This window comes from Callospermophilus lateralis, chromosome 17, assembly GCF_048772815.1.
Source record: "Callospermophilus lateralis isolate mCalLat2 chromosome 17, mCalLat2.hap1, whole genome shotgun sequence".
Lineage (NCBI taxonomy): Eukaryota > Metazoa > Chordata > Mammalia > Rodentia > Sciuridae > Callospermophilus > Callospermophilus lateralis.
In genome coordinates, this window is record NC_135321.1 from 58,046,955 (window position 1) to 58,119,043 (window position 72,089).

General features: G+C 45.9%; 1 protein-coding gene across 1 annotated transcript; it reads right to left on the minus strand.

The window, feature by feature from the left end:
• Positions 1–17,900: 17,900 nt before the first annotated feature.
• Positions 17,901–48,981, minus strand: LOC143382664 (NUT family member 2F-like). The gene is made up of 10 exons (XM_076836884.2): positions 48,812–48,981; positions 47,543–47,671; positions 46,363–46,502; positions 45,511–45,827; positions 23,028–23,557; positions 21,807–21,935; positions 20,627–20,766; positions 19,775–20,091; positions 19,265–19,381; positions 17,901–18,584 (listed from the first exon to the last, which is right to left on the minus strand). The coding sequence occupies exons 1-10, from the start codon at positions 48,979–48,981 to the stop codon at positions 17,901–17,903; spliced, it is 2,673 nt and encodes an 890-aa protein (XP_076692999.2).
• Between the last annotated feature and the right edge of the window lie 23,108 nt (positions 48,982–72,089).

The window sequence follows — 72,089 nt, forward strand, 5'->3', positions numbered from 1 at the left end:
TGTGAGGCACTAAATTCAATTCTGACTACTACATCTCAATAAATAAAATAAAGGTCCATTGACATCTTAAAAAAAACTTCAAAAAGATTTCATTAGCTTTTTAAGCATCATTTATATAGTTAACTTAAATTCTTTGAGTAGCCAGTCTTATGACATTTACACAATATCTTTGAAATAAGGCAGAGTGTCAGAAATACTGAAGGTATGAGTAATGTAAGAAATAAGGACAAGACACAGGAATAAGTGAAAAGTGGGGCACAGTGGGATGATTCACTTCTGATGGAGTCCATGCACTTTATTCAAGTGAGTCAGAATGCCAGTGGTATTCAGAGTGAAAGACTTCCAGAGGAAAACAGGAAGAAGATGGTAAAGACAACTTGTTTGGGGCTTAGCAGGTTATGACCTTCTCCTGTGTTGGAACCAGGACTGCCTGACCCAATGGACAGGGTGTCAGCATAATCTGAGCAGTCTTGAATTGGTGGAATTTCATTGAGTGTTCCCAGAAAAGCAACCCCCTTGATATGGCTCAAATAACCCATAATTCATTCACAGCCTCCAGCATCTCCTCCTACTTAATTTTTTAAATGTGTTGTGTGATTCCATGAGGTTCTTGGATCTTTTTTCTGAGAGTGTAGCAATCTATTGTAATAACACAGAAGAAAATTAGTAGCAAACACATCATTCCAAAAATAAAGCATGCAGAATGTTTCAACATATTCCCAGGATTAAAGCCATTTAAGTCATGAAGTATTTCTTAAGCTACAGATGCAGGATCCATGAGATTGATCCTGCTTTTCTGAATATCCTAGATGTGATGATATCACCCTATAAGGTCCACACTTTTGTTATTGCTATGCAAAATGCCCACCAGATGATTTTTTGCCTTTATCCAATCCAATTGGGAAGAATTATATTTGGCTGCAGTAACACAGACATAGCCAGCATGGCATCTAAGCCTTTGCTTAAATTTGAGAGTGGAAAGTTAATTACAACAGTAGCTTTCAAAGAATTTAATTTAGTCTCAAACTTTTCATCAATATTTACCTGATTCACAAGGAATTGGAAGTATTTTGAGCCACATTATAAAGAAAATGAGTATTTTGAATGTTTTGAGATAAGGATAAAGAAGGTGTCACAGTTGAAACTATACAGGATGTTATATAACATTTTTCTGTTTTTATTCTTGCTCTTATATTTCCAGAAGTTAAACTATAAGGAGATTGAGCACTGGCCCACAGGCCACAGTTGGAGCCCTCTTCACAGTTCCTGTCTATAAAGTCAGGCATATGGCTGTTTATATAATGGAGAAAATCCAAGTCAACCATTAAATGCCACAGATTTTTTGGATGCCATCATCACTTGAAGTCAGAATATTACCACCAAATCCTCCAGGAATCATGGAATCCTGACATTGCTGTCTCTTACCAGTTCTTTGAGACCAATACAAAGTATATCCACCATTTCTAGAGATTTCATGTTGCACTGGGAAGACATTTGCACATTCCATCCATTTAGGAAAGCTGCTAAATTCCATTGCAGAATGATTATTGCTGTAAGTGCTATAATGATTAGCCAGTCTAGGCCCCCTCATATGCTACCTTTTCATCAAAGGTTACTTTTCAGCAGCCAGCATGTTTATCATGGGACCAACATTTGGTAAATTTCCACTAAGCCAGTATCATTAAACCCAGTTACATGAATAGGTGTAACGTGTTTATCTGTAAAACCTCCTATCATATGAGTGTCATTAGTAAGTACTGGGATGGACTCTCCAGTCCACCCTGCTGGGTGTACTGAAGGTGCGTCTGAGAAATAGGTCCAAAAAGTTTCCCCATGAACTCCACTTACTTGGAAGCTCAATGGAGCCAACATAGCCACAAACATTGTGGTTGGAGACTTAGTACCTCCCTGTTGTTCAATCATCTGGTTGGCCTTATACATCAGCATTTTTAGTTGTCTCTATAATGGCATGTTGAGCTTTCTGGAAAAAAGGCTGTATCCTCTATCATTATGGAATCTGGTCTCATCCATTGTCCTGTTTGTCTTTCCACAAAACTAAGCCTGACAAGTATTGTAGGAGCCCTGTGTTTTTTTTTTTTTTGGGGGGGGGGTACCAGGGATTGAATTAAGTGACATTCAATTACTGAGGAGCATCTCCAGCTGTTTTTTGTACTTAGAGACAGGGTCTCACTGAGTTGCTGAGGCTGGTTTGAACTTCCTCAGCCACCTGAGCCACTGAGATCGCAGGTGTGCACAACCAAACTGGCTGGCAGCAGGAAGACTTTTAAAAATTTAAAAATTGTAATGATAAAACAAGAAGAGCATGACAAACAAATTTGTGGGGTACTATCACCCCCTTTTGTCTTTTGTAAAATAGTTGAATAGTTGGTATATGCTGGAACATCATTAGCCTTAAATTATAAAATATAAATGAGTACTGTCAAAGAAGCTAAGTAATGAGACACAACATGAGTGTTTTCTTTATATGAGCAGTGGCAAAAATGAAACAAGAACAAGTATAACATGGTTTGCCAAAGTTGAGGGGTATGAGTTACATCCATTTGCCACAGTTGATGTGCCTATAAACCATGGGGATTTACCCAAGTGGGTAAAGCTGAAATGTGAATCATACACTGTGGGCAAGAGTGAACAATTTGCTGAGCTTCCTGTCATATAATATGATTTTTGTGTGTGGATTGGAAGCATTCTGATTATGTGAGGAGTGAGAAGCTTGAGTACAGTCGTATGGAGACATTTGTACATGGGCCACTATAAGTTTATCAGGCTTAGCATTATCTGATGTTAAAGACCTGGAAGTTTAGAATGAGCTCTAGTATGACCAATAAAACAAAGATATTGATGCACTTGAACTGTTTATTGTAAAGTATGGAATAAATGGAAACAGAAGACACAGGGAAGAATTGATGTTGCAGATCAAATTTGAAGGTCGTCTTCTGGCAGAATTCTTTCCTGTGAGATGTCAGTCTGTTCTCTTCAGTTTTTGAACTGATTGGATGACACCTTCCCACAATGGAAGGTAATCTGTTTTAATCAAAGTCCACTGATTGGATATATGAATTCCCACCCCACGCCCCAAACAAAAACTTTCACAGTAACATTTAACTGGTGTTTGGCCCAAACTGCTGGGTATTTGTGCCTAGCCAAATCAGTACATGGAATTAACTATTACAGTAACATTGAATAATCTTCCTTATAGAATCCAGCATTTCCCAGGGTGGACAAGCAGAAAATTAAGTTTGGCTGAAACAATTTTCAGAGAAGTTCAGGAAATACAGTTATGATATGTGCCTGAGAAGCAGAGAACCGACTGATAAACTGAATTACTATCATTGGTAGTTGGCTCTTTCTTCCACCCTCTCATGAAACGTGCTTACCCCTCAAAAAGAGATACAATCAAAGTGTTCATTCACTGCCAGAATGTATTCAGAATCCCATATCACTATTTGATTCACACCAGTCCACATGTGAGACCCAGTTTGACCTTGCTTAAGTCACAGCTGTGAATTCCAAATACCAGCATGCAGTGTTAGGCATATGCATCCTGATGTAGGAAGGATAGAATGAAATATGTGTTGTGTTTTGGATCTCAAATATCCACGAAAGTTCTATAATGTAAATATTTCCTCATCAGCCTCTAGCAATATGGAGAGGTGATGAAACAGAACGCGGTGGGTCCTGCTGGAAGGAGGTTGCATGGTTGTGGACATGCCCTTGAGGGGGATATTGGGACCCTAGACTCATGCTGTCTACTTCCCAGCTGCCATGAGGTGAGCAGCATTACTCCAATATGTGATCTCTGCCATGATGTTCTGCCTCCATGGAGTCTCCAGAACCATGAAGCTGACCAAGCATACATAGAAAGAAATCTCTGAAATGTTCAGTCAAAATAAAGTTTTCTTCCTTGTAATTGGTTTACCTTACACATGCTTTCAAAGCCACAGAAAGATGACTAATGTAATGAGGTAGATTAAAGATCAAAATGCCTGCTCTATAACACTCCTTAGATATTGCAGAGCAGATACTTTAATGCTGTCTTTTATGCAGTGGAGATTATTACTCAATTTGACAAGAGTTCTTTCACATTATTGTTTATCTCAATTTTTGTAGGGCTCTTGGGTCTTTTCTCTGAGAAAACTTTCTGTTGTCATCTTGGATTTTTCTTTTTAAGTTTTTTTTTCTGTAGATGCCGATTGACATGATTTGTTTGTTTGTTTGATTTACACTTATGGCTCAAACCCAGGGCCTCACACATCCTAGACAAGCACCCTGGCACTGAGCTACAACCCCAGCCCCTTGGCCTTTTCTTAAGTAGACATTGAACAATATGCCCTTATCTTTCTTAGAGTAATTAGGTTTCTCATCCAGAGTCTTGCATCTAGATAATTGGGAATACAAGTGTTGTTTTAAGTCTCAAAGATATTTGAACCCAGACTGGGCACTATTTTGATAAATATTTTCTCACAAACAATTTTCTTAATTCCTACAGTTATTCCTTAATCACTCTCCCTGATTCCATGTCATGCCCATGGTAACCAGAAATAAATTCCACCCCAGAAAGCCACTATTCTATTGAGCAAGTCATTCATGATACAGCCAGTAAACAATATTCACCCTTGTAATTTGAATTAAAACACATATATGTGTATAAGTAGACATATGAACCTATACATACATGTGTATATATGTATGTGTGGTATTATATGTGAAGTACAGATAACACTGAAAGTGTAAATGAGAACCACAAGATGTAATAGAGCTTTGTTTCAAGGAACAAGGGAAAGTAAATAAGGAAGAATTGTCAATATACGGAAGAGGGCCCTGAGGCCTAGATTCAGAAGTAAGCACAAAGTGCACTGCTGCAAGAAAATGTGGCCTTCTCCAGGTAGATGTAGGCTGATGTGGTGATGTGCAGAGGGGACATTATTTGGAAGAACTGAGGAACTCTCACATGAGTAAACCTTCATGAACACTTGTTTGGGCTGCTTACAGAGGAAGTTGTTCTCTTAGTGCCCTTTCTGCATGTTGTTCACCCACTAAGCATTAAAACCTACATATCCTGGTATTTATGGGGCAGGAAGGAAATTCAGAATTAGCATCAGGAGAGAAGAGGTTCTCAAACATCTTAGACTTCTTTGGATTAATTTAGATGCAATCACAAATAGGCAGAGTACAACTAGCTCCCTTAGTATTAGCAGTTCTGTGGTTGGAGTACCAGTGGCTCTCAGATTGTAGCATTAGCAGAACTCCCCATATGTTCCTGGCACCAGCAACTCTCTATCATGGAAAGCCATCACCAAAATGCTTCAAAACTTCATACATCTTTAAACCTCTTGAATTCAGTAAAGAGAGAAAAGTATTTATGCACTGTTTTATGATATCTTAATGTGTCATTTCCGTATTACACCATGTGAAATGCAACACTAGACAACCTTTCTCACACTGCACATTGTCTTTAGAATTCATGGAAATGCAGGGTTGTGAGTTGAAGTTTCAGCTCAGAGGTTTGTAGAGCACTCACCTAGCATGCATGAGGCACTGGGTTTGATCTTCAGTACCACATGAAAATAAAATGAAGATATTGTGTCCATCTGTAATTAAAAAATAAATATTCTAAAAAATGCATGTAGGTAGTCAGAAATTGTTTTGCACTTGGGAATTCCATTGGTTCAACTTCACTTTTTTCCTGAGTAAAAAATATTTATTGTCTTTATTAATTGGAAGGAGAACCAATACTATTGGTCAAGTTTATGCTAATTGGGGTTTGGAAAAGTTGTGCAGTGGGCATCCCCACCTTGGGCAGGATTTGTTGCAGAAGGATAGCAGATCGGCTTGCCTCAGCTCACTTTGCTTTTGGCCTGCAAGGCTCAGGTCTTCCTGAGGCAGAGGTAGAAGAGTCAAGGTCAATTAGATGGACTTATCAGAGGTTTGAGAAGCATTAGAAAAAATGGTACCAGTGTCAAGAAAGAAATTAATTTTCCGTTCCTTGACAGTCAAGGTCATCCTGGGCTCCTGTACAGAAATAAAACAGTCTGAATAGTTGGAACCTAAGAAGGATACCCCAGGACCCATCATTCCTATTGTTGGACTGTTTGAAGTGAGGGATTTGTCCACTGGTCCTAGCCTGTGTGCGTATTCTAAACACCTGTGATCCACTTCAGTGACAGGTTAGGGTGTTGGTGGCATCGCTTTGTTTCATGGGCAGTCTTTCTTGTAATGTCCCTCTTGGTCACAGTTCTAGCCACCTATGTTTGGAGCAATACCACTCTGGGGACCTTGTCTACTGGATTTAGCCATCTGTAGGGCTGTCATAAGGGCAGTTGCCTTTCTTTTGTTCTCTCTCTCTCCCCCCCCCCTCTCTCTCTCCTCTCTCTCTTTCTCTCCTCATCTTCTTCCTCCTCCTTCTCTTGCTCATGATTGTAAAACACCCAAGTGGCATTTTTTAAGAGACTATCTAAAGTGTTGTCTCCCTTTTGCAGTTGATTTTTGTAATTTTTTCCTATTGATTGAGTTATGAATTTGTTTTTTAGGTTGTTATGCTGGGGAAACAGGGGACTTTGTGGTATATTTAATTAATGCTTCCCTGAGTTTTTCTAAAATGTTTGTGGAAGTTTCTGCATTTTCCAGATTGTTTGAAATAATTTGGAGATTTAGTATGGGTTTTCCTAAAGCCCTGTACCACACAATTCTTAACGTATTTTCCCTTCCATTGCCCCATGTGAGCATCTGTATCCCATTTTTGATCCTCCTAGAGAACTGTCTATTGCTTTGTTGGCTATGTTTCTTCTGAGTACATTTCAGTTAGAAGGAGAAAGCCTCCTGGGACTTGCACTATATATCATTCATCCCCAGAGGATTCAGCCACCCATAAAGCATCCTAGTGTTCAGGGCTAGAGAGAATTTGGTTCATTAACATCATTATGTCTTTCCAAGGTAGGTCAAAGTTTGGTTAATGCCATGAAATACCTCTGTATATTTATCAAGGTCATCCTGGAATCTTTCTACGTCACTCTTAATTTGTCTCAAGTCTTGCAGAGTAAAGTGACCTGTATTATAATGAGTCTTTTGGGACTCTTTCCTATGACTTGTAGGTATAGGAAGGAGCTGAAGTGCATTCCTCCTGATTTTCTATTTCCTCAGGATGTTGGGGCTCTGTTGGCAAAACCTGAGTAAGGACGGTATAAGTGTTTAGAAAAAGGCTTTTCTGTATTTGATCCTTCTCTAAGAGAAACTGCTTTCCATTTTAGCCTTTTCTGATATATTTGCAATCATACTCATACTTAGAGCCAGTAAAGTTCTATTCTATTTGCTGAAAATATTGGTGCTGATATAGCTTGAGAATCTTTGGATTGTATTTTTTTAGTGTAGCCAAGAGTGAAGAATCTAATTTACATTGGTTGCATAATTTTGGGTTGTGTCTCCAGGAAGAAAAAAAAAATCTTGCTATGTATAGGGTACCTGTGGCCACTTTTTTCTCCCTTTTACACTTTATGCTTAAGTGTAAACTGGATTACAGTTTATACTTGCCTCAGGAGGCTATTTTTCCACATCCTCCAGGTGGTATTCAGGCCAAGCTTGGGCTCAGAAAAATACCAGACACTTCATTAGGGTCTGAGTGTCAAAGAAATACCAATGTTTCAAAATACTTCTTCAGGAGTCAGTTTCCAGGTGGAGTATAACCCATCTAAAAGACAAAGGGGAAGAAGACCTCCTTTGGCATCCCTCCATTGTCATATTGAGGTATCCCTCAGTGCCATGTGGACCTGAAAGCCATGGATGACCACCCTTTGAATCCTGCTAGGTGGAGTAGTTTCTCTTAGCACCACAAAGTACTATGATCCTCAAGACATGTGTGACCACATTCTGAGGCCTTCATAACATATTAGTTGTGCTGACCAATGCATTATTCAAAATTCCTTTCCTGTGTCATTTCCCTCTTAAAAGGAGTGATCTTCTGTTTTTCTGTACTGTTTTGCCATACAATGTGGAGGCAGTATACACAGAGTTACATGTCCTTGAGGAACCTAGTTATTATGCTAAAAGAGAGCCATGTCCCTCTAGGTTAAGTGCCCTAAAGGAGATTCTAGTCTTTCCTAATATATTTGTTATCATACTCATTCTTAGGGCCCTTAAATTCCTGTTGTATTAGCACAAACATGAAATCTAATATGGTTTAAGAGACTTTGAATTGTGGATTGTCATGCTGTGTCTCCTTCTTCCTGGGTTCTGAGCATCAGAATCCCCTCCATGCCTTGGGGAAAAAAAGTTTTTTGGCTCTCTCCCCTGGTGGAGGCAAAGTTCCTAATCTGAAGTCTAGACTAGGAGAAGGATGAACTGGCAGGGTTCTTCTCTGAACAGGCAGGGTTTGGAAACCCAGAGAATGGGACCTTGCTCCTGAGTGAAGCTCACCAGAGACAGCATGGGATTTGGGTCCTAACAGGTGCACTAAGGATTGAAAATTCCTCAAAACCTCATTCATGTGTTCTATTGAAACAATTGGGGTTGAAATGAGTATAAGAAATCAGAATCTACATGATGTTTACAGCGCATGTGTGAGAGAGACACAGAAAGGAAAAGAAGCGAAGAAAACTGGAGCAATAGACCATGTGGCTCACCCTCTGGGGATTAGTGTCTTACTGTTTTTCAAAGACCTTGGATCAGACTAAGACATTGTGTTAGGATCCAAGATACACCAGGTAAGGGACCCCTTCCCACCATTGAGTCCAGTCAGTCTTAAAGTGGAAAAAAAGCAAACACTTAATGGATCCATTGATCTGTTGTATTCCTCAGAGAGAGGTTGAAGCTGAGCTTGACCAACATTCCTACTTTAGTGACAAAAGATATTGAACAAGCCTCCTCCAGTAAGTCTGACACTTGTAGCTTTAGACTAGCAGGTGCTCTACTGAATTTTAGATGGGTGACAGACATTAATTATTTTTGAAAGAGAGAGTTATTTCTAAAAGGAGTATAGAACTCCAGAAATGAAGGAGACAGTTTGTTGCTCCATTTCAGTCACCCTCCATAGAAGCCCCAATTTGGGCACAGAAAGAAGAATCTTGATTTTCTACCCCTGTTAGCAGGTGAAACTGGGTTTTTTCTGCTTCTGCTGGCAGGTTAAGAATGTGTGAAGTGCAGTTTTCTGCAGCTAAGAATTTGTGCTCCTCACAAAGGTGGGTTATACACTTCTATGTAAATGCAGAACCCAGTGGCTCGCCATCAATTCCTTTTCCTGGCATCTTTCTTGCAAATTCAAAGAATGACCTCTGCAGACCAGGAAGAGTGAGTGTAACAGTAGGATTTATTGAAGAACATGTATCGAACTCCTGCAGTGCAAGAGGGGACCTGATAGCTGGCTTTCTCTGACCAAGTGTGCTAGTCTAGGGGTTTATATTGCCCTTGCATCACTGTGATGTGTCCAAGCTTATGCTGGTAAGGCTCTGGAAAAAGACAAATGCTATTGGTCCCAATTTATGCTAACTGGCATTTGGAAAAGCACTAACACTATGAGTTAGCCCCAATCTCACTCTGTATTTCTTCACTTTCATTTACTGTATGCTTTGGGAAAAAAGAATTTGAGTCATTGAATTGTGCATGCTTAGTGGTGTGTCAGGAACTTCAGGGCCTGTGTACAGTGTGCTTCTGCAGTGGCCATCACCCATGAGTGTAGGTGGGGATCTTGCAGGGTGATGGATCAGCTTGCCCCAGCTCACCTCAGTTCTTGAATGATGCTCCAACGTAGGTGGTCCATCACTCCCCTGTTTTCTAAAATTGTTATCAGTGATCTGTAGGATGCCTGTCTGGCTTGCCATCTGGGGAGTAATGACAACAGGCAGAATGTATCTTGACTGTGTTGTTAGCTGAAGTTTCAAAGGGGGCCATGACTTCTTTCCCTGGAAACCAAGCCTTGTCCACCTATGCAGGAAGCCCTTTGTGATGCTGAATATTTGTTCAGCCTGGATATCTAGCCTCTTCCACAGGATCAGAAATAAGCTATCTAAGTAAAATGCCATCCCCATTGCCAATTCTAGAAAATTCTACGATGGTTTAAAAGACGGAAGGCTCCAAACATCTCTCTTACATGAGACAGAAGAGAAAGGGCCAACACTTTCCAAGAGGCATTTAAAGAAAACTTTTGGGGCTTGGGTTGTGTCACAGTGATAAAATACTTGCCTAGCATGTGTGAGGTCCAGAGTTCAATAACCTGTACCACCAAAAATACAAAAAGGAAAGAAAAACATTTGTTTCCCTGTCTTTGACATTCATGGCTGACCCAATTATGTCACTGTGACCTAGAATTATATTTGGTCAAAGTATATTTGAGATCACTCCATCCTTCAATCCCTTTCAATGATACCACCATTTTGAATCTCGTTATCCTTTTTTGGTCTGCTGTATGAGGAGCCTCTTCCTACCCATACCTCAGGGAAGTCCCATGGTTTCCTGGAAGGATACTGTGTGTGCTTGAGCCCACCTTGTTTTTCTTTTTAAGTAAATGAGCTTCCTTCCCAATCTCCTTATGCAAAAAGTGCCTGTAACACTTACCCTTGTGGTGCAGCATAACTCCTACTGAGGCCTCAAGTACATTGTTATATTCAACCTATGCATGCCTTTTATCTCAAGTAGAGCAGGTAGAGCTGATTTTACTAAGAACTGGTTACAGGAAAGGCTGCTGGCACTGAAAGCAGACCTGGAAGGTCACCCTGAGGACAGTCATGAAAGAGAATGACAGAGAGCAATGGAGAGCTGCTAAGAGCTACTGGGTCTGGTTGTTGAAAAAGCTCCAGGGAACTCTCAGTAGCTACTCGCTCCTCCTGTCAGGAACACAATGGCAGAGCTGCTCTCACTGGACACTGAGGGTCACTGTCATTCACTCTTAGGGCTGTGAATGCTAAGATCTGGGATCTGTTGGCCCTGGAAACTCAGAACGGATAATATTAAGGGAGGTGCATTTTTCCTATTTGTGGATGCTCTCAAGATGGATGTTTGAATCCTCAGCCAATTGGTAACAGAGATGGTTATGGGACACAGTTCATGAAGGGATGTACAGTGAAGGCCCCTTAAAGTAACTGAGGCTATGTAAACAACATAATGACTGGGTTTCTGTTAAGCTTTTGTTCTCTTTTTCTTCCAGCATCAGTGGAAGGTGCAGGCTAAATATGGAGGCAAGGGCTTGGCCCTGCATCTGTGCACCCTGAGGAATGGAATCTGCAGATACCTCCTCCTTTCAGTCCTCACCCCACAGAGTAGCACAGACACCACAGCAGAAGGCAGCAGCCATGAGAACATTTCTCTACTAAATGCTTTTTCTTCACTCTTGACAGTCAACTCCCGCCATGTATAGCTTTGCCCCAGGTATGCACCTCTCTCCTTCTCCCTTCCCAGTTCCCACCTTTGGCCTTCCTCCTACATTCCCAGGGCCCTCTCCTTGCCCTCCCTTTCCTGAGGACTAGCAGGATCAGTTCTGAATGACAAGGATCTTTGCCCCTTGTGTTGCAGGATGTAGTGAAGGTGAGATCTCACCAAGACCCTGCCTGAGAGGTTGGCTCACCCGATACCTATCCTACCTACTGTCTTCAATGCCTCTTCTTCTTTCTCTGGGGTCTGATGACTGACATTCCTCTCAGATGCTGGGCAATAGGAATCAGCCCCAGAGCCATATGTTTCTTTCCAGAGACCTGGAGATGAGACCCAGAGTAGGGTGTCTTTCCTGCATGCATTGGGTGTCAATCTGTAGTTCACTTCATAGATTGGCATCAGGAGGGGGATAGAGATGAGGACTCTTCTTTTGGGCAGAGGAGCCTGTAGTGCTCAGCCTCCAGGGATGAAGGGGCCTTTGTGAAGTCCTGGGTCTGGGACAGTTGCAGCACAGCAGAAGGTGCTGGGAAGCCAGGAGGATGTTCGGGGTATGGAGGGTCATGGTTGTCCTCACTAAACACATCTGCTTTCTCATGTGGCTCCTGTAGGAGAAGTTCTGCTGGGACTCACTGCCCTTCACTGGCCCAGGCTTAGAGAAGAGATTCTGTGGTCCAGGGTAGAGTTGAGGACTGGATGGGACCCATTGAGGAAGACTCACAACAGTGCAGGAAGATACCAGTGTGCTTTCATTATAGGACCTAGGGTTATGTGACACCTGGTGGGCCAGATCTCGATATAGGACTCATGTTCAGTGCTATCACTATGTCCCTCTATACCTTGGCTGGCAGTTGATTTCGAAGCACTATAGTCGGGGTACAACATAACTTTCAGGCACCTACACTGATCATTTCTACTTTGAGGGCAATAGTTGCATTTTCACCAGCTACAGAACAGAAATGGCCCATGCTCAGTCTGTATTGGGTATCAGGGTAGACAGAGGGACGTGGGGGATGTGTAAAAATGAACGGGAGGTATCACCTGTCTTGGTGTCAGACTGAAGTTCTGATGGCCATTCTGCTGGGTGAGTCCTTCCCCCTGGTCCAGCTCTTTGGTTAAGGTCAAGATATCCATGTGTAGTCCTATGAAAAGCAACACTTCCAAGAAATGGGGGTGTGGAAATTGAAGCCTGCGCCTGGAGAAGAAGAAATTGTGTGTGGCCTTGGTAGGAAGGGTCCCCAAGCCCAAGACACCTCTGGGACTTGTAGGAAGCATGGATGGTGTCTTCTGGTTCACACCATGGAGTTGCTAAGTCAAGACCATGAGCTACCCCACCCACCAGACAAACAGTGCTGAGAATGTAAAGAATAAAACATAATTCCATGAGTCCAGGCTGACATTCCCAAAGTCTTGTAGACACCTGGTTTCCCAGCCCAGCCCACCTTGGTGAAAAAGTCCTCTTGGAGCACAGCTCATCAGTCTAGGGCAGGAGATTTAGATCTTGATACAAATTGTCCCCTTTTAGATGTCACTCCATTTCATTGTCTTCCAGGTTTCCCATGGACTTCTCTATGGCCAAATGTGGACCTATCCACATGGTGAAGTTGGGAAACCCCACCAGATGTTCATGATGTCCATCTATACAGTTATGACTTCAAGTGTGATCTAGTCAGGAATTTTGGTCTCTGGATACCTGCAGTATTAGACTTCTGGTGGGTGAGCCTCAGGGCCAGTCTTTCTGGAGGTTCACACTAGGACAGAGGGTAAGAGGCTGATGCGTACATGGTTGTTCTAGCTGTGCTCCATCCATTCAGTGAAAGAAAGTGTTTAAGGGATCTACTCTGGTCCAGGATGGCCCTGCACATTCTGACATCAGGAACCATTAGAGGAGACTCTGCACCAGTGGGACAATGTATGTCATGTGGGAGGACATTTTGAGATACCCATATTCGATATACTTGGGCCACATGGACTCATGTCCTAGGCAGACGGTGTGTTGACTCTTTACATAGGCAGGGGGAGAGAAGATAGCACCTTGGAATAGGCTATATCCACTTCAAATCCAAGGGCATCTGGAATCCCAAATGCTCAGGGGCTGTTCCACTGGCAAGAGAAGTGCCCTATTCTGAAAAAATGTTCACATGTGTGCTATCACACCCCATTATCACCACTTTTTTAATCATAAATTTTTATGGGAATGTGTTTAGCTCTCTCTTGCTGCACAATCTCAAAGACTGGAGAATGTGGAAGATTGAGCCTCTATGGGATTGGATGTGTCTGACACTGGAATCTATCATCAACTGAAGCTTTGGGTCCTCTATCTCTTCCGCCTCAAAATCCACAAACCTGACAGGTATGCAAGACATAGGATTATTTTAAAAAAAGATTTCTTTTTGGAAAACTCAAGCTGTAGCTTCATAGCAATGAGGAGCTGGTAGCAGGCATGGGGAGTAGTGCTCAGACCATGGGATGGGCTGGTCCCAGGAGGGATTATTTCCCAATGCAGAAACCATTCTGAGTGCTCCTGACATCACTTAGCACCTGAAGAGAACCATGTGGTCCTTAGTGAACCAGGAACATTCCTTTAAGATCCTCCCACACTTATTCCAGGCTTCTCATGTCCCTGCCCTGAACCACGCAGAAAAGCCAAGCATCAGCATCTGGTCAAAGATATGATTTATCGAAGACAACTCTCTCTCTATTAATGGTGGGGTTAGGACTATATACCAAGAACCCAAGACTCAGGAGAGGTCATGTGAAAGTCCAAGCTGTGCTGAATGTAGTGGAACACCTGGGTTCCCACCCCAACCCACCTTCCAAAGAGGGCTGTATTTCATTTGTTTGAATAGTGAGAATTACATGAATTATGATGCCAGAGGTGTGTGCTTGGGGCATCTGAGACACTGGCATTCCATGATCATGTCTTTCGAACTCTAAATCTTTCTGAAACATCAGGGTGTTATTGTGGCATTGTTCATGAGCAGGGGTGATCCATATGCTAGAAGATGGTTTATTTTCCAGGTGGTTGGCCAACCCCAAGGTAGTGAAACTTGTACCCTGTGAACAGACCTCACTGATGGTGGACACCCCCTGAGCTTGCCTGGTTACTGCCCTCCACCCTAACCCTGAACATCCAGGCAGTGGTGGAACTAAGAACATTGAGGCCAGAGCTTCTGGAACTATTAGAGAGTGTCTAGCACTCCAGGTAGAGGGAAGTAATGCTTGGAGATGTAAGCAATCAGTGGTTTTCTCTGTGGTGGCAGATGCCCTTCCTGGCTGGGTGATAAGCTCCAACAGAGCCAGCTGTTCAACGCACGTTCCCTAGCACTTAGGCCTAGCCCCAGAGATCTGACACACTTTTCTGCCCTTTCAAAAATCATCTGATCAAAGGTATGCATTGACATTCCTGAAGAGCCCTCCACAATCCCTCCTCCAGATTCATGGTAGGCTCCAGTTCAGATAGGGGCCAAAGCACTGGCCTGGGTTCATCAGGATCAGTCACAATCCAAAACCCACACTTCACTGCAAGTTGACCTGACCCAAAACAGGCCTTGCCTTTGCCTCTTCTGTTCAGTCACTTTGACCACCCCATGTGGGCTCCCTGCATCCAGGACATGCTCTATATACTAGAGAGAACATCAAGTACTATATTGGAATCTGATTTCTCTTGAGTTCTTGATGTTTTTGTGTATTGTGACCTGAAAGTTTTGGCCTGCAGAATGCATGAGAGAATGCCCTAACCTCCATGAGATGGTGGCTTCAGTGGCTCTTAAGATTTTAATGATGTCATCAGGGTAGATTTCCTATGATAGTACTAGTGCCCTTCTAGAAAAAGGAAGGGATGCTAAAGCTCTCTTAGCCCTAGGAGGTCACAGGCAAGGTAGCCATTTTCTCAAGCCTGGAGGGGAAAACTCACTGGACATTAAATCTCACACCATCTTTCTGGGGTTTCCCAAATTCAGAACTGTGAGAGATGAATGCCTGTGGTTTCAACTTCCCATTCTCTAGCAGTACATATGGCAGCCTTATTTGAGTGAGACAGAGTACAGAGTGCCCTGGGAGCAGGGTTAAAGCCTGAGACAATGATGTACATGTCCACGGAGGATTCAAATGGAATGAGTACTCACTCATGTATTCTGCACCACCTCAATATCCTAAACAGAAATTCCTCGGAACAATGTGTTTGGGTGTCCAGAGAGATCAATACAGGTGCCTCCCCCCGTATCTCCGACACTAGCTGTGGTGTTGTCTGCCATGAACAATCAGATCAATGCAAGAAGGTGAAAATACTGAGTGAGGGACAATCATATGGAGTCAGAGAACCAATTCTAAATCCTGGCTCACATTACTTCCAGGAACCTCCTGTGACCTTACATCCCCTGAGTGATGGTGATGCTCATTGAGCACCAAGGTTGCTGCACTCACAGGATTGTGATGGACACCTGAGATAAGGCCCATTTCCTCCCCTGGTGTGATGAACTGGGCTGGGAATGTAGGTCTCTCAGCTTATCCCTCCACCCTCAGGATGTTCCCTCTAGTTTTCCTACATCCCAGCCTCCTTTCTCCATGCCACACTTTTCCATCCATCCCCACTCTCCAGCATCACTCAGTAGAGGAGAACGAAGCTGTCTTCAGAAACACTATTTCCAGGCTTACTTCTAGAAACCTGATTAATGTCAGAGGGGCCTGAAGGCTCAAAAGCAGGTCTCTATCCAACTGAGACAGGGGGGCTCAAAGTTGTCAATAGGTACTTGATAAAAATTTGTGACCCTGATTCTGATGGCATGAAACCTGGGCCCTATGAAGAACCATGGAGTTTGATTGCACATGACAGACCACAAACGACTTCACTTCCAATCACTTTTGTGCATGTCTGAAGTCACGCCATTACTTCATCTCACAAATGGCACTAAAATTTGGGCTCCTTGCTATTTAAGTATTCTCCTTGGTAAACTTCCACATTTTGTTGATTGGCAAACCATGTGATGTGTAGCCTTCTTTTTTCCTCATTGATTTGTAGGAGAACTGGATTACATTACATTTGGGCCAGTCACACTCAGTATTGGTCAGGCTGGGGTCAGGGTGGGGCCAATACTACATATGGGAGGGTCAGAGCACTGCATGAGTGGGGGGTGGGTCTGTCTTGGGATGAAGTCAGGACTTGCAGCCTGCTGGGTCCCTAGTGAGTTGCGGTCAGAACTGTAGGGGGGAGAGGTATAAAGGTCGGCCTTGTCTTCTCATCAGGAAGCCTACACAGGAAGACCACAGCCATATTGGGGATCAGTTGAATAATATTATCCATCATCATTCTTGAGTGGAGAAAGAAGATGTCTAGAAAAAAATTGTTTCCAGGCTTATTTCTAGAATTTATTTACTTGCACAGGGGCTTGAAGGCTCAAAAGCAGCTCTCCATCTAAATGAGACAGAAGGGCCCAATGTTCTCAATAAATTGATAAAAAATTGTGCCCCTGTCTGTGGTGGCCTTGGCTGCCACAAATGCCTCACAGTCACTCAGAGTGTTTTGCTTCCATAGCAGGTCCTCCCCAGATGACTCCAATCTGCAGTGCTCAACAGGACTCAACCCTTTGGGACCCTTCAATGGTCCTTAGTGTGGAGTGCAAGGAGCCCCTGCCCTAACCATGCCTAAGCAGACATACTATGGGCATCTTGGAAGGACACTGTGCATGCCTGAGTTCACCTTTTAAATCAAAAGCAGTGGAGAACTGCAGGCACTGCTAGGTGCAGTTGTCAGATGATCTCCAGGGAACTGATGGAAGTGGCTGGCTACTGATCCCATGAAGGCAACATGGCAGTTTCGATCATTAGGAGCTGAGGGTCCCTGACATTCAATCTCAGAACTAGTACCACTAAGATCTGAGAGCCACCAGTTCCTCCTCAGACCTCAGAACTGTGAATACCAAGGGAGATGTGCTTTGCCTCATTGTTATTTCTCTTCATAGCAGGCCCTCAGATGATTGGTAAGGGAGATGTTTAACAGCCAAAGATCATGGAGGGATACACAGAGAAGATCCCCTAAACCAAGAGAGGCATTTCCCATGGGGTGATGAGTTGGGTTTTGGAATCTTGTCTGTTTTCTCCCAGGATTAGGGGGAGGACTCATCTAAATCTGGAAACAAGACCCAATAAATGGACACCTGTGCACCCTGGGTCCTAGCAACCCCAGTTATCACCTCTCAGTTCTCACTGCATGGAGGTGCACAGAAAACATGGCAGAAGGCAGAAGCTGGAGATTTTTTTTTTCCTACCAAAGTGCCTTTATTCCCAGTTACAGTCAAACAAGGTACAGCTTCCCACCCAGGATTGAACATTGTGACCCTCCCCTCTCAGTACCTCCCCCTACCCTCTTTCTACATTTACTATACCCTCCCACTCCCTTCATTTTTCTGAGAACCCACAGGAAGTGTCCTATGTGATGAAGAACCTTTGGACCTTCCAAAACAGAATGAAGCAAGGTGAGATCTTGCCTGAGGGGCAGACACCCCAGAGGCCACTGGTCAACAGGACTGTCCTCAGGGCCTCTTCTTCTTTAGGTTGCCTGATGATGTGCACTTCCTCTTCAGAGGCTGTGAGGTTTTAGCCAGCTCCAGATCCACATCTTGCCCTCCAGTGACCTGGAGGGGAGGCCCAGTGCAGGGTGTGTTTTTCATGAAGCATGTGCGTCCAGTGAGAGCACTCTTCATGGCCATGGCACCTGGAGGAGGGTGGGAGCTGAGGAGACCTCTCTGGGGAGGTGGGGCCTGGATTGCTTGATCTCCTGAGCACAGGGTTTCTATTGGAGGGGCCTGGCTCTGGGACAGTTCCCAGGGCAGCAGGCGGTGCTGGGAGATAAGGAGGAAATCCAGGCTTTGGAGGTCCTCGTCCACACTGCAGCTATTGGCTGTCTTAAGTGGCTGCCCAGAAGAAGTGGCTTTTCTGGGACCCACTACACTTTTGTTCCCCAGGTTTGAGGAGGAGGATCTGCGGTTTGGGGGAGGATGGTTGGAGTGAATGGTCCCCAATGAAGAAGACCCGTGACAGCCTTGGAGGATAGCAGTGTCCTTTGAACCCAGCAACTCTGGCTCGATGGTCCTGCTCCTCTTCATGACCTGGGAAGCCACCTCTGTGGACCATTCCTCCATGCTGGCCCCTTGATCAGTGTGATGTTTCCGCTTCTCTGCACCTTGTTTTGCAGCTGCCTCGGAAGCTCTTGTGTCCTGTTGGGACATATCATGACCTTGAGGCACCTGCAAAAGTGCTTCTTCACAAGATGAAGGAGGATATGGGCACTGGCCAACTCTTCTTCATGCATGAAATGGGCCACAGGGATCAGGACAATCATATTTCAGTGGGAAGTGGATCTGTTACTCATCTAGGTCTCATAAAAACACACTGAGTGTCTGCTGGCCACACTCCTGGGCTTCCTTTCTGCTTGATATCCTGAACCCTTTCATGGCTCTCATGTCTCTTTTTTTTTTTTTTTTTTCCCATCCTACATCCTGTATCCTGGAACAGACTCACTCAGGGAGCCATCACAGACAGCATAATGATAACATCCTGTGGGCCACATGAGTAAGGTAATGTGCCTTCCTCATCTACCTGCTATCCCTTGCTCCCCTCTCCACCTGTGGTAACTCCCTTTCCTGTATACTTGTGTCCCTTTGTCTCATAGTCTGCCATGTATTGCTCTGTGCCTTGGTGTCTGTTCTGAAACCCTGGTAACCCTCGTGTCTCTATCTCCTTGTTCTACCTGGTGCCCTTTTCTTCTTGTCTACCTCTTGTTTCTTCCCAACCCCTGTTATTCCTGGTGTCCCTGCACTTCTTTATCAGGTGTCCTTGCCTCTCTTCTGTATCACCTACCCCTGGTCTACTGGGAGACCTTCCTTCTGCTTTCTACCTGGTCAGTAGTGAGTCCTTCCTGCTGCTCCAGTTCTTTTGTTAGGGCCAAGATATTTACATATGGTTTGGAGGAAAGCATTTCTTGCAGGAAGCGAGGATGAATTATATTCTCTGCCTGGGATGAGAAGGAAGAGAGTGTGAGTGACCTTGGGAGGAAATGGCCCCAAGTCAGGAGGACTTCTAGGAGAAAGAGGAAGCAATAATAATCCCATGCTCATTTGCACCATGGGGTTGTTATATCCCAAGTACCAGCTACACCCATGTATGAGTGCACACGTGTGCATGCACATTCTCTCTCTCTCTCTCTGTCTCTTTCTCTTTTTCTCCCTCTCTCTCTCTCTCTCTCTCTCTCTCTCTCTCTCTCTCTCTCACACACACATACACACACACACACACACACACACACACACACACACACACACACAATAAATCTGAGATTCTAAGCCAGGAAACTCAATTCCATGAGTGCCAAAACCTTGTATACACCAAGATTGTAGGCCCAGCTCACCTTGTTGACAAAGTTCTCATCAACATAGCTCATGAGACTTGGATCTGGGTATAAATCATCCTGTTGCTCTAGTTCTTCCTCTCCCAAGTTTGCAGCAAGCTCTTCTGTAGACAAGTAGGAGGGCTCCCACGTGGCAAAGTTCGTAGGCCCGAATAGCTCATCCATGATGTCCATGTACTCTTGGATGGCTTCAGGTGGGATCTCCTCGGGCGCCTTGTTCTCAGGCCCTTTGGTCTTGGCCACCTTGTTCCTGCGTGCCTTGGACTTGCGTGCCTTTGTCTCAGGCACCTTGGTCTCTGGTGTCTTGGTTTTGGCCGCTAATGAGCGGGCAGACCATACCTTAGTGTTGGTCTTTCTGGAGGTGCACACTAGGACAGGGAGGACCAGAGTGGTGTGTGAGTGAGGATTCCATGTTCATCCCAAACACTTGGTAGTAGGCAGGGTTCAGGGGTTCAGGGGACCTAACCTGGTATGCCATGCATGAGGACAACCTGACCCAGGAACCGAGGGATATAATAGTGCACCAGATGCAACATCTAGGAGAGTCAAGTGGGAGGACATTTGTAGTGACTGGTATTGCATGCACTCTACCCTACCGGGACCCAAGTCCCAGGCAGATCTTGTGTTGTTTCTTTGGATAGACAAGGAGAGAAAGGAGATCTGTACTTGGCCCAGTCAATACACAGTTCATAGCTGGGTGGCAGGGACCTCAGGTGTTAGGGGCTTTTTTTTCTTGTAAGAGGGAATCTCCAATACTGAAGGAAAAGTTCTTATTTGGGACAACAACTTGCCTTGGCCTTTTTCACTGCTTGGACACTATCATGGACTACTGTGTGAATGTGGGTACCCTACCTGGCTGTTGGACAGCCTCAGGGACTGGAGGCCTTCGGATTTCCAGCCTCGGAGTTGCAGGAGGAGGTCGGCACTGGAAGACCCCTGACAACTGCATCCTTGGATCCTCCATCTCCTCTGCAGCCTCAAACTCCATGAACCTTGATGGGATTTGGGTAAGGCAGGCACAGGCTGAGCTGAGAATCAGGTTAGCCATACCAGGCAGGTGCTGGTGTGGGATTCTAGGCGATGGAGTATTCTAAGCTACCAGTCAGGAGCTAGTGGCAGGAATGTGGAGTTGCGTCCTGGAGTAGGTCCGGCCAGTGACAGGAGGGAGCTGCTACAGAGGAAGAACTACAGTTCTCGGGAAACACTACATCAACTAGCACCTTAAGGGAATCAGATCTGAGGGACCCAGGCAGGGCCCCTAGCTGATCCTTGTTCTGGCTCTCTCCTGTTTCTGCCAGGAGGAACGACATCATCAGTTTAGTTGTAGAAACTGGTCAGGGATGTGATTTATATCAGGGAACACCAGAGGTCCTGACCCAATTCAGGGGTACCGAGGCTGGGACCTTGGGCCCTGAAAGGATCACCTGGGAGACCAAATTACAGGCAGGGTCATGTGGAAGTGAAAGCTAAGCTGAGAACATTGGGTTTCTTCCAAGGAGGGTGGGTTCTTCCCTTCCCTTGTTAGAAAGGCTGGGATTACATAGAGCAAAGGCAGTAAGGACCAGAGACATGTCCTGGGGCCACCTGAGGTGGTGGCTGGCCCTGACAATGCACTCCCCACCACCACCCTCTTCTGGAACATCAGGTTGAAGTAGCGGCCACTTTGATGAGTTATAATGGACCTCACCCTAGAAAGAGGTACCAGTTCCCAGGCAGGTGGCCCGAGTGAATCTAGTGCAACTTTTCCCCTCTGCAGAGCCAGCAAAGCAGCAGCAGACCCTCTGGCTGGGCTGGTACCTCCTCCCCATCCTGACCCTGAACCTCAAGGCAGAGTTGGAATCAAGAGTATGGAGCCTGGAGTTTCTGGGATTGTTGCCGAGAGAATGCCCAGGCCTCAAGCTAGAAGGAGCCACTATTTGGAGAGCTAGATGCCTCGGAGCCAAAACATAGGTAGGTGACAGTCTGTACCAGACCTTGCTGTGCAAACCATGATCCCCCATCAGTAGGCTCTGGGCCTTGAAAACTGGCTCACTTTTCTGCAGTCTCATAGAAGACCATCCGATCAAAGTTGCTGGTGCGCTGCCATTCCTGCAAACCCTTCCTCAGGCCCTCTTCCATGGTCATGGTGGGCTCTCGTCGGGACAGAGACCGAAGCACTGGGCTGGAATTCATCAGGATCAGTGTCCACAAGGTCACCCTCCTTTATCAGTAGACCAACAACCTAATTTCCTACCTTTGTTTTATTTGCCCCATGATGTTCAACTCAAAGTATTGACATTGGGACTCCAGGATACTTATACAAAAGTTTAACACCAAGGGCTGCATTGACCAGCATGATTGTGATTGGATTCCTCAAATATGATTGAGGTGTACTATGTGATGAATGTTTTTATCCCCCAACATTCACCTGTTGAAGCCCTAACCCCCAATGGAATGGTATCTGGACACTGCATTTAGTGCTTAGAAGGTTAGATGAGATCCTGAGGGTGGCGCCTCATGAGGGCATTAGTGTTCTTCTGGGAGAAGGAGGAGACACTGTGAGGACACAGGTGAGCCAGCTGTCTTTTCAAGCAAGGAGAAGAGAGAGCAATCATGAGATTTTAGGTCAGTTACCCTTTACCTGGGAATCCTGACTAACGAACTGTGAGAAAGGAATGCCTTTTTGTTTTTTCACAAATTTTCCATAGCATCATGGTGGCCCAGGCTGACTGAAGACAGGGCACAGAATGGCCTGGGAGCAGTTACAAACTGGGGCAAAGTTGAACATGCCCATGCAGTATCCAAAGACAGCTTCCCCTCGAGTGTGACATCACCAGAGGGTCCTGATCAGGAGTTCATGACAATGTGTATGGGTAGCCATAGATTTCTGTGTTGGAGCCAGCACCACTAAACCCACTTGTGGTTGGGATGTCCCTGGTGCTGAGAACAATCAGGTCTATGGTGGAAGGTGAAATGACTGGGGGAGGCATGGAGTCAGACAGCCAACTTCGATTCCTGGCCCACATTACCCCCAGGAACCTCCTCTGACCTTGAGTCCTCCATGTGATGGTGATGATCATTGGAGACAAAGATTGCCTGCACTCACAGGGCTGTGATAGGCACCGGACATAAGGCACGTTTCATTCCCTGGTCTCAGCTTGTCCCCTCACCCTCAGGACCTTTCGTCCAGTTCCCCTACATCCCAGCCTCCTCTTTCCAACCCATGCTTTTCCTCCTGACAGAGCTCAAGGGGGAGCCTGAGGAGAACACTCACATGAGGAAGCAGGAAAGTGCTTCCACATCAGGAGTCTGAGGAAGGTGCCTGCGGACCAGGGTCTTGAAGCGCTGCCAGCACCGGAAGTTCTCATACACGCTGGGAGGTCTGCTGGAGTCATCTAGTGGCACTGCAGCTGGGAAGGTGGGTAGTGTGCCCTCCCCGTACACTGTACCTGGCCATTGGCATGCATTCATTGGGAACATGATGGGGGCCATCTGGGCAAATGGTCGTGGTGCTGGAGGGCGAAGGCCCAGGTGCCAGTGGATCCCATAGTTTTGAATCCCTCCACTGTCTGAGGCAGGTACAGTGGTCCTCAGGGCAGAAGGTGCTGTGAGGAATGGAGCAGGATGCTCCACACCCCCACAGAAGGCCCCTGGGGCCCTCCAGTTGAGGGGTGTCTGAGTGTGGATAATGTTCTGAATATGAGGAGGCCCCACTGGCCTCAGTTGTGGCCCATGTTTTCCAAAGGTGGACAGCCCTGGCACATATGACTGTCCAGGGTAAGTGGACAGCACTAGAGGGTTACCCTGGGAGATAGGTGCAGTCACCCTTGGTGCCAGGGGCAACTCCCAGAATGGCTGGTGTGTTGGCACAGGGGCAGCTGGAAGAAAGGGTAGGCCCCTGAATGCAGACATGTGGGCACCAGGATTGAAGTTCATGCCTGGTCTCCGTGATGCAGATGCTGTGGAGGCAAAGCAAAGCGGAGAATGGGGGAGGGAAAATGACAGCAGGATTGAGGACCCCCAGTTTCTTACTCAGTGGAAATCTGCGAACAAATGCTCACAGCTCAGGGCCCTTGGGCAGGGAAATTGTGCAGTTTGCAAAAGTCCCTGAGTGAATTTCATGTTCCGTTCCTTTAGTCGTAGTTCTACCCAGAGAAATCTCATTTTCAGTACACCAGGATTCCCAGTTGACTGTGACACCTCAGCTTTTTCTGATTCTGAGAGGCCCCTTGTGCATCCTTTTCAGACACTCCATTGGCCTCCTAGGTGACTCCCTAGAAATGGATCAACTTGACTCTATTCAGTGGCACCATGCTCCTCCTCATTCTCACCAACAGGAAAGGGACCTTCTCCAGGGCAGATGCCGGGACTTTAGGGTCACTTGTGAAGGTGACAGCTTCTAAACCTATTCCCCCATCACCTCCTCAGCCTTCCTTTTGCTAATACTCCTTATATACCCCTCCACTTTATTCCTAGGCATCCACACACAAACAAGAAACACCTGATTTAGATCTCTGCCTAGCTAGAGGCTGAGGAATTCTGTAGTTCACCCAGGAGCACATCCTGCCCAGCATGTGGGTGCTTCTCCCAGCACTTCCCACACCAAACACGAATGGGGGACAGATCCTGGCCATCTGTGATCCTAGTGCTCACTGGTTGCTGCCATAATGCAGGGAGCTCCTTTCCCAGGGAAGAGGTCTATGTGATAGACACTGAGTCCCGGAGATCCTCTCCTGGGCTGACCAGCAAAGGTTACTGAGGTTTATGAAGTTGATGGGATGGTGAGGATTGGGGTTTTCCAGAGGTTTTCACAGACACTGGTCATTTTTTTATTGGGCCTGGGAATTAGAGCCATTCTGATGTCCTTTTCTTTTGCACTCCTAATAATGGGAAGGAAAGTGTCCCAGAGACTCAGGCCTGCACCAGCTGCTACCTGTAGCAAGGTTGTTGGGAGCACATTCCTGTTCACCAGGACATTATGCTGAGTGAGGTCAAAGAATGGGAGGTGTACCACACTTCAACACTTGCATGTATCAATCAGGACAGCTGCCTAAGTTCCAATGACAATATGAGTAGAGCCCCTTCCTAACTGTGTGCTATTCTCCTTCCTGTCTTCAAAAGAACCCAGTCATCTTCAAACGTGATCCTGGAAAATGAAGAACACCCCACATGTGCTCCCTTATCATGGAGTACCAACCAAACCATGAAGATAAGCAAAAGTCTTCTGTGTTGTCTTGAAAACAATGAGCTGAGGCTACACACACAGAGTGTGAAAGTGATAACGATTCAGAAGATCCCCCAGAGGCCCAAATCTATGTTGGCTAAGGTTTTCTGGGTTCCCTGCCCTTCTGGAATCAATGACACCTGCTGTCTGAAAGGAAGGAGAAGTTTTCCTGGGCAGGAAGTCTGTGAGGGACCCTGGACTATGGCAGTTGGAGTGCCCTGCAGCCTCACCCACAGAGACTATATCGCACTGCATCTGTGGTCATTGAGATCCCCATTGGGCAGTTTTCTAGCTAAGAACACTTCTGACCCCTGCCCACTTATGATCTGAGACTCCCAGTCAGTCCCCTCAGAATGATATCCCAGGCAGCTTCCATGTGTCTGAAGAATGGACACAGGGCTCAGCATCTTGACTCCAGGAAGGCCTCACTGGGACCCCATCTGTGACTGCCTAAAAAACCATGCAGTGACCTGTGTCCATTCTACAAGGAATCAATCCCGTGGCCTCTCTCCTTTCTGCTGACCCAGTGTACTTCCCCGGATTAGTCTGGACCTGGGTCTTAGGAGCCCTCCTCCCCATGAGCAGTATCAGTCTTCCCAGGGCTTCCTGGGCCATGTCAAGTGTATTGTCTAAGGCTCTTTCCTTCCCTTACTTCTGTTCAATCAGTTGACCACAGGGTAAGTGCTCCATTCTTACTCCCAAGGGTTTTTGGAGTGACTACCCTCAGATAACAGACCCCTGACTGTCCAGGCTCACCTCCTTCTGAAGGCCAGGCAGGACACCTGACACAGTGTCTCACAGTCTCCACAGTGGGAAACGTCAGTACAGGACCCAGAGAGTGACCTGTCTGTAACAGATGCTCAGGGTCCAACTGAGCCAAACTGGCCAAAGTTTAAATGTAAACCACAGTGGAATGTTGGATCCAGACATTCTGTAGCGGGGGAGGGGCCAAGGAGAGCTGGCCTGGGTGGAGCGGGGGCTGGGCAGACATTCCAGGAAGAGCTCTAATAGGTATAGAAGAACTTTGAGTTCCCTTCAGGCAATTCAGGGGTGACACAAGTGGTGTGTGCCTCCGGGTCATTTTGAAGTAGTTTCTAAAATCCACAGGAGAGGGGTGTGACAGGTGACCCTCTCTTTCAACAACCAAATTGTCTTTGCTTCCAATGATGGGCAGGACCAGTGAAGCATGGCTCTCATGATCCACAAAATCACCGGTATACACAGTCAATACTCTAAAAAACTGTGGGGTATGGATTGTGTTTTATGTATAAAGTGTTTTTTTTCTTGTTGTTTTTGTTGGTGATGATTTTTTTTTTCTCCCATCCCTGGCTTGCAAAACACACACTTTGGTGTTCATGAAATATTAACACCTTATTATAAGTCTTTTCAATAAATGGCAGGAGGGGGGCAAACCATGATATTCAGGCACTAAAAAGAAGCTTCTTTCATTCTTTCTTCCCTTGTTATTTCTTTTGAAGCAGTGATATAAAATATGCAGTGCAGAAAAACTCTGTTCTCATTCCACAGGTTTTTTAAATTTTTTAAAAAATAATCCTACGCTGTAATGAATGCTGGAGACCAGATTTTCAAAGCAAATTCTATTTGCTAAACCAAGGTCGAATTCAGGGCCTTGTATACTCTTGGTCAGTGCTTTGCCACTGAGCTTCAGCCCTTACCCATGCAATCAGTTTGCACTGCTTCAAACTGCTAGACCACAGGTGCTCATATGATAACACTAGTCAAATTCAATTTGTGCAAACTGGCCATGGGAAGGAGCACAGGGTAGAGCGCTTCCTTAGCTTCCAAGGACTGCAGCAGGGTGGTCTCTACTGTAGGCATGAGCAGTTTGTAACTGCGAAGATCACTTTGTCATTTCAGGCGCTCCCACTGAAAGAAGGACCAGCCCAGACGCTCTTTTTGGGGAGCCTTCTTGCCAGAGACACCTTGCAGGCTTCCCTACCCATTTCTTCCTCCTGCAGGGCCACGGGTGTCCCTCCTGCATCCCTGGCGCCTGAGCACATGCTTGGATGGAAGGGCGCGCGCACAGGCTGCCATGCAAAGGCTCCAACATCCATTGGGGCTCCTGCTGGGAAAGGCACAGGCGCGAGCACAGACAGCAGGTTCCCAAGGCCAGCGGGGCTCCCATGGCGGCATCCAGACTCAGTCCCATAAGCCTCTAGGTACTGGACCCGCGAACCTCTTCTGTTCCCACTATGTCCCTGCCCGTTCCTCTGGCCCCTGTGCCTCGCCAGGCAGCCCAGGCCCGGCCTTGCCTCCCCAGGGATGCAGGCCCCTCACAGCAGGCCTGGCAGTGAGGGGTGAGATGGCCAGTGCGGCGCCCACGTGGAAGCATCCTCCATCCATGTCCCTTGCAGCCTGTGTGAAACCCGGCTCCAGGGCACCTGTTTGGTGCCTGAGAAGCGCGGTCCTGGTCAGCAGGTCTGAGGCTCCTGTAGGTGTCTGACAAAGTGGTGACTGTCATCTTCTTGTTCCGCCTGAAACCTGTGAATGTTGGGGACACTGCCAACTGGCATCCGGGTTGTTAGCTGAAGGATGCTATTTCCCTGTCCTTAGCAACTTTGCAGAAGGGAACACACTGAGCCAAGTGTGCTGAGTCTGCTGTAGTCACCCCGTGATTGAAGGGCCATCGTAGGTGGGCTGTTGGGGGGCTCGTCTGGACAGAGCACCTAAATGATGATGGGAGAACCGGGTGACCACAAGTCGTGTGCAATAAAGAGAGTCATGTTGTCTTCTTAATTTGTGGTGCTTGTATATGGCGGCAGTGAAGTTGATGATATGGTCTCACCTATGCGTTGGTGGGCTGTTGGGGGCCCCTGTGGATATTTCTGGGTGCCAGGAAGTTTTCCATCCGTTTTGATAGGCGTGAGATCACGGGGTGGTTATTTGGGTGAGAACATGAGACGCTGCACTGGTCCTGGAGGGTTAGTAGGGGTTCAGAGGGCTCTGGTTGTTTTCGCTGTTCCTTTGATGGGGTGGTGGGGTCCCTAATGTGTTGATGTGCATTCGTAATTTGGATCTTGCTCTGTTTCGACTGCCTGACGAGAATGTGGTATGTGTTCAGAAGTGTGGGTCAGATGAAGTGGTGATGGTCATCTTCTTGTTCTGTGTGGATATCGGAGATCAAGGGAAAGACAGCTCTGGTTTTTGTAATATTTTACTTGTGGTGGTCTTGTATATATATATATATAGTTTTTCCACTCACACACCCTGGGGAGTTTGGATATACATGTGTTTGCATATGGGCTATGTTAAGGAAGGCATTTGGGTAGTTTTCTCTGCACTTGCAATGTGATTATTATAGTTGGGAAATGGAGGAGGGATATTTGTACATTCTGGACATCATGTTTTGGTACAAGGGATTTTGAATAAATTTCATTTTTATTACCCATGCACATGTACTTGAGTGTGTGAAGGCTGGTCAGTTACTAATTTTGTGGAGCAGTAGGATGAATATATTCATTGTGTGGTGTGCAGATGGCAGGCTTCTGCATTTGGGAAGACAGAGTTATTTCTTCATATTTGGGGTGTGTGAGCTTGTATATGAAGATGAGATACCTATGGAGAGTTACTTGCGTATTGAGTTTGTATTAACTACCCCACCTCAGGTGTGTGTATGTGTGTGTGTATTTGTCTTGAAGTAGTAGCAATAGTTGTGAAGAGGAAAAATATTTAGGTGTCTGTTAGTAGATATACTTAAGGGACATGGCAATTGATGTCTGATTCCTGGGGCCTTATATGTATGAAGTAGATGAGACCCCTCCGACAGTGAAAGGTAATCTGTTTTAATCAAAGTCCACTGAGTGGATATAGGAATTCCCACCCCATGCCCAAAACAAAAACTTTCACAGTAACATTTAACTGGTGTTTGGCCCAAACTGCTGGGTATTTGTGCCTAGCCAAATCAGTACATGGAATTAACTATTACAGTAACATTGAATAATCTTTTTTATAGAATCCAACATGTCTCAATCTGGACAAGCAGAAAATTAAGTTTGGCTGAAACAATTTTCAGAGAAGTTCAGGAAAGACAGTTATGATATGTGCCTGAGAAGCAGAGAACCGACTGATAAACTGAACTACTACCGCTTGGAGTTGGCTCTCTCTTCCACCCTCTCATGAAATGTGCTTACCCCTCCCAAAGAGATAACAACCAAAGTGTTCATTCACTGCCAGAGTGTAGTCAGAATCCCATATCTCTGTATGATTCACACCAGTCCACATGTGAGACCCAGTTTGACCTTGCTTAAGTCACAGCTGTGAATTCCAAATACCAGCATACAGTGTTAGGCATATGCATCCTGATGTAGGAAGTATAGAATGAGGTATGTGTTGTGATTTGGATCTTAAATATCCACGAAAGGTCTACAAACATTTCCTCATAAGCTTCTGGCAATATTGAGAGGTGATGAAACAGTAGGCGGTGGGTCCTACTGGAAGGAGGTTGCATGGTCGTGGACATGCCCTTGAGGGGGATATTGGGACCCTGGCCTCATGCTGTCTACTTCCCAGCTGCCATGAGGTGAGCAGCATTACTCCAATATGTGATCTCTGCCATGATGTTCTGCCTCCAGGGAGTCTCCAGAACCATGAAGCTGACCAAGTATACATAGAAAGAAATCTCTGAAATGTTCAGTCAAAATAAAGTTTTCTTCCTTGTAATTGGTTTACCTTACATATGCTTTCAAAGCCACAGAAAGATGACTAATGTAATGAGATAGATTAAAGATCAAAATGCCTGCTCTATAACACTCCTTACATATTGCAGGGCAGATAATTTAATGGTATCCTTTAGGAAGTGGAGTTTATTACTCAATTTGACAAGAGTTCTTTCACATTGTTGTTTATCTCAATTTTTGTAGGGCTCTTGGGTCTTTTGTCTGAGAAAACTTTCTGTTGTCATCTTGGATTTTCCTTTTTTTAAGTTTTTTTTTTTTTTTTTTTTCCTGTAGATGCTGATGGACATGATTTATTTGTTTGTTTGTTTGTTTGATTTACACTTATGGCTCAAACCCAGGGCCTCACACATCCTAGACAAGCACCCTGGCACTGAGCTACAACCCCAGCCCCTTGGCCTTTTCTTAAGTAGACATTGAACAATATGCCCTTATCTTTCTTAGAGTAATTAGGTTTCTCATCCAGAGTCTTGCATCTAGATAATTGGGAATACAAGTGTTGTTTTAAGTCTCAAAGATATTTGAACCCAGACTGGGCACTATTTTGATAACTATTTTCTCACAAACAATTTTCTTTCCAGTTATTCTCCTTAATCACTCTCCCTGATTCCATGTCATGCCCATGGTAACCAGAAATAAATTCCACCCCAGAAAGCCACTATTCTATTGAGCAAGTCATTCATGATACAGCCAGTAAACAATATTCACCCTTGTAATTTGAATTAAAACACATATATGTGTATAAGTAGACATATGAATCTATACATACATATGTATATATGTATGTGTGGTATCATATGTGAAGTACAGGTAACACTGAAAGTGTAAACAAGAACCACAAGATGTAATAGAGCTTTGTTTCAAGGAATAAGGGAAAGTAAATAAGGAAGAATTGTCAATATACAGAAGAGGGCCCTGAGGCCTAGATTCAGAAGTAAGCACAAAGTGCACTGCTGCAAGAAAATGTGGCCTTCTCCAGGTAGATGTAGGCTGATGTGGTGATGTGCAGAGGGGACATTATTTGGAAGAACTGAAGAACTCTCAGATGAGTAAACCTGCATGAACACTTGTTTGGACTGCTTACAGAGGAAGTTGTTCTCTTAGTGCCCTTTCTGCATGTTGTTCACCCACTAAGCATTAAAACCTACATATCCTGGTATATATGGGGCAGGAATGAAATTCAGAATTAGCATCAGGAGAGAAGACGTTCTCAAACATCTTAGGCTTCTTTGGATTAAATTAGATGCAATCACAAATAGGCAGAGTACAACTAGCTCCCTTAGTATTAGCAGTTCTGTGGTTGGAGTACCAGTGGCTCTCAGATTGTAGCATTAGCAGGCCTCCCCATATGTTCCTGGCACCCTGAGACAGCAACTTTCTATCATGGAAAGCCATCACCAAAGTGCTTCAAAACTTCATACATCTTTAAACCTCTTGAATTCAGTAAAGACAGAAAAGTATTTATGCACTGTTTTATGATATCTTAATGTGTCATTTCCGTATTACACCATGTGAAATGCAACACTAGACAACCTTTCTCACACTGCACAATTGTCTTTAGAATTCATGGAAATGCAGGGTTGTGAGTTGAAGTTTTATCTCAGAGGTGTGTAGAGCACTCACCTAGCATGCATGAGGCACTGGGTTTGATCCTCAGTACCACATGAAAATAAAATGAAGATATTGTGTCCATCTGTAATTAAAAAATAAATATTCTAAAAAACGCATGTAGCTAGTCAGAAATTGTTTTGCACTTGGGAATTCCATTGGTTCAATTTCACTTTTTCCTGAGTAAAAAATATTTATTGTCTTTATTAATTGGAAGGAGAACCAATACTATTGGTCAAGTTTATGCTAATTGGGGTTTGGAAAAGTTGTGCAGTGGGCATCCCCACTGTGGGCAGGATTTGTTGCAGAAGGATAGCAGATCGGCCTGCCTCAGCTCACTTTGGTTTTGGCCTGCCAGGCTCAGGTCTTCCTGAGGCAGGGGTAGAAGAGTCAAGGTCAATTAGATGGACTTATCAGAGGTTTGAGAGGCATTAGAAAAAATGGTACCAGTGTCAAGAAAGAAATTAATTTTCCGTTCCTTGACAGTCAAGGTCATCCTGGGCTCCTGTACAGAAATAAAACAGTCTGAATAGTTGGAACCTAAGAAGGATTCCCTAGGACCCATCATTCCTATTGTTGGACTGTTTGAAGTGAGGGATTTGTCCACTGGTCCTTGCCTGTGTGCATATTCTAACCACCTGTGATCCACTTCAGTGACAGGTTAGGGTGTTGGTGGCATTGCTCTGTTTCATGGGCAGTCTTTCTTGTAATGTCCCTCTTGGCCTCAGTTCTAGCCAGCTATGTTTGGAGCAATACCACTCTGGGGACCTTGTCTACTGGACTTAGCCATCTGTAGGGCTGTCATAAGGGCAGTTGCCTTTCTTTTGTTCTCTCTCTCTCTCTCTCTCTCTCTCTCTCTCTCTCTCTCTCTCTTTCCTCTCTCTCTCCTCATCTTCTTCCTCCTCCTCCTCTTGGTCATGATTGTAAAACACCCAAGTGGCATTTTTTAAGAGACTATCTAAAGTGTTGTCTCCGTTTTGCAGTTGATTTTGTAATTTTTTCCTAATGATTGAGTTATGAATTTGTTTTTCAGGTTGTTATGCTGGGGAAACAGGGGACATTGTGGTATATTTCATTAATGCTTCCCTGAGGTTTTCTGAAATGTTTGTGGAAGTTTCTGCATTCTCCAGATTGTTTGGAATAATTTGGAGATTTAGTATGGGTTTTCCTAAAGCCCTGTACCACACAATTCTGAAAGTACTTTCCCTTCCATTGCCCCATGTGACCATCTGTATCCCATTTTTGATCCTCCTAGAGAACTGCCTATTGCTTTGTTGGCTATGTTTCTTCTGAGTCCATTTCGGTTAGAAGGAGAAGGCCTCCTGGGACTTGCACTATATATCATTCATCCCCAGAGGATTCAGCCACCCATAAAGCATCCTAGTGTTCAGTGCTAGAGAGAATTTGGTTCATTAACATCATTATGTCTTTCCAAGGTAGGTCCAAATTTGGTTAATGCCATAAAATATCTCTGTATATTTATCAAGGTCATCCTGGAATCTTTCTACGTCACTCTTAATTTTTCTCAAGTCTTGCAGAGAAAAGTGACGTGTATTATAATGAGTCTTTTGGGACTCTTTCCTATGACTTGTAGGTATAGGAAGGAGCTGAAGTGCATTCCTCCTGATTTTCTATTTCCTCAGGATGTTGGGGCTCTGTTGGCAAACCCTGAGTAAGGAGGGTATAAGTGCTTAGAAAAAGGCTTTTCTGTATTTGATCCTTCTCTAAGAGAAACTGCTTTCCATTTTAGCCTTTCCTGTTATATTTGCCATTATACTCATACTTAGAGCCAGTAAAGTTCTATTCTATTTGCTGAAAACATTGGTGCTAATATAGCTTGAGAATCTTTGGATTGCATTTTTTTAGTGTAGCCAAAGGTGAAGAATCTAATTTACATTGGTTGCATAATTTTGGGTTGTGTCTTCAGGAAGAAGGAAAAAAAGCTTGTTATGTATAGGGTACCTGGCCACTTTTTTCTCCCTTTTACAATTTATGTTTAAGTGTAAACTGGATTACAGTTTATACTTGCCTCAGGAGGCTATTTTTTCCACATCCTCCAGGTGGTATTCAGGCCAAGATTGGGCTCAGAAAAATACCAGACACTTCATTAGGGTCTGAGTGTCAAAGAAATACCAATGTTTCAAAATACTTCTTCAGGAGTCGGGTGCCAGGTGGAGTATAACCCATCTAAAAGACAAAGGGGAAGAAGACCTCCTTGGGCATCCCTCCATTGTCATATTGAGGTATCCCTCAGTGCCATGTGGACCTGAAAGCCATGGATGACCACCCTTTGAATCCTGCTAGGTGGAGTAGTTTCTCTTAGCACCACAAAGTACTATGATCCTCAAGACATGTGTGACCACATTCTGAGGCCTTCATAACATATTAGTTGTGCTGACCAATGCATTATTCAAAATTCCTTTCCTGTGTCATTTCCCTCTTAAAAGGAGTGATCTTCTGTTTTTCTGTACTGTTTTGCCATACAATGTGGAGGCAGTATACACAGAGTTACATGTCCTTGAGGAACCTAGTTATTATGCTAAAAGAGAGCCATGTCCCTCTAGGTTAAGTGCCCTAAAGGAGATTCTAGTCTTTCCTAATATATTTGTTATCATACTCATTCTTAGGGCCCTTAAATTCCTGTTGTATTAGCACAAACATGAAATCTAATATGGTTTAAGAGACTTTGAATTGTGGATTGTCATGCTGTGTCTCCTTCTTCCTGGGTTCTGAGCACCAGAATCCCCTCCATGCTGTGGGGAAAAAAAAAGTTTCTTGGCTCTCTCCCCTGGTGGAGGCAAAGTTATCTGAAGTCTAGACTAGGAGAAGGATGAACTGGCAGGGTTCTTCTCTGAACAGGCAGGGTTTGGAAACCCAGAGAATGGGACCTTGCTCCTGAGTGAAGCTCACCAGAGACAGCATGGGATTTGGGTCCTAACAGGTGCACTAAGGATTGAAAATTCCTCAAAACCTCATTCATGTGTTCTATTGAAACAATTGGGGTTGAAATGAGTATAAGAAATCAGAATCTACATGATGTTTACAGCGCATGTGTGAGAGAGACACAGAAAGGAAAAGAAGGGAAGAAAACTGGAGCAATAGACAATGTGGCTCACCCTCTGGGGATTAGTGTCTTACTGTTTTTCAAAGACCTTGGATCAGACTAAGACATTGTGTTAGGATCCAAGATACACCAGGTAAGGGACCCCTTCCCACCATTGAGTCCAGTCAGTCTTAAAGTGGAAAAAAAGCAAACACTTAATGGATCCATTGATCTGTTGTATTCCTCAGAGAGAGGTTGAAGCTGAGCTTGACCAACATTCCTACTTTAGTGACAAAAGATATTGAACAAGCCTCCTCCAGTAAGTCTGACACTTGTGGCTTCAGACTAGCGGGTGCTCTACTGAATTTTAGATGGGTGACAGACATTAATTATTTTTGAAAGAGAGAGTTATTTCTAAAAGGAGTATAGAACTCCAGAAATGAAGGAGACAGTTTGTTGCTCCATTTCAGTCACCCTCCATAGAAGCCCCAATTTGGGCACAGAAAGAAGAATCTTGATTTTCTACCCCTGTTAGCAGGTGAAACTGGGTTTTTTCTGCTTCCGCTGGCAGGTTAAGTCTCTGTGAAGTGCAGTTTTCTGCAGCTAAGAATTTGTGCTCCTCTCAAAGGTGGGTTACACACTTCTATGTAAATGCAGAACCCAGTGGCTCGCCATCAATTCCTTTTCCTGGCATCTTTCTTGCAAATTCAAAGAATGAACTCTGCAGACCAGGAAGAGTGAGTGTAACAGTAGGATTTATTGAAGAACATGTATCGAACTCCTGCAGTGCAAGAGGGGACCTGATAGCTGGCTTTCTCTGACCAAGTGTGCTAGTCTAGGGGTTTATATTGCCCTTGCATCACTGTGATGTGTCCAAGCTTATGCTGGTAAGGCTCTGGAAAAAGACAAATGCTATTGGTCCCAATTTATGCTAACTGGCATTTGGAAAAGCACTAACACTATGAGTTAGCCCCAATCTCACTCTGTATTTCTTCACTTTCATTTACTGTATGCTTTGGGAAAAAAGAATTTGAGTCATTGAATTGTGCATGCTTAGTGGTGTGTCAGGAACTTCAGGGCCTGTGTACAGTGTGCTTCTGCAGTGGCCATCACCCATGTGTGTAGGTGGGGATCTTGCAGGGTGATGGATCAGCTTGCCCCAGCTCACCTCAGTTCTTGAATGATGCTCCAACGTAGGTGGTCCATCACTCCCCTGTTTTCTAAAATTGTTATCAGTGATCTGTAGGATGCCTGTCTGGCTTGCCATCTGGGGAGTAATGACAACAGGCAGAATGTATCTTGACTGTGTTGTTAGCTGAAGTTTCAAAGGGGGCCATGACTTCTTTCCCTGGAAACCAAGCCTTGTCCACCTATGCAGGAAGCCCTTTGTGATGCTGAATATTTGTTCAGCCTGGATATCTAGCGTCTTCCAAAGGATCAGAAATAAGCTATCTAAGTAAAATGCCATCCCCATTGCCAATTCTAGAAAATTCTACGATGGTTTAAAAGACGGAAGGCTCCAAACATCTCTCTTACATGAGACAGAAGAGAAAGGGCCAACACTTTCCAAGAGGCATTTAAAGAAAACTTTTGGGGCTTGGGTTGTGTCACAGTGATAAAATACTTGCCTAGCATGTGTGAGGTCCAGAGTTCAATAACCTGTACCACCAAAAATACAAAAAGGAAAGAAAAACATTGGTTTCCCTGTCTTTGACATTCATGGCTGACCCAATTATGTCACTGTGACCTAGAATTATATTTGGTCAAAGTATATTTGAGATCACTCCATCCTTCAATCTCTTTCAATGATACCACCATTTTGAATCTCGTTATCCTTTTTCGGTCTGCTGTATGAGGAGCCTCTTCCTACCCATACCTCAGGGAAGTCCCATGGTTTCCTGGAAGGATACTGTGTGTGCTTGAGCCCACCTTGTTTTTCTTTTTAAGTAAATGAGCTTCCTTCCCAATCTCCTTATGCAAAAAGTGCCTGTAACACTTACCCTTGTGGTGCAGCATAACTCCTACTGAGGCCTCAAGTACATTGTTATATTCAACCTATGCATGCCTTTTATCTCAAGTAGAGCAGGTAGAGCTGATTTTACTAAGAACTGGTTACAGGAAAGGCTGCTGGCACTGAAAGCAGACCTGGAAGGTCACCCTGAGGACAGTTATGAAAGAGAATGACAGAGAGCAATGGAGAGCTGCTAAGAGCTACTGGGTCTGGTTGTTGAAAGAGTTCCAGGGAACTCTCAGTAGCTACTCGCTCCTCCTGTCAGGAACACAATGGCAGAGCTGCTCTCACTGGACACTGAGGGTCACTGTCATTCACTCTTAGGGCTGTGAATGCTAAGATCTGGGATATGTTGGCCCTGGAAACTCAGAACGGATAATATTAAGGGAGGTGCACTTTTCCTATTTGTGGATGCTCTCAAGATGGATGTTTGAATCCTCAGCCAATTGGTAACAGAGATGGTTATGGGACACAGTTCATGAAGGGATGTACAGAGAAGGCCCCTTAAAGTGACTGAGGCTATGTAAACAACATAATGACTGGGTTTCTGTTAAGCTTTTGTTCTGTTTTTCTTCCAGCATCAGTGGAAGGTGCAGCCTAAATATGGAGGCAAGGGCTTGGCCCTGCATCTGTGCACCCTGAGGAATGGAATCTGCAGATACCTCCTCCTTTCAGTCCTCACCCCACAGAGTAGCACAGACACCACAGCAGAAGGCAGCAGCCATGAGAACATTTCTCTACTAAATGCTTTTTCTTCACTCTTGACAGTCAACTCCCGCCATGTGTAGCTTTGCCCCAGGTATGCACCTCTCTCCTTCTCCCTTCCCAGTTCCCACCTTTGGCCTTCCTCCTACATTCCCAGGGCCCTCTCCTTGCCCTCCCTTTCCTGAGGACTAGCAGGATCAGTTCTGAATGACAAGGATCTTTGCCCCTTGTGTTGCAGGATGTAGTGAAGGTGAGATCTCACCAAGACCCTGCCTGAGAGGTTGGCTCACCCGATACCTATCCTACCTACTGTCTTCAATGCCTCTTCTTCTTTCTCTGGGGTCTGATGACTGACATTCCTCTCAGATGCTGGGCAATAGGAATCAGCCCCAGAGCCATATGTTTCTTTCCAGAGACCTGGAGATGAGACCCAGAATAGGGTGTCTTTCCTGCATGCATTGGGTGTCAATCTGTAGTTCACTTCATAGATTGGCATCAGGAGGGGGATAGAGATGAGGACTCTTCTTTTGGGCAGAGGAGCCTGTAGTGCTCAGCCTCCAGGGATGAAGGGGCCTTTGTGAAGTCCTGGGTCTGGGACAGTTGCAGCACAGCAGAAGGTGCTGGGAAGCCAGGAGGATGTTCGGGGTATGGAGGGTCATGGTTGTCCTCACTAAACACATCTGCTTTCTCATGTGGCTCCTGTAGGAGAAGTTCTGCTGGGACTCACTGCCCTTCACTGACCCAGGCTTAGAGAAGAGATTCTGTGGTCCAGGGTAGAGTTGAGGACTGGATGGGACCCATTGAGGAAGACTCACAACAGTGCAGGAAGATACCAGTGTGCTTTCATTATAGGACCTAGGGTTATGTGACACCTGGTGGGCCAGATCTCGATATAGGACTCATGTTCAGTGCTATCACTATGTCCCTCTATACCTTGGCTGGCAGTTGATTTCGAAGCACTATAGTCGGGGTACAACATAACTTTCAGGCACCTACACTGATCATTTCTACTTTGAGGGCAATAGTTGCATTTTCACCAGCTACAGAACAGAAATGGCCCATGCTCAGTCTGTATTGGGTATCAGGGTAGACAGAGGGACGTGGGGGATGTGTAAAAATGAACGGGAGGTATCACCTGTCTTGGTGTCAGACTGAAGTTCTGATGGCCATTCTGCTGGGTGAGTCCTTCCCCCTGGTCCAGCTCTTTGGTTAAGGTCAAGATATCCATGTGTAGTCCTATGAAAAGCAACACTTCCAAGAAATGGGGGTGTGGAAATTGAAGCCTGCGCCTGGAGAAGAAGAAATTGTGTGTGGCCTTGGTAGGAAGGGTCCCCAAGCCCAAGACACCTCTGGGACTTGTAGGAAGCATGGATGGTGTCTTCTGGTTCACACCATGGAGTTGCTAAGTCAAGACCATGAGCTACCCCACCCACCAGACAAACAGTGCTGAGAATGTAAAGAATAAAACATAATTCCATGAGTCCAGGCTGACATTCCCAAAGTCTTGTAGACACCTGGTTTCCCAGCCCAGCCCACCTTGGTGAAAAAGTCCTCTTGGAGCACAGCTCATCAGTCTAGGGCAGGAGATTTAGATCTTGATACAAATTGTCCCCTTTTAGATGTCACTCCATTTCATTGTCTTCCAGGTTTCCCATGGACTTGTCTATGGCCAAATGTGGGCCTATCCACATGGTGAAGTTGGGAAACCCCACCAGATGTTCATGATGTCCATCTATACAGTTATGACTTCAAGTGTGATCTAGTCAGGAATTTTGGTCTCTGGATACCTGCAGTATTAGACTTCTGGTGGGTGAGCCTCAGGGCCAGTCTTTCTGGAGGTTCACACTAGGACAGAGGGTAAGAGGCTGATGCGTACATGGTTGTTCTAGCTGTGCTCCATCCATTCAGTGAAAGAAAGTGTTTAAGGGATCTACTCTGGTCCAGGATGGCCCTGCACATTCTGACATCAGGAACCATTAGAGGAGACTCTGCACCAGTGGGACAATGTATGTCATGTGGGAGGACATTTTGAGATACCCATATTCGATATACTTGGGCCACATGGACTCATGTCCTAGGCAGACGGTGTGTTGACTCTTTACATAGGCAGGGGGAGAGAAGATAGCACCTTGGAATAGGCTATATCCACTTCAAATCCAAGGGCATCTGGAATCCCAAATGCTCAGGGGCTGTTCCACTGGCAAGAGAAGTGCCCTATTCTGAAAAAATGTTCACATGTGTGCTATCACACCCCATTATCACCACTTTTTTAATCATAAATTTTTATGGGAATGTGTTTAGCTCTCTCTTGCTGCACAATCTCAAAGACTGGAGAATGTGGAAGATTGAGCCTCTATGGGATTGGATGTGTCTGACACTGGAATCTATCATCAACTGAAGCTTTGGGTCCTCTATCTCTTCCGCCTCAAAATCCACAAACCTGACAGGTATGCAAGACATAGGATTATTTTAAAAAAAGATTTCTTTTTGGAAAACTCAAGCTGTAGCTTCATAGCAATGAGGAGCTGGTAGCAGGCATGGGGAGTAGTGCTCAGACCATGGGATGGGCTGGTCCCAGGAGGGATTATTTCCCAATGCAGAAACCATTCTGAGTGCTCCTGACATCACTTAGCACCTGAAGAGAACCATGTGGTCCTTAGTGAACCAGGAACATTCCTTTAAGATCCTCCCACACTTATTCCAGGCTTCTCATGTCCCTGCCCTGAACCACGCAGAAAAGTCAAGCATCAGCATCTGGTCAAAGATATGATTTATGGAAGACAACTCTCTCTCTATTAATGGTGGGGTTAGGACTATATACCAAGAACCCAAGACTCAGGAAAGGTCATGTGAAAGTCCAAGCTGTGCTGAATGTAGTGGAACACCTGGGTTCCCACCCCAACCCACCTTCCAAAGAGGGCTGTATTTCATTTGTTTGAATAGTGAGAATTACATGAATTATGATGCCAGAGGTGTGTGCTTGGGGCATCTGAGACACTGGCATTCCATGATCATGTCTTTCGAACTCTAAATCTTTCTGAAACATCAGGGTGTTATTGTGGCATTGTTCATGAGCAGGGGTGATCCATATGCTAGAAGATGGTTTATTTTCCAGGTGGTTGGCCAACCCCAAGGTAGTGAAACTTGTACCCTGTGAACAGACCTCACTGATGGTGGACACCCCCTGAGCTTGCCTGGTTACTGCCCTCCACCCTAACCCTGAACATCCAGGCAGTGGTGGAACTAAGAACATTGAGGCCAGAGCTTCTGGAACTATTAGAGAGTGTCTAGCACTCCAGGTAGAGGGAAGTAATGCTTGGAGATGTAAGCAATCAGTGGTTTTCTCTGTGGTGGCAGATGCCCTTCCTGGCTGGGTGATAAGCTCCAACAGAGCCAGCTGTTCAACGCACGTTCCCTAGCACTTAGGCCTAGCCCCAGAGATCTGACACACTTTTCTGCCCTTTCAAAAATCATCTGATCAAAGGTATGCATTGACATTCCTGAAGAGCCCTCCACAATCCCTCCTCCAGATTCATGGTAGGCTCCAGTCCAGATAGGGGCCAAAGCACTGGCCTGGGTTCATCAGGATCAGTCACAATCCAAAACCCACACTTCACTGCAAGTTGACCTGACCCAAAACAGGCCTTGCCTTTGCCTCTTCTGTTCAGTCACTTTGACCACCCCATGTGGGCTCCCTGCATCCAGGACATGCTCTATATACTAGAGAGAACATCAAGTACTATACTGGAATCTGATTTCTCTTGAGTTCTTGATGTTTTTGTGTATTGTGACCTGAAAGTTTTGGCCTGCAGAATGCATGAGTGAATGCCCTAACCTCCATGAGATGGTGGCTTCAGTGGCTCTTAAGATTTTAATGATGTCATCAGGGTAGATTTCCTATGATAGTACTAGTGCCCTTCTAGAAAAAGGAAGGGATGCTAAAGCTCTCTTAGCCCTAGGAGGTCACAGGCAAGGTAGCCATTTTCTCAAGCCTGGAGGGGAAAACTCACTGGACATTAAATCTCACACCATCTTTCTGGGGTTTCCCAAATTCAGAACTGTGAGAGATGAATGCCTGTGGTTTCAACTTCCCATTCTCTAGCAGTACATATGGCAGCCTTATTTGAGTGAGACAGAGTACAGAGTGCCCTGGGAGCAGGGTTAAAGCCTGAGACAATGATGTACATGTCCACGGAGGATTCAAATGGAATGAGTACTCACTCATGTATTCTGCACCACCTCAATATCCTAAACAGAAATTCCTCGGAACAATGTGTTTGGGTGTCCAGAGAGATCAATACAGGTGCCTCCCCCCGTATCTCCGACACTAGCTGTGGTGTTGTCTGCCATGAACAATCAGATCAATGCAAGAAGGTGAAAATACTGAGTGAGGGACAATCATATGGAGTCAGAGAACCAATTCTAAATCCTGGCTCACATTACTTCCAGGAACCTCCTGTGACCTTACATCCCCTGAGTGATGGTGATGCTCATTGAGCACCAAGGTTGCTGCACTCACAGGATTGTGATGGGCACCTGAGATAAGGCCCATTTCCTCCCCTGGTGTGATGAACTGGGCTGGGAATGTAGGTCTCTCAGCTTATCCCTCCACCCTCAGGATGTTCCCTCTAGTTTTCCTACATCCCAGCCTCCTTTCTCCATGCCACACTTTTCCATCCATCCCCACTCTCCAGCATCACTCAGTAGAGGAGAACGAAGCTGTCTTCAGAAACACTATTTCCAGGCTTACTTCTAGAAACCTGATTAATGTCAGAGGGGCCTGAAGGCTCAAAAGCAGGTCTCTATCCAACTGAGACAGGGGGGCTCAAAGTTGTCAATAGGTACTTGATAAAAATTTGTGACCCTGATTCTGATGGCATGAAACCTGGGCCCTATGAAGAACCATGGAGTTTGATTGCACATGACAGACCACAAACGACTTCACTTCCAATCACTTTTGTGCATGTCTGAAGTCACGCCATTACTTCATCTCACAAATGGCACTAAAATTTGGGCTCCTTGCTATTTAAGTATTCTCCTTGGTAAACTTCCACATTTTGTTGATTGGCAAACCATGTGATGTGTAGCCTTCTTTTTTCCTCATTGATTTGTAGGAGAACTGGATTACATTACATTTGGGCCAGTCACACTCAGTATTGGTCAGGCTGGGGTCAGGGTGGGGCCAATACTACATATGGGAGGGTCAGAGCACTGCATGAGTGGGGGGTGGGTCTGTCTTGGGATGAAGTCAGGACTTGCAGCCTGCTGGGTCCCTAGTGAGTTGCGGTCAGAACTGTAGGGGGGAGAGGTATAAAGGTCGGCCTTGTCTTCTCATCAGGAAGCCTACACAGGAAGACCACAGCCATATTGGGGATCAGTTGAATAATATTATCCATCATCATTCTTGAGTGGAGAAAGAAGCTGTCTAGAAAAAAATTGTTTCCAGGCTTATTTCTAGAATTTATTTAATTGCACAGGGGCTTGAAGGCTCAAAAGCAGCTCTCCATCTAAATGAGACAGAAGGGCCCAATGTTCTCAATAAATTGATAAAAAATTGTGCCCCTGTCTGTGGTGGCCTTGGCTGCCACAAATGCCTCACAGTCACTCAGAGTGTTTTGCTTCCATAGCAGGTCCTCCCCAGATGACTCCAATCTGCAGTGCTCAACAGGACTCAACCCTTTGGGACCCTTCAATGGTCCTTAGTGTGGAGTGCAAGGAGCCCCTGCCCTAACCATGCCTAAGCAGACATACTATGGGTATCTTGGAAGGACACTGTGCATGCCTGAGTTCACCTTTTAAATCAAAAGCAGTGGAGAACTGCAGGCACTGCTAGGTGCAGTTGTCAGATGATCTCCAGGGAACTGATGGAAGTGGCTGGCTACTGATCCCATGAAGGCAACATGGCAGTTTCGATCATTAGGAGCTGAGGGTCCCTGACATTCAATCTCAGAACTAGTACCACTAAGATCTGAGAGCCACCAGTTCCTCCTCAGACCTCAGAACTGTGAATACCAAGGGAGATGTGCTTTGCCTCATTGTTATTTCTCTTCATAGCAGGCCCTCAGATGATTGGTAAGGGAGATGTTTAACAGCCAAAGATCATGGAGGGATACACAGAGAAGATCCCCTAAACCAAGAGAGGCATTTCCCATGGGGTGATGAGTTGGGTTTTGGAATCTTGTCTGTTTTCTCCCAGGATTAGGGGGAGGACTCATCTAAATCTGGAAACAAGACCCAATAAATGGACACCTGTGCACCCTGGGTCCTAGCAACCCCAGTTATCACCTCTCAGTTCTCACTGCATGGAGGTGCACAGAAAACATGGCAGAAGGCAGAAGCTGGAGATTTTTTTTTTCCTACCAAAGTGCCTTTATTCCCAGTTACAGTCAAACAAGGTACAGCTTCCCACCCAGGATTGAACATTGTGACCCTCCCCTCTCAGTACCTCCCCCTACCCTCTTTCTACATTTACTATACCCTCCCACTCCCTTCATTTTTCTGAGAACCCACAGGAAGTGTCCTATGTGATGAAGAACCTTTGGACCTTCCAAAACAGAATGAAGCAAGGTGAGATCTTGCCTGAGGGGCAGACACCCCAGAGGCCACTGGTCAACAGGACTGTCCTCAGGGCCTCTTCTTCTTTAGGTTGCCTGATGATGTGCACTTCCTCTTCAGAGGCTGTGAGGTTTTAGCCAGCTCCAGATCCACATCTTGCCCTCCAGTGACCTGGAGGGGAGGCCCAGTGCAGGGTGTGTTTTTCATGAAGCATGTGCGTCCAGTGAGAGCACTCTTCATGGCCATGGCACCTGGAGGAGGGTGGGAGCTGAGGAGACCTCTCTGGGGAGGTGGGGCCTGGATTGCTTGATCTCCTGAGCACAGGGTTTCTATTGGAGGGGCCTGGCTCTGGGACAGTTCCCAGGGCAGCAGGCGGTGCTGGGAGATAAGGAGGAAATCCAGGCTTTGGAGGTCCTCGTCCACACTGCAGCTAGTGGCTGTCTTAAGTGGCTGCCCAGAAGAAGTGGCTTTTCTGGGACCCACTACACTTTTGTTCCCCAGGTTTGAGGAGGAGGATCTGCGGTTTGGGGGAGGATGGTTGGAGTGAATGGTCCCCAATGAAGAAGACCCGTGACAGCCTTGGAGGATAGCAGTGTCCTTTGAACCCAGCAACTCTGGCTCGATGGTCCTGCTCCTCTTCATGACCTGGGAAGCCACCTCTGTGGACCATTCCTCCATGCTGGCCCCTTGATCAGTGTGATGTTTCCGCTTCTCTGCACCTTGTTTTGCAGCTGCCTCGGAAGCTCTTGTGTCCTGTTGGGACATATCATGACCTTGAGGCACCTGCAAAAGTGCTTCTTCACAAGCTGAAGGAGGATATGGGCACTGGCCAACTCTTCTTCATGCATGAAATGGGCCACAGGGATCAGGACAATCATATTTCAGTGGGAAGTGGATCTGTTACTCATCTTGGTCTCATAAAAACACACTGAGTGTCTGCTGGCCACACTCCTGGGCTTCCTTTCTGCTTGATATCCTGAACCCTTTCATGGCTCTCATGCCTCTTTCCTTTTTTTTTTTCCCATCCTACATCCTGTATCCTGGAACAGACTCACTCAGGGAGCCATCACAGACAGCATAATGATAACATCCTGTGGGCCACATGAGTAAGGTAATGTGCCTTCCTCATCTACCTGCTATCCCTTGCTCCCCTCTCCACCTGTGGTAACTCCCTTTCCTGTATACTTGTGTCCCTTTGTCTCATAGTCTGCCATGTATTGCTCTGTGCCTTGGTGTCTGTTCTGAAACCCTGGTAACCCTCGTGTCTCTATCTCCTTGTTCTACCTGGTGCCCTTTTCTTCTTGTCTACCTCTTGTTTCTTCCCAACCCCTGTTATTCCTGGTGTCCCTGCACTTCTTTATCAGGTGTCCTTGCCTCTCTTCTGTATCACCTACCCCTGGTCTACTGGGAGACCTTCCTTCTGCTTTCTACCTGGTCAGTAGTGAGTCCTTCCTGCTGCTCCAGTTCTTTTGTTAGGGCCAAGATATTTACATATGGTTTGGAGGAAAGCATTTCTTGCAGGAAGCGAGGATGAATTATATTCTCTGCCTGGGATGAGAAGGAAGAGAGTGTGAGTGACCTTGGGAGGAAATGGCCCCAAGTCAGGAGGACTTCTAGGAGAAAGAGGAAGCAATAATAATCCCATGCTCATTTGCACCATGGGGTTGTTATATCCCAAGTACCAGCTACACCCATGTATGAGTGCACACGTGTGCATGCACATTCTCTCTCTCTCTCTCTGTCTCTTTCTCTTTTTCTCCCTCTCTCTCTCTCTCTCTCTCTCTCTCTCTCTCTCTCTCTCTCTCACACACACACACACACACACACACGCACAATAAATCTGAGATTCTAAGCCAGGAAACTCAATTCCATGAGTGCCAAAACCTTGTATACACCAAGATTGTAGGCCCAGCTCACCTTGTTGACAAAGTTCTCATCAACATAGCTCATGAGACTTGGATCTGGGTATAAATCATCCTGTTGCTCTAGTTCTTCCTCTCCCAAGTTTGCAGCAAGCTCTTCTGTAGACAAGTAGGAGGGCTCCCACGTGGCAAAGTTCGTAGGCCCGAATAGCTCATCCATGATGTCCATGTACTCTTGGATGGCTTCAGGTGGGATCTCCTCGGGCGCCTTGTTCTCAGGCCCTTTGGTCTTGGCCACCTTGTTCCTGCATGCCTTGGACTTGCGTGCCTTTGTCTCAGGCACCTTGGTCTCTGGTGCCTTGGTTTTGGCCGCTAATGAGCGGGCAGACCATACCTTAGTGTTGGTCTTTCTGGAGGTGCACACTAGGACAGGGAGGACCAGAGTGGTGTGTGAGTGAGGATTCCATGTTCATCCCAAACACTTGGTAGTAGGCAGGGTTCAGGGGTTCAGGGGACCTAACCTGGTATGCCATGCATGAGGACAACCTGACCCAGGAACCGAGGGATATAATAGTGCACCAGATGCAACATCTAGGAGAGTCAAATGGGAGGACATTTGTAGTGACTGGTATTGCATGCATTCTACCCTACCAGGACCCAAGTCCCATGCAGATCTTGTGTTGTTTCTTTGGATAGACAAGGAGAGAAAGGAGATCTGTACTTGGCCCAGTCAATACACAGTTCATAGCTGGGTGGCAGGGACCTCAGGTGTTAGGGGCTTTTTTTTCTTGTAAGAGGGAATCTCCAATACTGAAGGAAAAGTTCTTATTTGGGACAACAACTTGCCTTGGCCTTTTTCACTGTTTGGACACTATCATGGACTACTGTGTGAATGTGGGTACCCTACCTGGCTGTTGGACAGCCTCAGGGACTGGAGGCCTTCGGATTTCCAGCCTCGGAGTTGCAGGAGGAGGTCGGCACTGGAAGACCCCTGACAACTGCATCCTTGGATCCTCCATCTCCTCTGCAGCCTCAAACTCCATGAACCTTGATGGGATTTGGGTAAGGCAGGCACAGGCTGAGCTGAGAATCAGGTTAGCCATACCAGGCAGGTGCTGGTGTGGGATTCTAGGCGATGGAGTATTCTAAGCTACCAGTCAGGAGCTAGTGGCAGGAATGTGGAGTTGCGTCCTGGAGTAGGTCCAGCCAGTGACAGGAGGGAGCTGCTACAGAGGAAGAACTACAGTTCTCGGGAAACACTACATCAACTAGCACCTTAAGGGAATCAGATCTGGGGGACCCAGGCAGGGCCCCTAGCTGATCCTTGTTCTGGCTCTCTCCTGTTTCTGCCAGGAGGAACGACATCATCAGTTTAGTTGTAGAAACTGGTCAGGGATGTGATTTATATCAGGGAACACCAGAGGTCCTGACCCAATTCAGGGGTACCGAGGCTGGGACCTTGGGCCCTGAAAGGATCACCTGGGAGACCAAATTACAGGCAGGGTCATGTGGAAGTGAAAGCTAAGCTGAGAACATTGGGTTTCTTCCAAGGAGGGTGGGTTCTTCCCTTCCCTTGTTAGAAAGGCTGGGATTACATAGAGCAAAGGCAGTAAGGACCAGAGACATGTCCTGGGGCCACCTGAGGTGGTGGCTGGCCCTGACAATGCACTCCCCACCACCACCCTCTTCTGGAACATCAGGTTGAAGTAGTGGCAACTTTGATGAGTTATAATGGACCTCACCCTAGAAAGAGGTACCAGTTCCCAGGCAGGTGGCCCGAGTGAATCTAGTGCAACTTTTCCCCTCTGCAGAGCCAGCAAAGCAGCAGCAGACCCTCTGGCTGGGCTGGTACCTCCTCCCCATCCTGACCCTGAACCTCAAGGCAGAGTTGGAATCAAGAGTATGGAGCCTGGAGTTTCTGGGATTGTTGCCGAGAGAATGCCCAGGCCTCAAGCTAGAAGGAGCCACTATTTGGAGAGCTAGATGCCTCGGAGCCAAAACATAGGTAGGTGACAGTCTGTACCAGACCTTGCTGTGCAAACCATGATCCCCCATCAGTAGGCTCTGGGCCTTGAAAACTGGCTCACTTTTCTGCAGTCTCATAGAAGACCATCCGATCAAAGTTGCTGGTGCGCTGCCATTCCTGCAAACCCTTCCTCAGGCCCTCTTCCATGGTCATGGTGGGCTCTCGTCGGGACAGAGACCGAAGCACTGGGCTGGAATTCATCAGGATCAGTGTCCACAAGGTCACCCTCCTTTATCAGTAGACCAACAACCTAATTTCCTACCTTTGTTTTATTTGCCCCATGATGTTCAACTCAAAGTATTGACATTGGGACTCCAGGATACTTATACAAAAGTTTAACACCAAGGGCTGCATTGACCAGCATGATTGTGATTGGATTCCTCAAATATGATTGAGGTGTACTATGTGATGAATGTTTTTATCCCACAACATTCACCTGTTGAAGCCCTAACCCCCAATGGAATGGTATCTGGACACTGCATTTAGTGCTTAGAAGGTTAGATGAGATCCTGAGGGTGGCGCCTCATGAGGGCATTAGTGTTCTTCTGGGAGAAGGAGGAGACACTGTGAGGACACAGGTGAGCCAGCTGTCTTTTCAAGCAAGGAGAAGAGAGAGCAATCATGGGATTTTAGGTCAGTTACCCTTTACCTGGGAATCCTGACTAACGAACTGTGGGAAAGGAATGCCTTTTTGTTTTTTCACAAATTTTCCATAGCATCATGGTGGCCCAGGCTGACTGAAGACAGGGCACAGAATGGCCTGGGAGCAGTTACAAACTGGGGAAAAGTTGAACCCGCCCATGCAGTATCCAAAGACAGCTTCCCCTCGAGTGTGACATCACCAGAGGGTCCTGATCAGGATTTCATGACAATGTGTATGGGTAGCCATAGATTTCTGTGTTGGAGCCAGCACCACTAAACCCACTTGTGGTTGGGATGTCCCTGGTGCTGAGAACAATCAGGTCTATGGTGGAAGGTGAAATGACTGGGGGAGGCATGGAGTCAGACAGCCAACTTCGATTCCTGGCCCACATTACCCCCAGGAACCTCCTCTGACCTTGAGTCCTCCATGTGATGGTGATGATCATTGGAGACAAAGATTGCCTGCACTCACAGGGCTGTGATAGGCACCGGACATAAGGCACGTTTCATTCCCTGGTCTCAGCTTGTCCCCTCACCCTCAGGACCTTTCGTCCAGTTCCCCTACATCCCAGCCTCCTCTTTCCAACCCATGCTTTTCCTCCTGACAGATCTCAAGGGGGAGCCTGAGGAGAACACTCACATGAGGAAGCAGGAAAGTGCTTCCACATCAGGAGTCTGAGGAAGGTGCCTGCGGACCAGGGTCTTGAAGCGCTGCCAGCGCCGGAAGTTCTCATACACGCTGGGAGGTCTGCTGGAGTCATCTAGTGGCACTGCAGCTGGGAAGGTGGGTAGTGTGCCCTCCCCGTACACTGTACCTGGCCATTGGCATGCATTCATTGGGAACATGATGGGGGCCATCTGGGCAAATGGTCGTGGTGCTGGAGGGCGAAGGCCCAGGTGCCAGTGGATCCCATAGTTTTGAATCCCTCCACTGTCTGAGGCAGGTACAGTGGTCCTCAGGGCAGAAGGTGCTGTGAGGAATGGAGCAGGATGCTCCACACCCCCACAGAAGGCCCCTGGGGCCCTCAAGTTGAGGGGTGTCTGAGTGTGGATAATGTTCTGAATATGAGGAGGCCCCACTGGCCTCAGTTGTGGCCCATGTTTTCCAAAGGTGGACAGCCCTGGCACATATGACTGTCCAGGGTAAGTGGACAGCACTAGAGGGTTACCCTGGGAGATAGGTGCAGTCACCCTTGGTGCCAGGGGCAACTCCCAGAATGGCTGGTGTGTTGGCACAGGGGCAGCTGGAAGAAAGGGTAGGCCCCTGAATGCAGACATGTGGGCACCAGGATTGAAGTTCATGCCTGGTCTCCGTGATGCAGATGCTGTGGAGGCAAAGCAAAGCGGAGAATGGGGGAGGGAAAATGACAGCAGGATCGAGGACCCCCAGTTTCTTACTCAGTGGAAATCTGCGAACAAATGCTCACAGCTCAGGGCCCTTGGGCAGGGAAATTGTGCAGTTTGCAAAAGTCCCTGAGTGAATTTCATGTTCCGTTCCTTTAGTCGTAGTTCTACCCAGAGAAATCTCATTTTCAGTACACCAGGATTCCCAGTTGACTGTGACACCTCAGCTTTTTCTGATTCTGAGAGGCCCCTTGTGCATCCTTTTCAGACACTCCATTGGCCTCCTAGGTGACTCCCTAGAAATGGATCAACTTGACTCTATTCAGTGGCACCATGCTCCTCCTCATTCTCACCAACAGGAAAGGGACCTTCTCCAGGGCAGATGCCGGGACTTTAGGGTCACTTGTGAAGGTGACAGCTTCTAAACCTATTCCCCCATCACCTCCTCAGCCTTCCTTTTGCTAATACTCCTTATCTACCCCTCCACTTTATTCCTAGGCATCCACACACAAACAAGAAACACCTGATTTAGATCTCTGCCTAGCTAGAGGCTGAGGAATTCTGTAGTTCACCCAGGAGCACATCCTGCCCAGCATGTGGGTGCTTCTCCCAGCACTTCCCACACCAAACACGAATGGGGGACAGATCCTGGCCATCTGTGATCCTAGTGCTCACTGGTTGCTGCCATAATGCAGGGAGCTCCTTTCCCAGGGAAGAGGTCTATGTGATAGACACTGAGTCCCGGAGATCCTCTCCTGGGCTGACCAGCAAAGGTTACTGAGGTTTATGAAGTTGATGGGATGGTGAGGATTGGGGTTTTCCAGAGGTTTTCACAGACACTGGTCATTTTTTTATTGGGCCTGGGAATTAGAGCCATTCTGATGTCCTTTTCTTTTGCACTCCTAATAATGGGAAGGAAAGTGTCCCAGAGACTCAGGCCTGCACCAGCTGCTACCTGTAGCAAGGTTGTTGGGAGCACATTCCTGTTCACCAGGACATTATGCTGAGTGAGGTCAAAGAATGGGAGGTGTACCACACTTCAACACTTGCATGTATCAATCAGGACAGCTGCCTAAGTTCCAATGACAATATGAGTAGAGCCCCTTCCTAACTGTGTGCTATTCTCCTTCCTGTCTTCAAAAGAACCCAGTCATCTTCAAACGTGATCCTGGAAAATGAAGAACACCCCACATGTGCTCCCTTATCATGGAGTACCAACCAAACCATGAAGATAAGCAAAAGTCTTCTGTGTTGTCTTGAAAACAATGAGCTGAGGCTACACACACAGAGTGTGAAAGTGATAACGATTCAGAAGATCCCCCAGAGGCCCAAATCTATGTTGGCTAAGGTTTTCTGGGTTCCCTGCCCTTCTGGAATCAATGACACCTGCTGTCTGAAAGGAAGGAGAAGTTTTCCTGGGCAGGAAGTCTGTGAGGGACCCTGGACTATGGCAGTTGGAGTGCCCTGCAGCCTCACCCACAGAGACTATATCGCACTGCATCTGTGGTCATTGAGATCCCCATTGGGCAGTTTTCTAGCTAAGAACACTTCTGACCCCTGCCCACTTATGATCTGAGACTCCCAGTCAGTCCCCTCAGAATGATATCCCAGGCAGCTTCCATGTGTCTGAAGAATGGACACAGGGCTCAGCATCTTGACTCCAGGAAGGCCTCACTGGGACCCCATCTGTGACTGCCTAAAAAACCATGCAGTGACCTGTGTCCATTCTACAAGGAATCAATCCCGTGGCCTCTCTCCTTTCTGCTGACCCAGTGTACTTCCCCGGATTAGTCTGGACCTGGGTCTTAGGAGCCCTCCTCCCCATGAGCAGTATCAGTCTTCCCAGGGCTTCCTGGGCCATGTCAAGTGTATTGTCTAAGGCTCTTTCCTTCCCTTACTTCTGTTCAATCAGTTGACCACAGGGTAAGTGCTCCATTCTTACTCCCAAGGGTTTTTGGAGTGACTGCCCTCAGATAACAGACCCCTGACTGTCCAGGCTCACCTCCTTCTGAAGGCCAGGCAGGACACCTGACACAGTGTCTCACAGTCTCCACAGTGGGAAACGTCAGTACAGGACCCAGAGAGTGACCTGTCTGTAACAGATGCTCAGGGTCCAACTGAGCCAAACTGGCCAAAGTTTAAATGTAAACCACAGTGGAATGTTGGATCCAGACATTCTGTAGCGGGGGAGGGGCAAAGGAGAGCTGGCCTGGGTGGGGGGGGGGGCTGGGCAGACATTCCAGGAAGAGCTCTAATAGGTATAGAAGAACTTTGAGTTCCCTTCAGGCAATTCAGGGGTGACACAAGTGGTGTGTGCCTCCGGGTCATTTTGAAGTAGTTTCTAAAATCCACAGGAGAGGGGTGTGACAGGTGACCCTCTCTTTCAACAACCAAATTGTCTTTGCTTCCAATGATGGGCAGGACCAGTGAAGCATGGCTCTCATGAGCCACAAAATCACCGGTATACACAGTCAATACTCTAAAAAACTGTGGGGTATGGATTGTGTTTTATGTATAAAGTGTTTTTTTCTTGTTGTTTTTGTTGGTGATGATTTTTTTTTTCTCCCATCCCTGGCTTGCAAAACACACACTTTGGTGTTCATGAAATATTAACACCTTATTATAAGTCTTTTCAATAAATGGCAGGAGGGGTGCAAACCATGATATTCAGGCACTAAAAAGAAGCTTCTTTCATTCTTTCTTCCCTTGTTATTTCTTTTGAAGCAGTGATATAAAATATGCAGTGCAGAAAAACTCTGTTCTCATTCCACAGGTTTTTTGAATTTTTTAAAAAATAATCCTACGCTGTAATGAATGCTGGAGACCAGATTTTCAAAGCAAATTCTATTTGCTAAACCAAGGTCGAATTCAGGGCCTTGTATACTCTTGGTCAGTGCTTTGCCACTGAGCTTCAGCCCTTACCCATGCAATCAGTTTGCACTGCTTCAAACTGCTAGACCACAGGTGCTCATATGATAACACTAGTCAAATTCAATTTGTGCAAACTGGCCATGGGAAGGAGCACAGGGTAGAGCGCTTCCTTAGCTTCCAAGGACTGCAGCAGGGTGGCCTCTACTGTAGGCATGAGCAGTTTGTAACTGCGAAGATCACTTTGTCATTTCAGGCGCTCCCACTGAAAGAAGGACCAGCCCAGACGCTCTTTTTGGGGAGCCTTCTTGCCAGAGACACCTTGCAGGCTTCCCTACCCATTTCTTCCTCCTGCAGGGCCACGGGTGTCCCTCCTGCATCCCTGGCGCCTGAGCACATGCTTGGATGGAAGGGCGCGCGCACAGGCTGCCATGCAAAGGCTCCAACGTCCATTGGGGCTCCTGCTGGGAAAGGCACAGGCGCGAGCACAGACAGCAGGTTCCCAAGGCCAGCGGGGCTCCCATGGCGGCATCCAGACTCAGTCCCATAAGCCTCTAGGTACTGGACCCGCGAACCTCTTCTGTTCCCACTATGTCCCTGCCCGTTCCTCTGGCCCCTGTGCCTCGCCAGGCAGCCCAGGCCCGGCCTTGCCTCCCCAGGGATGCAGGCCCCTCACAGCAGGCCTGGCAGTGAGGGGTGAGATGGCCAGTGCGGCGCCCACGTGGAAGCATCCTCCATCCATGTCCCTTGCAGCCTGTGTGAAACCCGGCTCCAGGGCACCTGTTTGGTGCCTGAGAAGCGCGGTCCTGGTCAGCAGGTCTGAGGCTCCTGTAGGTGTCTGACAAAGTGGTGACTGTCATCTTCTTGTTCCGCCTGAAACCTGTGAATGTTGGGGACACTGTCACCTGGCATCCGGGTTGTTAGCTGAAGGATGCTTATTTCCCTGTCCTTAGCAACTTTGCAGAAGGGAACACACTGAGCCAAGTGTGCTGAGTCTGCTGTAGTCACCCCGTGATTGAAGGGCCATCGTAGGTGGGCTGTTGGGGGGCTCGTCTGGACAGAGCACCTAAATGATGATGGGAGAACCGGGTGACCACAAGTCGTGTGCAATAAAGAGAGTCATGTTGTCTTATTAATTTGTGGTGCTTGTATATGGTGGCAGTGAAGTTGATGATATGGTCTCACCTATGCGTTGGTGGGCTGTTGGGGGCCCCTGTGGATATTTCTGGGTGCCAGGAAGTTTTTCATCCGTTTTGATAGGCATGAGATCACGGGGTGGTTATTTGGGTGAGAACATGAGACGCTGCACTGGTCCTGGAGGGTTAGTAGGGGTTCAGAGGGCTCTGGTTGTTTTCGCTGTTCCTTTGATGGGGTGGTGGGGTCCCTCATGTGTTGATGTACATTCGTAATTTGGATCTTGCTCTGTTTCGACTGCCTGACGAGAATGTGGTATGTGTTCAGAAGTGTGGGTCAGATGAAGTGGTGATGGTCATCTTCTTGTTCTGTGTGGATATCGGAGATCAAGGGAAAGACAGCTCTGGTTTTTGTAATATTTTACTTGTGGTGGTCTTGTATATATATATAGTTTTCCCACGAACACACCCTGGGGAGTTTGGATACATATGTGTTTGCATATGGGCTATGTTAAGGAAGGCATTTGGGTAGTTTTCTCTGCACTTGCAATGTGATTATTATAGTTGGGAAATGGAGGAGGGATATTTGTACATTCTGGACATCATGTTTTGGTACAAGGGATTTTGAATAAATTTCATTTTTATTACCCATGCACATGTACTTGAGTGTGTGAAGGCTGGTCAGTTACTAATTTTGTGGAGCAGTAGGATGAATATATTCATTGTGTGGTGTGCAGATGGCAGGCTTCTGCATTTGGGAAGACAGAGTTATTTCTTCATATTTGGGGTGTGTGAGCTTGTATATGAAGATGAGATACCTATGGAGAGTTACTTGCGTATTGAGTTTGTATTAACTACCCCACCTCAGGTGTGTGTATGTGTGTGTGTATTTGTCTTGAAGTAGTAGCAATAGTTGTGAAGAGGAAAAATATTTAGGTGTCTGTTAGTAGATATACTTAAGGGACATGGCAATTGATGTCTGATTCCTGGGGCCTTATATGTATGAAGTAGATGAGACCCCCCCGACAGTGAAAGGTAATCTGTTTTAATCAAAGTCCACTGAGTGGATATAGGAATTCCCACCCCATGCCCAAAACAAAAACTTTCACAGTAACATTTAACTGGTGTTTGGCCCAAACTGCTGGGTATTTGTGCCTAGCCAAATCAGTACATGGAATTAACTATTACAGTAACATTGAATAATCTTTTTTATAGAATCCAACATGTCTCAAGGTGGACAAGCAGAAAATTAAGTTTGGCTGAAACAATTTTCAGAGAAGTTCAGGAAAGACAGTTATGATATGTGCCTGAGAAGCAGAGAACCGACTGATAAACTGAACTACTACCACTTGGAGTTGGCTCTCTCTTCCACCCTCTCATGAAATGTGCTTACCCCTCCCAAAGAGATAACAACCAAAGTGTTCATTCACTGCCAGAGTGTAGTCAGAATCCCATATCTCTGTATGATTCACACCAGTCCACATGTGAGACCCAGTTTGACCTTGCTTAAGTCACAGCTGTGAATTCCAAATACCAGCATACAGTGTTAGGCATATGCATCCTGATGTAGGAAGTATAGAATGAGGTATGTGTTGTGATTTGGATCTTAAATATCCACGAAAGGTCTACAAACATTTCCTCATAAGCTTCTGGCAATATTGAGAGGTGATGAAACAGTAGGCGGTGGGTCCTACTGGAAGGAGGTTGCATGGTCGTGGACATGCCCTTGAGGGGGATATTGGGACCCTGGCCTCATGCTGTCTACTTCCCAGCTGCCATGAGGTGAGCAGCATTACTCCAATATGTGATCTCTGCCATGATGTTCTGCCTCCAGGGAGTCTCCAGAACCATGAAGCTGACCAAGTATACATAGAAAGAAATCTCTGAAATGTTCAGTCAAAATAAAGTTTTCTTCCTTGTAATTGGTTTACCTTACATATGCTTTCAAAGCCACAGAAAGATGACTAATGTAATGAGATAGATTAAAGATCAAAATGCCTGCTCTATGACACTCCTTACATATTGCAGGGCAGATAATTTAATGGTATCCTTTAGGAAGTGGAGTTTATTACTCAATTTGACAAGAGTTCTTTCACATTGTTGTTTATCTCAATTTTTGTAGGGCTCTTGGGTCTTTTGTCTGAGAAAATTTTCTGTTGTCATCTTGGATTTTCCTTTTTTTAAGTTTTTTTTTTTTTTCCTGTAGATGCCGATGGACATGATTTATTTGTTTGTTTGTTTGTTTGATTTACACTTATGGCTCAAACCCAGGGCCTCACACATCCTAGACAAGCACCCTGGCACTGAGCTACAACCCCAGCCCCTTGACCTTTTCTTAAGTAGACATTGAACAATATGCCCTTATCTTTCTTAGAGTAATTAGGTTTCTCATCCAGAGTCTTGCATCTAGATAATTGGGAATACAAGTGTTGTTTTAAGTCTCAAAGATATTTGAACCCAGACTGGGCACTATTTTGATAAATATTTTCTCACAAACAATTTTCTTAATTCCTACAGTTATTCCTTAATCACTCTCCCTGATTCCATGTCATGCCCATGGTAACCAGAAATAAATTCCACCCCAGAAAGCCACTATTCTATTGAGCAAGTCATTCATGATACAGCCAGTAAACAATATTCACCCTTGTAATTTGAATTAAAACACATATATGTGTATAAGTAGACATATGAATCTATACATACATATGTATATATGTATGTGTGGTATCATATGTGAAGTACAGGTAACACTGAAAGTGTAAACAAGAACCACAAGATGTAATAGAGCTTTGTTTCAAGGAATAAGGGAAAGTAAATAAGGAAGAATTGTCAATATACAGAAGAGGGCCCTGAGGCCTAGATTCAGAAGTAAGCACAAAGTGCACTGCTGCAAGAAAATGTGGCCTTCTCCAGGTAGATGTAGGCTGATGTGGTGATGTGCAGAGGGGACATTATTTGGAAGAACTGAAGAACTCTCAGATGAGTAAACCTGCATGAACACTTGTTTGGACTGCTTACAGAGGAAGTTGTTCTCTTAGTGCCCTTTCTGCATGTTGTTCACCCACTAAGCATTAAAACCTACATATCCTGGTATATATGGGGCAGGAATGAAATTCAGAATTAGCATCAGGAGAGAAGACGTTCTCAAACATCTTAGGCTTCTTTGGATTAAATTAGATGCAATCACAAATAGGCAGAGTACAACTAGCTCCCTTAGTATTAGCAGTTCTGTGGTTGGAGTACCAGTGGCTCTCAGATTGTAGCATTAGCAGGCCTCCCCATATGTTCCTGGCACCCTGAGACAGCAACTTTCTATCATGGAAAGCCATCACCAAAGTGCTTCAAAACTTCATACATCTTTAAACCTCTTGAATTCAGTAAAGACAGAAAAGTATTTATGCACTGTTTTATGATATCTTAATGTGTCATTTCCGTATTACACCATGTGAAATGCAACACTAGACAACCTTTCTCACACTGCACAATTGTCTTTAGAATTCATGGAAATGCAGGGTTGTGAGTTGAAGTTTTATCTCAGAGGTGTGTAGAGCACTCACCTAGCATGCATGAGGCACTGGGTTTGATCCTCAGTACCACATGAAAATAAAATGAAGATATTGTGTCCATCTGTAATTAAAAAATAAATATTCTAAAAAACGCATGTAGCTAGTCAGAAATTGTTTTGCACTTGGGAATTCCATTGGTTCAATTTCACTTTTTCCTGAGTAAAAAATATTTATTGTCTTTATTAATTGGAAGGAGAACCAATACTATTGGTCAAGTTTATGCTAATTGGGGTTTGGAAAAGTTGTGCAGTGGGCATCCCCACTGTGGGCAGGATTTGTTGCAGAAGGATAGCAGATCGGCCTGCCTCAGCTCACTTTGGTTTTGGCCTGCCAGGCTCAGGTCTTCCTGAGGCAGGGGTAGAAGAGTCAAGGTCAATTAGATGGACTCATCAGAGGTTTGAGAGGCATTAGAAAAAATGGTACCAGTGTCAAGAAAGAAATTAATTTTCCGTTCCTTGACAGTCAAGTTCATAGTGGGCTCCTGTACAGAAATAAAACAGTCTGAATAGTTGGAACCTAAGAAGGATTCCCTAGGACCCATCATTCCTATTGTTGGACTGTTTGAAGTGAGGGATTTGTCCACTGGTCCTTGCCTGTGTGCGTATTCTAACCACCTGTGATCCACTTCAGTGACAGGTTAGGGTGTTGGTGGCATTGCTCTGTTTCATGGGCAGTCTTTCTTGTAATGTCCCTCTTGGCCTCAGTTCTAGCCAGCTATGTTTGGAGCAATACCACTCTGGGGACCTTGTCTACTGGACTTAGCCATCTGTAGGGCTGTCATAAGGGCAGTTGCCTTTCTTTTGTTCTCTCTCTCTCTCTCTCTCTCTCTCTCTCTCTCTCTCTCTCTCTCTTTCCTCTCTCTCTCCTCATCTTCTTCCTCCTCCTCCTCTTGGTCATGATTGTAAAACACCCAAGTGGCATTTTTTAAGAGACTATCTAAAGTGTTGTCTCCGTTTTGCAGTTGATTTTGTAATTTTTTCCTAATGATTGAGTTATGAATTTGTTTTTCAGGTTGTTATGCTGGGGAAACAGGGGACATTGTGGTATATTTCATTAATGCTTCCCTGAGGTTTTCTGAAATGTTTGTGGAAGTTTCTGCATTCTCCAGATTGTTTGGAATAATTTGGAGATTTAGTATGGGTTTTCCTAAAGCCCTGTACCACACAATTCTGAAAGTACTTTCCCTTCCATTGCCCCATGTGACCATCTGTATCCCATTTTTGATCCTCCTAGAGAACTGCCTATTGCTTTGTTGGCTATGTTTCTTCTGAGTCCATTTCGGTTAGAAGGAGAAGGCCTCCTGGGACTTGCACTATATATCATTCATCCCCAGAGGATTCAGCCACCCATAAAGCATCCTAGTGTTCAGTGCTAGAGAGAATTTGGTTCATTAACATCATTATGTCTTTCCAAGGTAGGTCCAAATTTGGTTAATGCCATAAAATATCTCTGTATATTTATCAAGGTCATCCTGGAATCTTTCTACGTCACTCTTAATTTTTCTCAAGTCTTGCAGAGAAAAGTGACGTGTATTATAATGAGTCTTTTGGGACTCTTTCCTATGACTTGTAGGTATAGGAAGGAGCTGAAGTGCATTCCTCCTGATTTTCTATTTCCTCAGGATGTTGGGGCTCTGTTGGCAAACCCTGAGTAAGGAGGGTATAAGTGCTTAGAAAAAGGCTTTTCTGTATTTGATCCTTCTCTAAGAGAAACTGCTTTCCATTTTAGCCTTTCCTGTTATATTTGCCATTATACTCATACTTAGAGCCAGTAAAGTTCTATTCTATTTGCTGAAAACATTGGTGCTAATATAGCTTGAGAATCTTTGGATTGCATTTTTTTAGTGTAGCCAAAGGTGAAGAATCTAATTTACATTGGTTGCATAATTTTGGGTTGTGTCTTCAGGAAGAAGGAAAAAAAGCTTGTTATGTATAGGGTACCTGGCCACTTTTTTCTCCCTTTTACAATTTATGTTTAAGTGTAAACTGGATTACAGTTTATACTTGCCTCAGGAGGCTATTTTTTCCACATCCTCCAGGTGGTATTCAGGCCAAGATTGGGCTCAGAAAAATACCAGACACTTCATTAGGGTCTGAGTGTCAAAGAAATACCAATGTTTCAAAATACTTCTTCAGGAGTCGGGTGCCAGGTGGAGTATAACCCATCTAAAAGACAAAGGGGAAGAAGACCTCCTTGGGCATCCCTCCATTGTCATATTGAGGTATCCCTCAGTGCCATGTGGACCTGAAAGCCATGGATGACCACCCTTTGAATCCTGCTAGGTGGAGTAGTTTCTCTTAGCACCACAAAGTACTATGATCCTCAAGACATGTGTGACCACATTCTGAGGCCTTCATAACATATTAGTTGTGCTGACCAATGCATTATTCAAAATTCCTTTCCTGTGTCATTTCCCTCTTAAAAGGAGTGATCTTCTGTTTTTCTGTACTGTTTTGCCATACAATGTGGAGGCAGTATACACAGAGTTACATGTCCTTGAGGAACCTAGTTATTATGCTAAAAGAGAGCCATGTCCCTCTAGGTTAAGTGCCCTAAAGGAGATTCTAGTCTTTCCTAATATATTTGTTATCATACTCATTCTTAGGGCCCTTAAATTCCTGTTGTATTAGCACAAACATGAAATCTAATATGGTTTAAGAGACTTTGAATTGTGGATTGTCATGCTGTGTCTCCTTCTTCCTGGGTTCTGAGCACCAGAATCCCCTCCATGCTGTGGGGAAAAAAAAAAGTTTCTTGGCTCTCTCCCCTGGTGGAGGCAAAGTTATCTGAAGTCTAGACTAGGAGAAGGATGAACTGGCAGGGTTCTTCTCTGAACAGGCAGGGTTTGGAAACCCAGAGAATGGGACCTTGCTCCTGAGTGAAGCTCACCAGAGACAGCATGGGATTTGGGTCCTAACAGGTGCACTAAGGATTGAAAATTCCTCAAAACCTCATTCATGTGTTCTATTGAAACAATTGGGGTTGAAATGAGTATAAGAAATCAGAATCTACATGATGTTTACAGCGCATGTGTGAGAGAGACACAGAAAGGAAAAGAAGGGAAGAAAACTGGAGCAATAGACAATGTGGCTCACCCTCTGGGGATTAGTGTCTTACTGTTTTTCAAAGACCTTGGATCAGACTAAGACATTGTGTTAGGATCCAAGATACACCAGGTAAGGGACCCCTTCCCACCATTGAGTCCAGTCAGTCTTAAAGTGGAAAAAAAGCAAACACTTAATGGATCCATTGATCTGTTGTATTCCTCAGAGAGAGGTTGAAGCTGAGCTTGACCAACATTCCTACTTTAGTGACAAAAGATATTGAACAAGCCTCCTCCAGTAAGTCTGACACTTGTGGCTTCAGACTAGCGGGTGCTCTACTGAATTTTAGATGGGTGACAGACATTAATTATTTTTGAAAGAGAGAGTTATTTCTAAAAGGAGTATAGAACTCCAGAAATGAAGGAGACAGTTTGTTGCTCCATTTCAGTCACCCTCCATAGAAGCCCCAATTTGGGCACAGAAAGAAGAATCTTGATTTTCTACCCCTGTTAGCAGGTGAAACTGGGTTTTTTCTGCTTCCGCTGGCAGGTTAAGTCTCTGTGAAGTGCAGTTTTCTGCAGCTAAGAATTTGTGCTCCTCTCAAAGGTGGGTTATACACTTCTATGTAAATGCAGAACCCAGTAGCTCGCCATCAATTCCTTTTCCTGGCATCTTTCTTGCAAATTCAAAGAATGAACTCTGCAGACTAGGAAGAGTGAGTGTAACAGTAGGATTTATTGAAGAACATGTATCGAACTCCTGCAGTGCAAGAGGGGACCTGATAGCTGGCTTTCTCTGACCAAGTGTGCTAGTCTAGGGGTTTATATTGCCCTTGCATCACTGTGATGTGTCCAAGCTTATGCTGGTAAGGCTCTGGAAAAAGACAAATGCTATTGGTCCCAATTTATGCTAACTGGCATTTGGAAAAGCACTAACACTATGAGTTAGCCCCAATCTCACTCTGTATTTCTTCACTTTCATTTACTGTATGCTTTGGGAAAAAAGAATTTGAGTCATTGAATTGTGCATGCTTAGTGGTGTGTCAGGAACTTCAGGGCCTGTGTACAGTGTGCTTCTGCAGTGGCCATCACCCATGTGTGTAGGTGGGGATCTTGCAGGGTGATGGATCAGCTTGCCCCAGCTCACCTCAGTTCTTGAATGATGCTCCAACGTAGGTGGTCCATCACTCCCCTGTTTTCTAAAATTGTTATCAGTGATCTGTAGGATGCCTGTCTGGCTTGCCATCTGGGGAGTAATGACAACAGGCAGAATGTATCTTGACTGTGTTGTTAGCTGAAGTTTCAAAGGGGGCCATGACTTCTTTCCCTGGAAACCAAGCCTTGTCCACCTATGCAGGAAGCCCTTTGTGATGCTGAATATTTGTTCAGCCTGGATATCTAGCGTCTTCCAAAGGATCAGAAATAAGCTATCTAAGTAAAATGCCATCCCCATTGCCAATTCTAGAAAATTCTACGATGGTTTAAAAGACGGAAGGCTCCAAACATCTCTCTTACATGAGACAGAAGAGAAAGGGCCAACACTTTCCAAGAGGCATTTAAAGAAAACTTTTGGGGCTTGGGTTGTGTCACAGTGATAAAATACTTGCCTAGCATGTGTGAGGTCCAGAGTTCAATAACCTGTACCACCAAAAATACAAAAAGGAAAGAAAAACATTGGTTTCCCTGTCTTTGACATTCATGGCTGACCCAATTATGTCACTGTGACCTAGAATTATATTTGGTCAAAGTATATTTGAGATCACTCCATCCTTCAATCTCTTTCAATGATACCACCATTTTGAATCTCGTTATCCTTTTTCGGTCTGCTGTATGAGGAGCCTCTTCCTACCCATACCTCAGGGAAGTCCCATGGTTTCCTGGAAGGATACTGTGTGTGCTTGAGCCCACCTTGTTTTTCTTTTTAAGTAAATGAGCTTCCTTCCCAATCTCCTTATGCAAAAAGTGCCTGTAACACTTACCCTTGTGGTGCAGCATAACTCCTACTGAGGCCTCAAGTACATTGTTATATTCAACCTATGCATGCCTTTTATCTCAAGTAGAGCAGGTAGAGCTGATTTTACTAAGAACTGGTTACAGGAAAGGCTGCTGGCACTGAAAGCAGACCTGGAAGGTCACCCTGAGGACAGTTATGAAAGAGAATGACAGAGAGCAATGGAGAGCTGCTAAGAGCTACTGGGTCTGGTTGTTGAAAGAGTTCCAGGGAACTCTCAGTAGCTACTCGCTCCTCCTGTCAGGAACACAATGGCAGAGCTGCTCTCACTGGACACTGAGGGTCACTGTCATTCACTCTTAGGGCTGTGAATGCTAAGATCTGGGATATGTTGGCCCTGGAAACTCAGAACGGATAATATTAAGGGAGGTGCACTTTTCCTATTTGTGGATGCTCTCAAGATGGATGTTTGAATCCTCAGCCAATTGGTAACAGAGATGGTTATGGGACACAGTTCATGAAGGGATGTACAGAGAAGGCCCCTTAAAGTAACTGAGGCTATGTAAACAACATAATGACTGGGTTTCTGTTAAGCTTTTGTTCTGTTTTTCTTCCAGCATCAGTGGAAGGTGCAGCCTAAATATGGAGGCAAGGGCTTGGCCCTGCATCTGTGCACCCTGAGGAATGGAATCTGCAGATACCTCCTCCTTTCAGTCCTCACCCCACAGAGTAGCACAGACACCACAGCAGAAGGCAGCAGCCATGAGAACATTTCTCTACTAAATGCTTTTTCTTCACTCTTGACAGTCAACTCCCGCCATGTATAGCTTTGCCCCAGGTATGCACCTCTCTCCTTCTCCCTTCCCAGTTCCCACCTTTGGCCTTCCTCCTACATTCCCAGGGCCCTCTCCTTGCCCTCCCTTTCCTGAGGACTAGCAGGATCAGTTCTGAATGACAAGGATCTTTGCCCCTTGTGTTGCAGGATGTAGTGAAGGTGAGATCTCACCAAGACCCTGCCTGAGAGGTTGGCTCACCCGATACCTATCCTACCTACTGTCTTCAATGCCTCTTCTTCTTTCTCTGGGGTCTGATGACTGACATTCCTCTCAGATGCTGGGCAATAGGAATCAGCCCCAGAGCCATATGTTTCTTTCCAGAGACCTGGAGATGAGACCCAGAGTAGGGTGTCTTTCCTGCATGCATTGGGTGTCAATCTGTAGTTCACTTCATAGATTGGCATCAGGAGGGGGATAGAGATGAGGACTCTTCTTTTGGGCAGAGGAGCCTGTAGTGCTCAGCCTCCAGGGATGAAGGGGCCTTTGTGAAGTCCTGGGTCTGGGACAGTTGCAGCACAGCAGAAGGTGCTGGGAAGCCAGGAGGATGTTCGGGGTATGGAGGGTCATGGTTGTCCTCACTAAACACATCTGCTTTCTCATGTGGCTCCTGTAGGAGAAGTTCTGCTGGGACTCACTGCCCTTCACTGGCCCAGGCTTAGAGAAGAGATTCTGTGGTCCAGGGTAGAGTTGAGGACTGGATGGGACCCATTGAGGAAGACTCACAACAGTGCAGGAAGATACCAGTGTGCTTTCATTATAGGACCTAGGGTTATGTGACACCTGGTGGGCCAGATCTCGATATAGGACTCATGTTCAGTGCTATCACTATGTCCCTCTATACCTTGGCTGGCAGTTGATTTCGAAGCACTATAGTCGGGGTACAACATAACTTTCAGGCACCTACACTGATCATTTCTACTTTGAGGGCAATAGTTGCATTTTCACCAGCTACAGAACAGAAATGGCCCATGCTCAGTCTGTATTGGGTATCAGGGTAGACAGAGGGACGTGGGGGATGTGTAAAAATGAACGGGAGGTATCACCTGTCTTGGTGTCAGACTGAAGTTCTGATGGCCATTCTGCTGGGTGAGTCCTTCCCCCTGGTCCAGCTCTTTGGTTAAGGTCAAGATATCCATGTGTAGTCCTATGAAAAGCAACACTTCCAAGAAATGGGGGTGTGGAAATTGAAGCCTGCGCCTGGAGAAGAAGAAATTGTGTGTGGCCTTGGTAGGAAGGGTCCCCAAGCCCAAGACACCTCTGGGACTTGTAGGAAGCATGGATGGTGTCTTCTGGTTCACACCATGGAGTTGCTAAGTCAAGACCATGAGCTACCCCACCCACCAGACAAACAGTGCTGAGAATGTAAAGAATAAAACATAATTCCATGAGTCCAGGCTGACATTCCCAAAGTCTTGTAGACACCTGGTTTCCCAGCCCAGCCCACCTTGGTGAAAAAGTCCTCTTGGAGCACAGCTCATCAGTCTAGGGCAGGAGATTTAGATCTTGATACAAATTGTCCCCTTTTAGATGTCACTCCATTTCATTGTCTTCCAGGTTTCCCATGGACTTGTCTATGGCCAAATGTGGGCCTATCCACATGGTGAAGTTGGGAAACCCCACCAGATGTTCATGATGTCCATCTATACAGTTATGACTTCAAGTGTGATCTAGTCAGGAATTTTGGTCTCTGGATACCTGCAGTATTAGACTTCTGGTGGGTGAGCCTCAGGGCCAGTCTTTCTGGAGGTTCACACTAGGACAGAGGGTAAGAGGCTGATGCGTACATGGTTGTTCTAGCTGTGCTCCATCCATTCAGTGAAAGAAAGTGTTTAAGGGATCTACTCTGGTCCAGGATGGCCCTGCACATTCTGACATCAGGAACCATTAGAGGAGACTCTGCACCAGTGGGACAATGTATGTCATGTGGGAGGACATTTTGAGATACCCATATTCGATATACTTGGGCCACATGGACTCATGTCCTAGGCAGACGGTGTGTTGACTCTTTACATAGGCAGGGGGAGAGAAGATAGCACCTTGGAATAGGCTATATCCACTTCAAATCCAAGGGCATCTGGAATCCCAAATGCTCAGGGGCTGTTCCACTGGCAAGAGAAGTGCCCTATTCTGAAAAAATGTTCACATGTGTGCTATCACACCCCATTATCACCACTTTTTTAATCATAAATTTTTATGGGAATGTGTTTAGCTCTCTCTTGCTGCACAATCTCAAAGACTGGAGAATGTGGAAGATTGAGCCTCTATGGGATTGGATGTGTCTGACACTGGAATCTATCATCAACTGAAGCTTTGGGTCCTCTATCTCTTCCGCCTCAAAATCCACAAACCTGACAGGTATGCAAGACATAGGATTATTTTAAAAAAAGATTTCTTTTTGGAAAACTCAAGCTGTAGCTTCATAGCAATGAGGAGCTGGTAGCAGGCATGGGGAGTAGTGCTCAGACCATGGGATGGGCTGGTCCCAGGAGGGATTATTTCCCAATGCAGAAACCATTCTGAGTGCTCCTGACATCACTTAGCACCTGAAGAGAACCATGTGGTCCTTAGTGAACCAGGAACATTCCTTTAAGATCCTCCCACACTTATTCCAGGCTTCTCATGTCCCTGCCCTGAACCACGCAGAAAAGTCAAGCATCAGCATCTGGTCAAAGATATGATTTATGGAAGACAACTCTCTCTCTATTAATGGTGGGGTTAGGACTATATACCAAGAACCCAAGACTCAGGAAAGGTCATGTGAAAGTCCAAGCTGTGCTGAATGTAGTGGAACACCTGGGTTCCCACCCCAACCCACCTTCCAAAGAGGGCTGTATTTCATTTGTTTGAATAGTGAGAATTACATGAATTATGATGCCAGAGGTGTGTGCTTGGGGCATCTGAGACACTGGCATTCCATGATCATGTCTTTCGAACTCTAAATCTTTCTGAAACATCAGGGTGTTATTGTGGCATTGTTCATGAGCAGGGGTGATCCATATGCTAGAAGATGGTTTATTTTCCAGGTGGTTGGCCAACCCCAAGGTAGTGAAACTTGTACCCTGTGAACAGACCTCACTGATGGTGGACACCCCCTGAGCTTGCCTGGTTACTGCCCTCCACCCTAACCCTGAACATCCAGGCAGTGGTGGAACTAAGAACATTGAGGCCAGAGCTTCTGGAACTATTAGAGAGTGTCTAGCACTCCAGGTAGAGGGAAGTAATGCTTGGAGATGTAAGCAATCAGTGGTTTTCTCTGTGGTGGCAGATGCCCTTCCTGGCTGGGTGATAAGCTCCAACAGAGCCAGCTGTTCAACGCACGTTCCCTAGCACTTAGGCCTAGCCCCAGAGATCTGACACACTTTTCTGCCCTTTCAAAAATCATCTGATCAAAGGTATGCATTGACATTCCTGAAGAGCCCTCCACAATCCCTCCTCCAGATTCATGGTAGGCTCCAGTCCAGATAGGGGCCAAAGCACTGGCCTGGGTTCATCAGGATCAGTCACAATCCAAAACCCACACTTCACTGCAAGTTGACCTGACCCAACACAGGCCTTGCCTTTGCCTCTTCTGTTCAGTCACTTTGACCACCCCATGTGGGCTCCCTGCATCCAGGACATGCTCTATATACTAGAGAGAACATCAAGTACTATATTGGAATCTGATTTCTCTTGAGTTCTTGATGTTTTTGTGTATTGTGACCTGAAAGTTTTGGCCTGCAGAATGCATGAGTGAATGCCCTAACCTCCATGAGATGGTGGCTTCAGTGGCTCTTAAGATTTTAATGATGTCATCAGGGTAGATTTCCTATGATAGTACTAGTGCCCTTCTAGAAAAAGGAAGGGATGCTAAATCTCTCTTAGCCCTAGGAGGTCACAGGCAAGGTAGCCATTTTCTCAAGCCTGGAGGGGAAAACTCACTGGACATTAAATCTCACACCATCTTTCTGGGGTTTCCCAAATTCAGAACTGTGAGAGATGAATGCCTGTGGTTTCAACTTCCCATTCTCTAGCAGTACATATGGCAGCCTTATTTAGTGAGACAGAGTACAGAGTGCCCTGGGAGCAGGGTTAAAGCCTGAGACAATGATGTACATGTCCACGGAGGATTCAAATGGAATGAGTACTCACTCATGTATTCTGCACCACCTCAATATCCTAAACAGAAATTCCTCGGAACAATGTGTTTGGGTGTCCAGAGAGATCTATACAGGTGCCTCCCCCCGTATCTCCGACACTAGCTGTGGTGTTGTCTGCCATGAACAATCAGATCAATGCAAGAAGGTGAAAATACTGAGTGAGGGACAATCATATGGAGTCAGAGAACCAATTCTAAATCCTGGCTCACATTACTTCCAGGAACCTCCTGTGACCTTACATCCCCTGAGTGATGGTGATGCTCATTGAGCACCAAGGTTGCTGCACTCACAGGATTGTGATGGGCACCTGAGATAAGGCCCATTTCCTCCCCTGGTGTGATGAACTGGGCTGGGAATGTAGGTCTCTCAGCTTATCCCTCCACCCTCAGGATGTTCCCTCTAGTTTTCCTACATCCCAGCCTCCTTTCTCCATGCCACACTTTTCCATCCATCCCCACTCTCCAGCATCACTCAGTAGAGGAGAACGAAGCTGTCTTCAGAAACACTATTTCCAGGCTTACTTCTAGAAACCTGATTAATGTCAGAGGGGCCTGAAGGCTCAAAAGTAGGTCTCTATCCAACTGAGACAGGGGGGCTCAAAGTTGTCAATAGGTACTTGATAAAAATTTGTGACCCTGATTCTGATGGCATGAAACCTGGGCCCTATGAAGAACCATGGAGTTTGATTGCACATGACAGACCACAAACGACTTCACTTCCAATCACTTTTGTGCATGTCTGAAGTCACCCCATTTCTTCATCTCACAAATGGCACTAAAATTTGGGCTCCTTGCTATTTAAGTATTCTCCTTGGTAAACTTCCACATTTTGTTGATTGGCAAACCATGTGATGTGTAGCCTTCTTTTTTCCTCATTGATTTGTAGGAGAACTGGATTACATTACATTTGGGCCAGTCACACTCAGTATTGGTCAGGCTGGGGTCAGGGCGGGGCCAATACTACATATGGGAGGGTCAGAGCACTGCATGAGTGGGGGGTGGGTCTGTCTTGGGATGAAGTCAGGACTTGCAGCCTGCTGGGTCCCTAGTGAGTTGCGATCAGAACTGTAGGGGGGAGAGGTATAAAGGTCGGCCTTGTCTTCTCATCAGGAAGCCTACACAGGAAGACCACAGCCATATTGGGGATCAGTTGAATAATATTATCCATCATCATTCTTGAGTGGAGAAAGAAGATGTCTAGAAAAAAATTGTTCCCAGGCTTATTTCTAGAATTTATTTAATTGCACAGGGGCTTGAAGGCTCAAAAGCAGCTCTCCATCTAAATGAGACAGAAGGGCACAATGTACTCAATAAATTGATAAAACATTGTGCCCCTGTCTGTGGTGGCCTTGGCTGCCACAAATGCCTCACAGTCACTCAGAGTGTTTTGCTTCCATAGCAGGTCCTCCCCAGATGACTCCAATCTGCAGTGCTCAACAGGACTCAACCCTTTGGGACCCTTCAATGGTCCTTAGTGTGGAGTGCAAGGAGCCCCTGCCATAACCATGCCTAAGCAGACATACTATGGGCATCTTGGAAGGACACTGTGCATGCCTGAGTTCACCTTTTAAATCAAAAGCAGTGGAGAACTGCAGGCACTGCTAGGTGCAGTTGTCAGATGATCTCCAGGGAACTGATGGAAGTGGCTGGCTACTGATCCCATGAAGGCAACATGGCAGTTTCGATCATTAGGAGCTGAGGGTCCCTGACATTCAATCTCAGAACTAGTACCACTAAGATCTGAGAGCCACCAGTTCCTCCTCAGACCTCAGAACTGTGAATACCAAGGGAGATGTGCTTTGCCTCATTGTTATTTCTCTTCATAGCAGGCCCTCAGATGATTGGTAAGGGAGATGTTTAACAGCCAAAGATCATGGAGGGATACACAGAGAAGATCCCCTAAACCAAGAGAGGCATTTCCCATGGGGTGATGAGTTGGGTTTTGGAATCTTGTCTGTTTTCTCCCAGGATTAGGGGGAGGACTCATCTAAATCTGGAAACAAGACCCAATAAATGGACACCTGTGCACCCTGGGTCCTAGCAACCCCAGTTATCACCTCTCAGTTCTCACTGCATGGAGGTGCACAGAAAACATGGCAGAAGGCAGAAGCTGGAGATTTTTTTTTTCCTACCAAAGTGCCTTTATTCCCAGTTACAGTCAAACAAGGTACAGCTTCCCACCCAGGATTGAACATTGTGACCCTCCCCTCTCAGTACCTCCCCCTACCCTCTTTCTACATTTACTATACCCTCCCACTCCCTTCATTTTTCTGAGAACCCACAGGAACTGTCCTATGTGATGAAGAACCTTTGGACCTTCCAAAACAGAATGAAGCAAGGTGAGATCTTGCCTGAGGGGCAGACACCCCAGAGGCCACTGGTCAACAGGACTGTCCTCAGGGCCTCTTCTTCTTTAGGTTGCCTGATGATGTGCACTTCCTCTTCAGAGGCTGTGAGGTTTTAGCCAGCTCCAGATCCACATCTTGCCCTCCAGTGACCTGGAGGGGAGGCCCAGTGCAGGGTGTGTTTTTCATGAAGCATGTGCCTCCAGTGAGAGCACTCTTCATGGCCATGGCACCTGGAGGAGGGTGGGAGCTGAGGAGACCTCTCTGGGGAGGTGGGGCCTGGATTGCTTGATCTCCTGAGCACAGGGTTTCTATTGGAGGGGCCTGGCTCTGGGACAGTTCCCAGGGCAGCAGGCGGTGCTGGGAGATAAGGAGGAAATCCAGGCTTTGGAGGTCCTCGTCCACACTGCAGCTATTGGCTGTCTTAAGTGGCTGCCCAGAAGAAGTGGCTTTTCTGGGACCCACTACACTTTTGTTCCCCAGGTTTGAGGAGGAGGATCTGCGGTTTGGGGGAGGATGGTTGGAGTGAATGGTCCCCAATGAAGAAGACCCGTGACAGCCTTGGAGGATAGCAGTGTCCTTTGAACCCAGCAACTCTGGCTCGATGGTCCTGCTCCTCTTCATGACCTGGGAAGCCACCTCTGTGGACCATTCCTCCATGCTGGCCCCTTGATCAGTGTGATGTTTCCGCTTCTCTGCACCTTGTTTTGCAGCTGCCTCGGAAGCTCTTGTGTCCTGTTGGGACATATCATGACCTTGAGGCACCTGCAAAAGTGCTTCTTCACAAGCTGAAGGAGGATATGGGCACTGGCCAACTCTTCTTCATGCATGAAATGGGCCACAGGGATCAGGACAATCATATTTCAGTGGGAAGTGGATCTGTTACTCATCTTGGTCTCATAAAAACACACTGAGTGTCTGCTGGCCACACTCCTGGGCTTCCTTTCTGCTTGATATCCTGAACCCTTTCATGGCTCTCATGTCTCTTTCCTTTTTTTTTTTTCCCCATCCTACATCCTGTATCCTGGAACAGACTCACTCAGGGAGCCATCACAGACAGCATAATGATAACATCCTGTGGGCCACATGAGTAAGGTAATGTGCCTTCCTCATCTACCTGCTATCCCTTGCTCCCCTCTCCACCTGTGGTAACTCCCTTTCCTGTATACTTGTGTCCCTTTGTCTCATAGTCTGCCATGTATTGCTCTGTGCCTTGGTGTCTGTTCTGAAACCCTGGTAACCCTCGTGTCTCTATCTCCTTGTTCTACCTGGTGCCCTTTTCTTCTTGTCTACCTCTTGTTTCTTCCCAACCCCTGTTATTCCTGGTGTCCCTGCACTTCTTTATCAGGTGTCCTTGCCTCTCTTCTGTATCACCTACCCCTGGTCTACTGGGAGACCTTCCTTCTGCTTTCTACCTGGTCAGTAGTGAGTCCTTCCTGCTGCTCCAGTTCTTTTGTTAGGGCCAAGATATTTACATATGGTTTGGAGGAAAGCATTTCTTGCAGGAAGCGAGGATGAATTATATTCTCTGCCTGGGATGAGAAGGAAGAGAGTGTGAGTGACCTTGGGAGGAAATGGCCCCAAGTCAGGAGGACTTCTAGGAGAAAGAGGAAGCAATAATAATCCCATGCTCATTTGCACCATGGGGTTGTTATATCCCAAGTACCAGCTACACCCATGTATGAGTGCACACGTGTGCATGCACATTCTCTCTCTCTCTCTCTGTCTCTTTCTCTTTTTCTCCCTCTCTCTCTCTCTCTCTCTCTCTCTCTCTCTCTCTCTCTCTCACACACACACACACACACACACATGCACAATAAATCTGAGATTCTAAGCCAGGAAACTCAATTCCATGAGTGCCAAAACCTTGTATACACCAAGATTGTAGGCCCAGCTCACCTTGTTGACAAAGTTCTCATCAACATAGCTCATGAGACTTGGATCTGGGTATAAATCATCCTGTTGCTCTAGTTCTTCCTCTCCCAAGTTTGCAGCAAGCTCTTCTGTAGACAAGTAGGAGGGCTCCCACGTGGCAAAATTTGTAGGCCCGAATAGCTCATCCATGATGTCCATGTACTCTTGGATGGCTTCAGGTGGGATCTCCTCGGGCGCCTTGTTCTCAGGCCCTTTGGTCTTGGCCACCTTGTTCCTGCGTGCCTTGGACTTGCGTGCCTTTGTCTCAGGCACCTTGGTCTCTGGTGCCTTGGTTTTGGCCGCTAATGAGCGGGCAGACCATACCTTAGTGTTGGTCTTTCTGGAGGTGCACACTAGGACAGGGAGGACCAGAGTGGTGTGTGAGTGAGGATTCCATGTTCATCCCAAACACTTGGTAGTAGGCAGGGTTCAGGGGCTCAGGGGACCTAACCTGGTATGCCATGCATGAGGACAACCTGACCCAGGAACCGAGGGATATAATAGTGCACCAGATGCAACATCTAGGAGAGTCAAGTGGGAGGACATTTGTAGTGACTGGTATTGCATGCACTCTACCCTACCGGGACCCAAGTCCCAGGCAGATCTTGTGTTGTTTCTTTGGATAGACAAGGAGAGAAAGGAGATCTGTACTTGGCCCAGTCAATACACAGTTCATAGCTGGGTGGCAGGGACCTCAGGTGTTAGGGGCTTTTTTTTCTTGTAAGAGGGAATCTCCAATACTGAAGGAAAAGTTCTTATTTGGGACAACAACTTGCCTTGGCCTTTTTCACTGTTTGGACACTATCATGGACTACTGTGTGAATGTGGGTA

Excerpts from the sequence above, each read along its gene's own strand:
- LOC143382664 (XM_076836884.2), bottom strand. The coding sequence starts at position 48,981 with ATGGCCCCCATCATGTTCCCAATGAATGCATGCCAATGGCCAGGTACA. Across the intron at positions 23,558-45,510 it reads ATGAGAACTTTGTCAACAAG|GGTAACCCTCTAGTGCTGTC; the intron begins GTGAGCTGGGCC and ends CCTATCTCCCAG. Across the intron at positions 19,382-19,774 it reads ATGAGAACTTTGTCAACAAG|GCAGAGAATATAATTCATCC; the intron begins GTGAGCTGGGCC and ends TTCTCATCCCAG.